The following is a 71432-nucleotide window of genomic DNA, read 5'->3' as shown; positions in this document are numbered from 1 at the left end:
CTAGCTGGTTGGTTAGGTTGGGCCAGTCAGTTGGCCCTTTTCTCCTTTTTTGGCTCAGTGGGGCCCACGAGCCATTTGGCCTAACCCTCGGTTGGAGATGATTTTCGTGTCATTTCGGGCTATTTTCTACCCTATGGCCCTCTAGCCGGATCTGTTGGAAATGGCCTAAGGGCGTCTCCAACCGTCCTGGCCAAATGGTCATAGGTCAAAATATAGTATGTTTTGACATGAAACTATCTCCAACCAAAGGCTAGGTCAAAAGGTTTGTGGACCCCACCAAGCCATAATTCATCCACCAGGCCAACGGGCTAGCCAAAGGGAGTCAGCCAGCCAACCGGTTTGCATCAGCTTAAACCCATGCTAATTGACATGACGTCAGGTCACTGTTAGATTTGATTTCTTTTTTTTTTTAAGACAAAATTTTTAAAAAAAATTATAATTTTTTTCCTATAAATACCTAAGCCATTTCTACACTATTTCTCACCTCCTTTTCACCATTGCATACATCTTACCTCATTTTATTTCAATTATTCACCAATCTTTCACATCCTTTTCATTATATAAATATAAGAAATCCGGAGGCTTATTCATTTAACGACAAGTGGCACTCAAAATATGTCTGAAAACCTTATTTTAATATAGTATTTTAATTCAATCAACCTTATTAATTCAATTAAAATAATAAATTATTGAGGGGCTAAAAAATAACCCTCTTCGGTTGGAAATGGGTTTTTTGTCAAACGGGTTATGTTTTGTCCTATGGCCCTTTAGCCCCCTTGATAATTTATTATTTTAATTGAATTAATATAATTAATTAAATTAAACTATCATATTAAAATAAGGTTTCATACATATTTTGAATGAAACTAGTCGCTAAATGCATAAGCTTCCGGATTTCTTATTTTTATATAATCTCAATAATTTTTCGAATAGGATTTCAAGTGACATGTGTCGTTAAAGTGAATAACTCTCTAGATTTCTTATTTTTATGTAATCTTAATAATTTTTCAGATAGGATTTCGAGTATCACGTGTCAAAATGTAATTGGTTATGCAAATTTTAGATAAGATTCTTATATACGTGGCACTTCATATCTTCAGCTTCCAATGTTAATAAATTGGCTAGATATTAGGGTAGAATTCACACACCTTCATCTTTGCCCTCTCCAATATCTTTTTTAATTCAAGTTTGCAATGAATTCCAACTTTGGATCCTCTTCATATTCCAACTAGGGTTCCTTATGCAATTCCGAATTGAAAGATAAATGGGCGGAGATGAGACTAGAAGATGAGGATGTGGCCATTTGAAAATTATTGAACAAATTAAAAGAAAGATTATTGGAAGAGGTAAGAGAATAGAATATGAAGAATTGAAATAAAATGTGGTAAGATAGTATGGAATTTTAAAGGATGTGAGAAATGGTGTAGAAATGACTTAGGTATTTATAGGAAAAAAAATTCAATTTTTTTTTAATTTTCGTCTATAAAAAAAAATTCAAATTCCAACGGTAACCTGACATCAGCTAGTCGTTACTACCTAGCGTCATGTTGACACCAGGTTACCGTTGGAATGGGTTTGGGCTGGTGCAAATAGGCTGGCTGGCTGGCTCATTTTGGCCAGCCCACTAGCCTGGTGGATGACTTATGGCCTGGTGGGCTCCCCAAACCCTTTGACTTAGCCCTTGGTTGGAGATGGTTTTCGTGTCAAAACAGACAATATTTTGGCCTATGCCCCTTCAGCTGGGTTGGTTGGAGATGACTTAAAGGTCCAAAAGCCAATGGAGATGACTTAAAGGTCCAAAAGCCAATGGAGATGACTAAAGGTCTAAAAGCCAAAAAATGGCCTAATTTGTCCATAAACTCATCTCCAACTTATAGATGGGCTAAAATTCTATGGAGCCCACCAAGCCATTATTGGCCAAAGGGACATCATGCTGACCAAATATAGCCCACCTCTTAGCCCTTTGTTGGGGTCTAGCTCCTCAGTTGCAATAAATTATTCGAATTCGACGGCTAGATTTGAAAACAATCAAAGGTAGTTTAATTGAATTAACCAATAAATTTAAAGTATAAACTAAAAACTAATCAATTATTAAGAAGGCTATGTTTAGGCCCTTCGCTTGGAGATGGTATAGAAATATAGCCTAACATTGTTCATTTAAAAATAATTTTTTTGCAGGGCTATAATCCTGGACAAGGTTATAGTTTGCCCTTTCGGTTGGAAATGGCCTTAAAGCACTTTCAATGTAGAAAGGCACCCTGGGCAATATGCAACTCAATCTCTTTAAATGAACAGTAACTGCCTGCAATGAACAGTAACTGCCAAATTGCATTTTCACCCCTAAATTGAATAGCCCAAACAGTTCTTACGAAAGTACTAGTATTTTTTATTTTATAAAATAATAGAAGATAACTTTATTTTTAATTTCGGATAATAGTAAAATATTAGTTGAAAGTATTCAAAAATAGTAAAATTTCGGATTATTTTTTATATCTTTAATTAGTTTTTTTATTTATAATTTTAATAATTTCTATAATTTTTTAATAATTTAAATTGTAGCTAACATCATGATGACGTCAGCCATACGTCACATAGGCAAGGAGCTGGCTAGGCGATTATTACCTGACTTTCCATCGCACTCACTTTGGGTCTAATTGCCCGAGTGGGCTGGAGTGTTTTGGGAAGAAGGGAGAGAGTGGATTGGGTTGCCTATCCCAAGGCAATAAACAACGTGGAGTTGCTCTTAATATTATGTGGTATTCCCTTCACTTGTAAGTGGGAGGATTCTCACCAAAGACGAATTTAAACCACATTATTGCTATAGCTCATTGTGAGGCTTATCCCACTCATCTATCTCTTAATGTAAATAACATCGTTTTTTCAAAAAAATAAAATAAAATAAAGGGCTTTCGAAACTTTAACCATTGGATCTTTATTTTTGTATTTTTTATCAAAAGATCTAACAGTTAAAAGTTTCGCAGTCCCGATTTCCATAGCACTATAAAAAATTCTTGGGTTTACAGTAGGATCTGAGAAATCCTTTTATACACCCGTCCATATACGACAACTTAATGGGATCATAAAAGATAGGGTAAATTACATAAAACTGCCTTAACTATTGGGTCAGTCATAGTTTCATACCCCATCTTTAAAAAAAAAATCAATGTCATACCTCATCTACGAATTTGTTACAATTTCATACCTTTTGTCAATTTTTCTGTTAATTCTCTGTTAGTTTTAAATATTTTATTAATTTTTAATAGAAAGTGGGCTCCGTCTCAAGTCATGTCACTATTTAACGGAAAATTGACAGATAAAATGAGTATAGAGAGTAAGCCAGATGTAGAAAGACGATATATGAGTTCAAATACAAAATTTCAAATTGTAATTAGGCCGCCTAAACCCGAATAAGCAGTTTTACCACGTATATTAATTTGGTGTTTAGTGATGCTAGTTTTGATCTCTCTTGGTAATGCTCAGCTCTCTGAAGCCAAAACTTGATGGGTTGATATTTTATTAAGGGTACATTGGTTAGTTCAAGGGAAATTTCTTTAGATACATGAAACTTTTGTCTACGATAGTCAACCTATCAATAATCCAACTTTTGAAACAATCATCACCTTTCAATTCTTAGAGTCAATCTTCATCGTTCACTTCTTGGATTATTGAAGAAAAATTTAGTTGAAAGTATCTGATGAGAATTGGATTCTTTAAACTGATGAAAAATGTAGCATCTACAGATACCCATACTTTTATTCTTAAACAGATGAGTAATGGATTCTTACAAATGTACTTTATGAGATCACATGTTACATGTTCAGAATGCAAAACGAATAGTCACGGAGACTTATTATGTAACCAAGGATCAGAAATGACTTGGGGCTCAAAATCCAGCTTCAAGTAACGAGCAAGCAAGTCTGCATACAAATCATAACGAGCAGTCATTTGGAATCCCTACTTGTCTTTATCTGCCTGCAGAGGTTGAGGTCCATGTCTGAGATCAACAAGCCATCCCTATGGCGTGACAAAGATGGAGTGTATGAGGCATCTGAGGCTGAAACATGGCTGCATCCGTAGAAATGCCCGAGATCTATATGCTCTGGCTTCCCATCACCGAAAGTGAATGGATTTGGGAAAACCTCAGTCCCTACATGGTTGATTGATCCAACAAAGTAGCTATTTGCAATTGCAGCGTTGCAGGCCTATAACATAGAACAGTCCAACCGTGTGTTAGTTGATGATTACGTGAAGCAATATGAGCAAATCATCATCAAGGGATTGAATAATAAAAAAATTATACGATCATTATATATATTTTGTAGAGTAGCTGATATTTGAAAATCCGATAAAGCTTAAAAATGAAGAATGAGCAAAATTCATTTTGAAAGCAGAATTTTGGAAACTCTAAGAAAGAAAGCTATTTGGAAATAGTGGACTGAATAAAATGAAGGATGAGTAAACACTAAACAGTAACTTCATTCAGGCCACACAATTTGTAGAGTTAAAAGAGAGAAATTATTGCAAAGCAGTGACTCGTGAAAATGAAACAAATGGGTAGTAGTTAACCTCAATGGGCCACATCGGTTCACTGAGTTCACTCACAGTGGTGGAAGGGTTCAAAACAATCTCTGCACCACTCAATCCAAATGCTAAGCAATTCAAAGAATGATGCCTTCCATAGCATATACTAACAGCAATTTTTCCATAGCATATATAAAAACTCCATTACATTTACAGAAAAGGAAAAATCTCAATGACCTAAAGGGTGACAAAAGAGATGGTTTCCATAACAAGAATCAATATAGCTTAACAGATGGACACCATCACAGGTTTTACTTCTAGGGTCATAAATGTGGTGGGAAGTGATAAAACTTCATAGGCCCAACATGGTCCACCACCAACATCACGGTCCACGGATATAGTTCCAACTTAACCACATGTTCGGTTTTATCACAAAAGACCTCGGTGATATTAGGGGTGGAAATTGGAAACTCCCATATATTAATTGTATATTGTTTTTCCATGTGACAGATGTGGGATCCTATTATCCAACATGAAACAACATGGTATTAGGGGGAACTAAAACCTCTTCTTGGTGGAATTTTGGAAATCCCATAGCTGTGATGTGGGTCACTGACAGGCAGTTCATAAACCAAATAGTATGGAATGGATAAATACAATTGGAATGAAGCTTATATTGGAGACATATACGTAGGTAGGTTGATAGGAGGCCGCATAGGGTTATTTTGGTTGATGAATTCGATCTGTTCGATTTTTGGATTGAAATAAAAACAAATGGTGGAATGCATATCTTCTTAGAAACTACTTAAAACACATAAGTAGAAGCTGCAGCATCAAAGTCGTCACAACCATTATACGACTACACTGTAAGTGGAACAATATGCCATGTCTTGGAAGAAGAAAAAGAGAAGTAGCTAGTTGAACAAAAGGTTGTGATACGAACTGTAAACTTAGAGTGGCTGAATTTGTATTCGGTTGATTGTGAATTGCTCGTATGTGAATGGTAGCAGCATGGCATAGCCAAAAAAAATGACAGTATAACTTCCTACCTGGAGGTCAAAATCATGTCCAGAAGAGAAAGCTTTAGCTGATTCTGGGAGAGAAATTGTTTCAAGTGCCTTGTCGCGATTCAAACCCTAAAGAATATGGCATACAATGTCTGAGTCCAATCAATGCGAAAAATTAAAAATAAAACCAACAATCAAGGAGGAGCTATAATGATCCGACTTGTACAAGAATTTTAAATCAGTCTAGAATCAGCATGGAGAAATTCAATTCCCACACGAAAAATGAAACTGAGATGGCATTTTCGAGGGACCCTTTGAACTGAATTAGGTAAATCTGAAAAACATTTGGCAAATGCCTCTCACATAAATGAGAAGAAAGAAAGTGTATGAACAAGTGGATTAGTTGAGTTATTTTCCTATTTGGTAACGAACAAAACAATCCAACATAAAAATACGAAAAACTGACCCTGATGATGATCCAATAGAATTTTACGGCTTAATTTTCATTGTATTGCATAACTGAAATATATATATATATATATATATATATATATATATATATATATATATATATATATATATATATATATATATATATATATATATATATATACAAGATACAATCCTTGTACTATAAGGAAACGGACACACACATACATCCTTCCTAATAAAGGATTCCTAATATTTACAACATATTTACATACCCTTTAATTACTACTCACGGCAACACTCCCCCTCAAGTTGGAGCATAGATATCACACATGTCCAACTTGACAAGGGAGTCACCAAAAGATCTACTACACACGGTATTGACACAATCTGTTCTTCCGAGTTCACAAACGGTATTGACACAATCTTCTTCTCAAGCTTTTTCTTAATAAAATGACGATCAACCTCCACATGCTTTGTTCTATCATGTTGTACCGGGTTCTCTGCAATCTCCCATGCGGATTTATTATCACAATACAAGCTTATGGCCACTTTTGCTTTGAAACCTAGACCCCAAAGTAACTTACGTAACCAAAGAACTTCACATACTCCATGTGCCATACCTCTGAAGTCGGCCTCAGCTGAAGACCTTGACACCACATTTTGCTTCTTGCTTATCCAAGTAACCAGATTTCCGCCAACAAGCGTAAAGTATCCAGAAGTAGAGCACCTATCAGTCACATCACCTGCACAATCAACATCGGTAAATCCCTCAATCCTTAGATGACCGGAATTTTTATACAAAATTCTTTTTCTCGGAGCCGACTTTAGATAAGCTAAAATCCGCAAAACAGCTGCCATATGATCCACACTCGGTGAGTGCATAAACTGACTCACTACACTTACTGCATAGGCTATATCTGGACGAGTATGAGCTAAATAAATTAGTCTTCCTACCAACCTCTGATATCTGCCTTTATCTACTAGTTCTTGATCCGGATAAATTCCCAAGTAATGTTTCTCCACAATGGGAGTATCCACGGGTTTACACGCAAGCATACATGTTTCCTTTAATAAATCCATACATATTTTTGTTGAGACAAGAAAATACCTTTGGATGAACGAGCAACTTCAACTCCAAGAAAAAAAATTTAAGTCACCTAAACTCTTCATCTCAAACTCGGTAGAAAGATTTTTCTTCAGTTTGACAATCTCATCTGAATCATCACCTATTATTATCATATCATCTACATAAATAATCAAGGCTGTTACTTTATCATTTCTACGCTTCATAAATAAAGTATGATCAAAATGACTCTGATAATACTCATTCTTTCTCATGGCCTGAGTGAACATCCCAAACCATGCATGAGGTGACTGCTTAAGCCCATAAAGTGACTTTCGCAATCAGCACACTCCCGATTTTTCTCTGTTACTATACCCTAGAGGGAAATCCATATACACTTCTTCCTCTAGATGTCTATGAAGAAACACATTTTTTACATCAAACTATTTCAGTGGCCAATTCAAATTTTCAACTAATGAGATAAGGACTCGTACCATATTCATCTTAACCATGAGAGAGAAAGTTTCCTGATAATCAACTCCGTATGTTTAAGTATACCCTTTCGCCACCAACCTTACTTTATACCCATCGAGTGATCCATTAGCCTTGTATTTAACTGTAAAAACCCATCGGCACCCAACTAGCTTTTTTCCTTTTGGCAACTCAACTACTTCCCATATATTATTTTTCTACAATGCCTTTATTTCTTCATCCATTGCTTCGGTCCATTTTCGACTCTTCAAAGCGTCTTCTACTCGAGTTGGTACTTGAATTGAATCCACATTATTCACCCAAGCTTGACGTTCGGATGAAAGGTTTTTACTGGACACATAATTGGCTATGGGATACTTCATTTTTCCCTCCGGAGAGAACCTGTCAGGAGGTATACCACGATTTTGCCTTGGTGGCAATTTATATGTACTTATAACATCATTAGTTACATGAGTATCACTAGTGCTTACCTCTAGGATATCTAGAGAAGATGTATTGGACAATAACACTGTTGAGCTAGAGAGAGGAGAGAACGTTTTGGCAACAGCTGGCTGACCATCAATGCACTCATCTTCGATAGCACCAACACACGGACTGGCTGCCTCTTCTTCGGTGAGAAGCTGCTGACCACTTGCAGTAGGTTTGGTGAAAGTTGATGACCACTCACAACAGGCTCAGCAAGAGGAAACCGAGCATCAACTGCATCACTCGACACAGCACCGTACATTCCCCCTAAAACCGTCACCTCTTGTACATCCAACCATTCAAAATCACAACTAGAACTCTCCCCATTATGATCGAAATGTGGTGATACGAGAGCATAAAAATATTCCAACTCAGAGAAAGTCACATCCATGGTTATATATATGTAACGAGTTGCCGGGTGGTAACACTTGTAACCTTTCTTGTGGGATGCAAAACCCACAAAAACACACCTAAGAGCACAAGGATCCAATTTATTACGATGAATCTTGTGAATATGAACATAAGCAATGCATCCAAACACTTGAGGAGTGAGAGTATTGGTAGAAACAACCGGAACATGTTCCATCAACACTTAGAGTGGAGTACGAAATTCTACAACCCGGGATGGCATGTGATTTATAACATACATGGCATAGGTGATGGTGTCTAGCCAAAAACTCTTAGGCAAGGACCCACCAATAAGCAATGCACAAGCAGTTTCCAAAATATGACGGTTTTTCCTTTCAGCTACCCTATTTTGTTGTGGGGTATATGAACACGTTGTCTCATGAAGAATTCCTTGATCACGGAAAAAAAGTAGATAGCTCAGAGTTAACATATTCTCCCTCATTATCAGTACGAAGAACCTTAATAACGGAGGTATATTGTGTAGCCACCATCTAAGAGAAAAACCGAATAATCATACTAACATCACTTTTATGTTTCAACAGATAAACCTATGTCATACGAGTGCAATCATCAACAAACGTAATAAACCATTTAATTCCCGAAGTAGTACTAATAAGGGAAGGCCTCCACACATCAGAGTGTACTAGCGCAAATGGAGAAGATGTTCTATTCATACTTGGAGGGAATGAAGCACGATGACTTTTGGCTAAAATACATACTTCACATTTCAATTCTGAGTCTTCAATACCACTGAACAAAGTAGGTAATATATGTTTCAAATAACCAAACGATGCATGCCTCAAACGACAATGCAATAACAATACCTTCTGTAGATTACTATTACGTGATGCATGAACCAAATTAACTCTTCTAGGAACCACGTCATCCACATAATATAGCCCATCTCTCTTAGTACCACGCCCAATGATCTCTTTTGTCTAAATATCATGAAGCAAGCAAAATGAAGGATGCACTAATACAACACAATCTAATTGTTCAGTGACTTAAGGTACAGACAATAAGTGATGGGACAATGACGGAACCAATAAACAATTATGTAAGGGAAGAGAGGGTGTAAGAGACACTATTCTCGCTTCAACAACAGCAGCAATAGAACCATTGGCAATTGCCACACACTTTCTATGAGGACGTGTCATAGATTGAAATAAGGTTTTATCATACGTCATATGATTTGTTGCACCGGAATCCAAAATCCAACCTGCATTCGTCATTGTAATAACTCATGAGACAGTAATACACGACAATCACAACATCACACCAATTACGGAACCACATGCTGCAAGGAACACAAGTAGCAGCAACGTGTCACGCTGCTATTTAGATTGTTGGATCGACACAAAAACGGTGGACTGCAGACTTTTTTTTCATGGACTGCAGTAGCTAAGTATGTATGGCACAAAAAATAATTGTTGAAGTCAATCAATTACTCTAACAATTGTTGCAATTGCACAACCAAACTTTCCACGCAACAACAAATTTTATTGGAGAACACACCACCAATACCGTAGCAACCCCAAGTCTTCGTATGGTAGCAGACAAGCAGTAGACAAGTACACATTGCACGCCAATACACGGTACAATTGCAAAAAACACAGCAATTGTACACAATTTACTGTTTAGAATTCAAATCGAAACCAAGTTGTGCAACACAACCCTTACGGTAGCAACAAGTTATTGCGCTGCACTCAAGAAATTCACGGCAGCAGTTAGACAACGTGCTGCAATCCCAGGATACACGGCCTGACCAATTTCTGCAACAACAGAGCAAGAAACCAGTCGACGGAACGCAACATCGGAAGAAAAAATATTGTTTTACAGTTTCTATACGACAGCCTGGCTCTGATACCAAATAAAATTTTACGGCTTAATTTTCATTGTATTGCATAACTAAATATATATACAAGATACAATCCTTGTTCTATAAGGAAACAATAAACAATAAATGACACACACATATATCCTTCCTAATAAAGGATTCCTAATATTTACAACATATTTATATACCCTTTAATTACTACTCACGGCAACAAATCATCCTCCAAATTCCAGAAAGAATCAATGAATGAATGAAATTAACGAGGAAGAAATGGATTAGGAAAAAAGAAGGAAAAGAACCTGGAAGAGATGGGGTTTGAGATTGGCGTTCAAGAGGCGGTGAAATGAGTCATATCCACAAACAGAACCGTCACCGCCAGAACCCTCGCTGCCACTGAGGGCGTCTATTTTCTCCATTCTTCTTCTTCTTCCTTTTTTAGACTTTGGAGTTTAAACAGCAAATTGCTTACAAGTAATAGTTGTTACATTTCTTCAGGTGCTGCTGCTGCAGGGGATCAAATTATTGAAATTATAATTATATCAGACTTGAAACTAACAAAAAACTGATTCTATTTCTATAAATATTGTAACCTTTTAGACCATCTTCAAAGGAGATGTCAAATTGTGAACCTAAAATTTAAATTTGACAGCTTATGTGGCATTTTGACATATTTTTATATGTTGGTCTCTACCCGTCAAATTAAACTATTATTTTATTACATTTTTTTTCATAATTTCTGTCTTATTTTATTACATTATGTTTTGCTCTCCTCCGCCGACTCGCCTTCTGATCCCCTTCTGCGCAAGCTTGAGGACGTCGTCCACTAGATCATCATCCGCTGATCCGAGCCTAATTGGCTCCCCTTTTTGCCTAGCGTTTCCTACTGGGTCCCTCCTCCACGGTCGAGATAGCACGGCCTGGCTCAACTGGTCGATAAGTTGGCCAAACCTTTGAGTGAGGAGGAGACCATGTCTATGAGCACCGTTAGAGGGTGGCCTTCTTCTACTTATTTTATCGAAGGTTTGCTACCCTTTTTTCGATTTTATTAATTGGGTTCTGTTCAAAATTGGGTTTTTATCCTTCAAGCAATTGAGATTAGATTGAATTGTTTGTTGTGGTTACTTTAATTGGATCATCTAATTCATTTCTACATCTAGGTTTGTTTCTGAATTGTGTAATTTTCTCTCTTTACGTGAGAATTGGAATATCGAAAATCGAAAACGTTTACGGATCGATCGTATTTTGAGGCATTGATATTGTGTTGTTCTATGATGAAAGGTTGTTGGAATGATTAAGATAAAGGAATTAGTCTGGCTTTTTTTTTAATAAATGACATTAAAATATTAATAAAAGACATTTAATAATTAGTAAAAAAAATTTGAATCTGCTGTCAAATTTGATAGCAAGCCCCTTTGCTACCATTCCATGTCATGCCACATAGGATATGGTATTTCTGTACAATTAGTGGCTGTCTTTTTTTAATGTTATAGCTTATGTGGACAATTTGACATCTCCTTTGGAGATGCTCTTACATGCAGATGCACTATTGGATATATTTTTTTTTATTCCTTATTTTCTATGAATAGAGTTGAGTAAATCAAGTAAAAATAATAGGCATGATTTTAGAGGAAAAGAAATGTGTGTGTCTATTATTTTCCTCTTCTATAACAAAGATGTCAAACTCAATTGATAATGTTTTTCATTTGTTTATCTTAACAAATAAACTTTTTTTTTTTAAATACATGAGGTATCCCACCACATATTGATGATAGATTAATCACCATCTCATGCAGCCTCAATATGGTGGGTGTAACGTTTTGTCCAAGCAAATTAAGAAGAAAATATACAAAAGAGACGACATTGTAAGACCAAGTGACTAATATCGGTGTGGTGTTAGACCAAGACTCCGAAAGGCCTACATTGCATGCATGTGATCCTCAAGGGAGAGATGTGTTGGCGTTGTCCGTCCATCTTTAAAGGAAATGTTAAATTATAAGAGTCAAATTACAATTAATGGCTGATGTGACAATCTAAAGTCTTATATCAAATTTTATATTTTTCCAATAGAATTGTCAAATGTTTTTTTTAAATTTAAATAGAGCTTTAAATTATTGTAATTATAATACATGCTAAACAAAATTTTTATTGGTTGAAACGTTAATGAAATAAGAGACCCACCATTAAAATGAATTAAAAATAAATTGACATTAATATAAAATTTAACTTCTAATCACAAAACCTTCAAATTCAATCAACAAATAACACTTCGATTAAATAAGCTTTTGATGTCAAATATGCACAGTGACATTTCACATGAGATTTTGACATCTCATTTTAAGATGCTCTCAACCACTCGTCTCTCGAAAGAGAGATGACAACTGCTTGTGACCCAAGTAGTCTGTTAGAGAGCTTGGCAAGTGATTTCCGGCTAGGGCTTAGGACATGATACTTATGGGCTTTCACGATTCTTTAACATGCTGGTTTAGTTGGCCCATTTAAGAAATGTGGTATGCTCACACCATCAAGGATATTTGTGCCATATTGAGCTATGATATGGTCTAGTCCAAGGTCTAAAATATCGATGATATCGGAAATATCGGTAGTCTAAAAACACGAAAATTTCAATGGAAATATCGGAATATTATCGATATCGATAAAAATTGAATAAAAACCACAGAAATTGTAAGAAAAACTTGGAAATTTTTATTGAAACTTTACAGAATGTTTATTTAGTCAATTATCTATTAGTTTATCACAAAAAAAATTGGAAGGAAATGCATTGCATGATGGATTTAACTGATTTAAGTTGATTATATAGCAAACTAGCAAACATTGTAAGTGTAGAAAATATGTAGTAATTAATAAAAGAAGTTTAAACACACCATAATCATTTATATATAATGAATTAGTACAATATTTTATACTTTATACATTGCATGGTAAGATACATGAGTGACTTAGTACCACATAGAGTTCCTATCAATGTCTAAAATATCAATAAAGGTCGTACCCAGTGCACAAGGCTCCCGCTTTACGCAGGGTCTGGGAGAGGTAAAGGTCGTACCCAGTGCACAAGGCTCCCGCTTTAGGCAGGGTCTGGGAGAGGTGAATGTCGGCTAGCCTTACCCCCATTTATGGAGAGGCTGCTCCCAAAACACGGAAATTTCGATAGAAATATCAAGATAATATCGATATTTTAGACCTTGGTCTAGTTTAAATGGTGGTTGTTAATTTATGTCTCGACAAATGCCCCCACATTTCCTTCTATTTGAGTAGAGATGTTATAAGGAGATAAAATAACTTCCTTTATATTGTATAACATCAAGTCACTTTATTTAGCTGCGCCTCTCTCTTATTAAGTAACCCCAGACGGAAACTTCGTCGAGAATCAACCACAAAGCCACTTGTTCATGATTTAATACAAGAGCCCAACTTTCCCTTCAGCATGAAGAAACCTTCCACCGTTAACGTACTTTACTACAACTTATAAGCAGAGGTGCCTTGCATAAGCAAACAGAACACAAGGAAAAGTGTAGTTGTATAGGAACAAATGAATCGATCAAATTATCACATTTATCTTTACAATGCCAACATTTCACTTCTCTTCTCATCAGTTTAGCATGTAATGGATAATGTAAAGAGAGAGCATGTCAAATGTCCGGTCCAAAACAATAAAATCCGGCTAAAGTACAGGAATAAAGTCCCGAAAACAAGCAAGGAGAAGATGAAGCATGACTCAAAGGTGGTACATTGGTATGGAAACCTTGAAAATGTTCATCTGGTGCAATGACAAATGTTGATTTCATGAGAGAGCACCAAATAATAGATGAACTACTCAATTAATCGTTGCGGCAAATCCAAGTATATTAGAGAAAAGCAGGGTAGAAGTTTCACATTTTGAAACGGTGCAAGTATCCAAGTACAGGTAATGGCTCAGAAACACTAACAGAATAAAACCGTGGATTCCTAACGAGAAATCTTCTCTACGACATTGAATATTACAACAACAACAACAACAACAACAACAACAAAGTCTTTTCCCACTAAGTGGGGTCGGCTATATGAATCCTAGAACGCCATTGCGCTCGGTTTTGTGTCATGTCCTCCGTTAGATCCAAGTACTCAAGTATTTTCTTAGGGTCTCTTCCAAAGTTTTCCTAGGTCTTCCTCTACCCCTTCGGCCCTGAACCTCTGTCCCGTAGTCACATTTTTGAACCAGAGCGTCAGTAAGCCTTCTTTGCACATGTCCAAACCACCGGAACCGATTTTCTCTCATATTTCCTTCAATTTTGGCTACTCCTACTTTACCTCGGATATCCTCATTCCCAATCTTATCCTTTCTCGTGTGCCCATACATCCCACGAAGCATCCTCATCTCCGCTACACCCATTTTGTGTACGTGTTGATGCTTCACCGCCCAACATTCTGTGCCATACAACATCGCTGGCCTTATTGCCGTCCTATAAAATTTTCCCTTGAGCTTCAGTGGCCTACGACGGTCACACAACACGCCGGATGCACTCTTACACTTCATCCATCCAGCTTGTATTCTTCTGTTGAGATCTCCATCTAATTCTCCGTTCTCTTGCAAGCTAGATCCTAGGTAGCGAAAACGGTCACTTTTTGTGATCTTCGCTAGATTGCTCCGGTCATTAGTGTGGATAAGTATATAAATGGATAGAGATAGGAAAGCAAACACAAGATGTACATGGTTCACCCAGATTGGCTACGTCCACGGAATAGAGGAGTTCTCATTAATTGTGAAGGGTTTACACAAGTACATAGGTTCAAGCTCTCCTTCAGTGAGTACAAGTGAATGATTTAGTACAAATGACATTAGGAAATATTGTGGGAGAATGATCTCGTAACCACGAAACTTCTAAGTACCGAAGTGTGGTATCGTCTTGACTTGCCTTATCTGTCTCATAGGTAGATGTGGCATCTTCTCTGGAAGTACTCTTCCTCCATCCAGGGGTGGTATCTGTAACTGGTAGAGATGCACAAGGTAATGTATCAATTTCACTTGAAGCTTACTTGTAGTTTCAGGCTTGGTCAAGCGCGATACAAACCATGTAGTAGGAGTCCCCCAAGTCGCCGAGCTAGGGGATCTGCTAAAAGAGGTGACAGACAAGGTAAGCAATCAGAGCTCCGGCTGATTGTTCACATTCTCCATATCTTGCAGGCAGCATGAAGGATAAAGAGAAGAAAAATGAGAAGAGATGATATGGGATACTTTTGCTTTTGAAGAAGTAACTTTCCACAGGCTTATTCTTGAACTGGGCTGGAGGGTTTTCTGGTTTCCTCCAGAGTATAAGGCCGACTGAAGAATTTGAGGGTCAAAACAAGTCCATCAAATCTAGAGTACGTTCGACCCTGCTGATATGGGATACTTTTGCTTTTGACAGAGTAGTGGATGTATCGGCACGTGTGCTGTTACGCTTGTCTCCACATGCTTCCTTGTATCCTTCTCACTTGCCCTATATGTTCCTCAGGCAGATGTGGTATCTTCCCTGGAAGCATAAGATGTTGAAGATGAGTACTCGAGAGCAATGCCAGGTAAGTAATCAGGTAAGGGGTTCCAGGCAGTCAGTTCCTGGCTGGAAGCTTGATTCCAAGTGCTGACTGATTGCTCTCTTTCTCCTTGTCTTGCAGGTAAGAACAAGGCCAAAGGAAAAGACAGGGAAAAAGCATGATATGGGATACTCTTGCTTTTAACCCTGATGATATGAGATATTCTTGCTCTAGTATAGCTTGTTTACAGAGGTATTATCGGGGGGAAAGAAAGCTGAATATTTCGAAAGGCTTCGTTGGGAGTGCCCTCTCAGATAAGAGGAAGGGTTGAGCATTTTTGCAGGTCTGCCTGTCAATTGGGGATGGAGGTCGACATATATAGGAGTCTCCCTAACATCAAGTAATAATGTTATTCCTTTACCCTGCTTGGTCATAGCACGGTAGTGGGAGCTGCCAGCTTCACATGTTTCAACTCTGTCAGAGCACTTTGGAAATGTGGTCTGTGGTATCTGGAAAGCTGATGTTGCGTGTGAAGATTACAGACAAGCTTTATCCAAGGAGATCCAGCTCTTGAAGTTGGGAAAGTGGTGCCTCTTCGGTTTTCGAACAAGCAATCCTGTCGGGGATCTGACTCTCGAGATTCGGAGAACGATGCCTCTTCGATTTTTGAGAAAGCAATCCTGCTGGGGGTCTGGCTCTCGAGATTCGGATAGCGGTGTCTCTTCGATTTTTTAGAAAGTAATCATGTTGGGAGTCTGGCTCTCGAGATTCGGAGGGCGGTGCCTCTTCGATTTTGGAGCAAGCAATCTTGTTGGGAGTGTTTTCTCGAATGTGAGTAAAGGTTGGGCATGTTTGCTAGTCTACCTTGCCACGAAGCACAGAGGTTGACACATAAGGACTTTCCAATTATCCAGCAGTGATATTGTTCCTTTACCCTCTCTTCGATTTTTGAGAAAGTAATCATGTTGGGAGTCTGGCTCTCGAGATTCGGAGGGCGGTGCCTCTTCGATTTTGGAGCAAGCAATCTTGTTGGGAGTGTTTTCTCGAATGTGAGTAAAGGTTGGGCATGTTTGCTAGTCTACCTTGCCACGAAGCACAAAGGTTAACACACAGGGACTTTCCAATTATCCAGCAGTGGTATTGTTCCTTTACCCTTGTGGGTAATAGTATGGTAGCTAGACCTTCAAAATTTATGTGTCTAAACTTTGTTAGTGTTGTTTCTTTGCTATTCTTTTACCCTTCTTGGTCAGAGCGATGTAGTGGGAGCTGCAAGCTTCACGTGTCTCAACTTTGTCAGAGAACTTTGGCAAAGTTATATGTGGTACCCATGAGCTACTGTTGTGTGTGGGAAGTGGGTGATTGAACAGTACAATTCATGTGTTTTCTACTTCTCCAGAAATCTTCGACAGAATGCCCATAATTTCCGCAAAGCTGAGTGTGCGTGTGACAGGTGCTGACAAGGATGGAAAAGTAGGTGCCTCTTCGATTTCTGAGATCGGCCCTCGTGGTCTCTGAGCAGCCCAGCTTTTGAGAAAGCAAGCCTCTTCGATTTCTGAGATCGACCTTCGTGGTCTTTGAGCAGCCCAGTTTTTTAGAAAGCCAACGCCTCTTCGATTTCTGAGATTGACCCTCGTCGTAGAGCAGCCCAACTTTTGAGAAAGCAAACGCCTCTTCGATTTTTGAGCAGGCGCCTCTTCGATTTCTGAAGCTTCGTCGAGTGCAGATTTTTATAGGGGGTGACATTAAGTTCCAAAGCACACTTGAATATCCACCAGTAGAAGCTCCATTCTTGCACTTCTAAGATCTTGATTTGTCCGACCTCTTCTCTCTTCAACACCTTTGAAAATGTCTGGCCCCTCCGACCGTCGTTTTGACTTGAACCTTGTTGAAGAGGCAGCCCCGCCTTCTCCAGACAACATATGGCGCCCATCCTTCGTCTCCCCTACTGGTCCTCTTACCGTTGGGGATTCCGTGATGAAAAATGATATGACCGCTGCGGTAGTGGCCAGGAACCTTCTCACTCCCAAAGATAACAGACTACTTTCCAAACGGTCTGATGAGTTAGCTGTTAAGGATTCTCTGGCTCTCAGTGTTCAGTGTGCAGGTTCTGTGTCTAATATAGCCCAACGCCTATTTGCTCGAACCCGCCAAGTTGAATCATTGGCGGCTGAAGTGATGAGTCTCAAACAGGAGATTAGAAGGCTCAAGCATGAGAATAAACAGTTGCACCGGCTCGCACATGACTATGCTACAAACATGAAGAGGAAGCTTGACCAGATGAATGAATCTGATGGTCAGGTTTTACTTAATCATCAGAGATTTGTGGGTTTGTTCCAAAGGCATTTATTGTCTTCGTCTTCTGGGGCTGTACCGCGTAATGAAGCTCCAAATGATCAACCTCTGATGCCTCCTCCTTCTAGGGTTCTGTCCAGTACTGAGGCTCCGAATGATCCCCCTCCGGTGCCTTCTCTTTCTGGGGCTCTACCGACTGCTGAGACTTCTCCTAAGCAACCTTTGTGAAGGCTCTCTCTTGTTTGTTTATTTTGACTCAAGTATATGTACATATTTGTAACTGATCGGGGATATCAATAAATAAGTTTTCCTTCATTTCAACGTATTGTGTTAAATACACCAAAGCCTTCTTCGCTAAGTTCTTTGAATTTTCTTTTGTTGAAGCTTATATGTTGAAGCTTTGTGAGTGGAGCATGTAGGTTGAGGTAGTGTTCCCTTAATTTCCCGAGTGAGGAAAAATTCTCGGTTGGAGACTTGGAAAATCCAAGTCACTGAGTGGGATCGGCTATATGAATCTTAGAACGCCATTGTGTTCTGTCCTGTGTCATGTCCTCCGTTAGATCTAAGTACTCTAAGTCTTTTCTTAGGGTCTCTTCCAAAGTTTTCCTAGGTCTTCCTCTACCCCTTCGGCCCTGAACCTCTGTCCCATAGTCGCATCTTCTAATCGGAGCGTCAATAGGCCTTCTTTGCAAATGTCCAAACCACCGTAACCGATTTTCTCTCATCTTTCCTTCAATTTCGGCTATTCCTACTTTACCCCGGATATCCTCATTCCTAATCTTATCCTTTCTCGTGTGCCCACACATCCAACGAAGCATCCTCATCTCCGCTACACCCATTTTGTGTATGTGTTGATGCTTCACCGCCCAACATTCTGTGCCATACAGCATCGCCGGCCTTATTGTCGTCCTATAAAATTTTCCCTTGAGCTTCAGTAGCATACGGCGGTCACACAACACGCCGGATGCACTCTTCCACTTCATCCATCCAGCTTGTATTCTATGGTTGAGATCTCCATTTAATTCTCCGTTCTTTTGCAAGATAGATCCTAGGTAACGAAAACGGTCGCTCTTTGGTATTTCTTGATCTCCGATCCTCACCCCTAACTCGTTTTGGCCTCCATTTGCACTGAACTTACACTCCATATATTCTGTCTTTGATCGGCTTAGGCGAAGACCTTTAGATTCCAACACTTCTCTCCAAAGGTTAAGCTTTGCATTTACCCCTTCCTGAGTTTCATCTATCAACACTATATCGTCTGCGAAAAGCATACACCAAGGAATATCATCTTGAATATGTCCTGTTAACTCATCCATTACCAACGCAAAAAGGTAAGGACTTAAGGATGAGCCTTGATGTAATCCTACAGTTATAGGAAAGCTTTCGGTTTGTCCTTCATGAGTTCTTACGGCAGTCTTTGCTCCTTCATACATATCCTGTATAGCTTGGATATATGCTACTCGTACTCCTTTCTTCTCTAAAATCCTCCAAAGAATGTCTCTTGGGACCCTATCATACGCTTTTTCCAAATCTATAAAGACCATGTGTAAATCCTTTTTCCCATCTCTATATCTTTCCATCAATCTTCGTAAGAGATAGATTGCCTCCATGGTTGAGCGCCCTGGCATGAACCCGAATTGGTTGTCCGAAACCCGTGTCTCTTGCCTCAATCTATGCTCAATGACTCTCTCCCAGAGCTTCATTGTATGACTCATTAGCTTAATACCCTTATAGTTCATGCAATTTTGCACATCGCCCTTATTCTTGTAGATAGGCACCAAAGTGCTCGTTCGCCACTCATTTGGCATCTTCTTCGTTTTCAAAATCCTATTGAAAAGGTCAGTGAGCCATGTTATACCTGTCTCTCCCAAAACTTTCCACACTTCGATTGGTATATCGTCTGGGCCTACTGCTTTTCTATGCTTCATCTTCTTCAAAGCTACAACCACTTCTTCCTTCCGAATTCTACGATAAAAAGAGTAGTTTCTACACTCTTCTGAGTTACTCAACTCCCCTAAAGAAGCACTCATTTCATGTCCTTCATTGAAAAGATTATGAAAATAACCTTTCCATCTGTCTTTAACCGCGTTCTCTGTAGCAAGAACCTTTCCATCCTCATCCTTGATGCACCTCACTTGGTTTAGGTCCCTTGTCTTCTTTTCCCTTGCTCTAGCTAGTTTATAGATATCCAACTCTCCTTCTTTGGTATCTAGTCGCTTATACATATCGTCATAAGCCACTAACTTAGCTTCTCTCACAGCTTTCTTCGCCTCTTGCTTCGCTTTTCTATACCTTTCACCATTTTCATCGGTCCTATCCTTGTATAAGGCTTTACAACATTCCTTCTTAGCCTTCACCTTTGTTTGTACCTCCTCATTCCACCACCAAGATTCCTTTTGGTGTGGGGCAAAGCCCTTGGACTCTCCTAATACCTCTTTTGCTACTTTTCGGATACAACTAGCCATGGAATCCCACATTTGGTTAGCTTCCCCCTCTCTATCCCACACACACTGGGTGATTACTTTCTCTTTGAAAATGGCTTGTTTTTCTTCTTTTAGATTCCACCATCTAGTCCTTGAGCACTTCCAAGTCTTGTTCTTTTTTCTCACTCTTTTGATATGTACATCCATCACCAACAAGCGATGTTGATTAGCCATGCTCTCTCCTGGTATAACTTTGCAATCCTTACAAGTTATACGATCCCCTTTCCTCATTAGAAGAAAATCTATTTGTGTTTTTGACGACCCACTCTTGTAGGTGATCACATGTTCTTCTCTCTTCTTAAAGAAGGTGTTGGCTAAGAAGAGATCATATGCCATTGCAAAATCCAAGATAGCTTCCCCATCCTCGTTTCTCTCCCCAAAACCATGGCCACCATGAAAACCTCCATAGTTGCCTGTCTCCCTGCCCACGTGTCCATTTAAATCTCCTCCTATAAATAACTTCTCCGTCTGAGCAATTCCTTGCACCAAGTCTCCAATGCCTTTTCAAGTTAAGAGTCTTATTCTACTTCACACACCCACTGCACAATGTACATTTGGCATATACAATCGAAATGAACATTAAAAAAAAGGTAACAGTAGTTAACATTAACTTATGAATGAATGGACAACATCCGCACTAACAGCTAGAACACTCACATCATCAAACTTAAGTGTAAACGCATAGCAAAGTTCATAAAACCAAGTGACCAACACCGAAAATTTACCCATAACAATAGTATTACTAGTTAATGAATGTACATTTATAATGTAACCAGTATAAAAACTTTAAAAACTGCATAATTGTTCCATAGATAAGCAGACAACATATTAAATTATCCTCTGTACAAAGGCTTTCGATACATCTCACCTGCAATAATCATTGCATGCTATTTGTGTCTGGGAACTCATCGAATGATCTTAGCTTCTCAAGGATCAGCCTTTCTTGCTTGGCATCTATTCGATGTGTCAAGAGATGAACATTATCTTTGGGTAAATGCATAATAAAACTCTTAAATGCGCAAATAACTAATAGAGAATTTGACTTTTCATTCTTCTGAATGCACTTATAGAACACATAAATCCAACAATATGATGACCTTAGGAAAAATTTACTGTATAATGCATACATAAGAATCTTAGGAAAAAATTAGTCGCACAAACTCTAATCACGTCCATGTTGACCGCCAACTTTCCAGCTATTTTTAATTACTCTATACACCAAACCAGTAACAAATTCTATAATACAGCTTTCATACATTTGACTTTCATCCTACAGTTCAAAAACATTAAGAATCTATAAAATTGACTTCAAATATTACTTTTACGAAATAGATCTCTGTTCAGATGAAGCACCAGGAGGAAACGAACACTGACTAATGCCCAAACACACTGGTAGACAGATAATTAATGGTGAAGATAGTGAAAGTGATCTCCACAAAAAACAGGACTACATATATAATATTTTGAGTCATACACGCCACTCTACTCAGTTCGATTTTTCAGGGCATACCAAATATTACTTATCTGCTTCACAACAGTTTAGCATGCATGTATAAGTAAATATGCAAGGGCATAACTTAAGAAAAGATAAATACATGCAGAAATGACTGGCAAGGATACATTCTTGATCAGGGTTTTCAGCGAAATTTGAATGCAGAGCATTTCCAACACTGTCTACTATGGCCGAGGTAGTCATGGATGATTCAATGCATAAAATGGCTGTTATGGCATCTAACCGTGTAACCTCATTTCTGAACATCAGTCTTGCGTGTGCTGCAATATAGGCCAAGTCAATATCTTGGGGAATGAAACAGGAGATTCACTTAAGAGAATAGTTCCATAAAGAAAACAATGTACCTTGAGCTAGGCGTATCAAACTTTCAAGCATGCGCACAGTTGTCCTAGCTGAATCACAAAAGACATTGCAATTAATTAGATAGAAGTATAGAATAATAAAAGACAGATTTAATAAAGGAAATTTACTTCAGGTGGAACCTGCATTGCCGGTTGCAGACCTTCTTTGCAGTTGATAATAGTTTGAGATGACCATCTCAGCTTCTTTTGTGAGGACTGGTCTGAAGTACCCTTTTACAAAGTGAATATATCTGCAAGATTTCCTCCAAAACTTGAAACTCTCTCTCAAAAAAATATGTAAATAAAATTTGATCCAAGGGTTGCACAAAAATTTACTTCAAACGAAAGCGTAACACATGAGATTACATTTTCAGTTACTGCACACAATAAGGTCAATTTCGTCTAGCAAGTCGTAACCCACTTGTTTTCAAATTTCAACACAGCCTGTTGTACGTGATTACTTATTTAGAATGCATACTTGAAATTAGTATTTTAAAGAGTGGTAGCCAACTGAGCGTAAGTAGTTGAATTGGTCACACTTCCAATTCTTCTTCAAGCTATTGCCATTCTTTTCCCTTTAATTAATTCTCATGCAAGTGTGGACTCCTCACAGCTCACCACTACGAGAAGTTTCTACATTTTTTTTCGTTGGTTTTTTAATACTAACTAGTAAAATCCCAAATCTGCTTTGCATACTCAGATTTGAAACTTGTCCCCCCCACCAAACCCGACAATCTTTGGAGGTAGGTAGGGCACCTTGACGAATTGAGCCCATGACATGGGAGTAAACTACAGGCCTGACGAATCGATTAACGCCTCAATGGTAGTTTCTACTAGTTACTTGTACAAATAACAAACATAATAAACCAGAAAATTGATTTTTTGAAACATTGGCCAAGCCTAATCCAACCTCATTCCCCACCCTTGCCCACCACTTGGGCTAAACCCAAGGGCTTACCCAGAAAAAGGAATTTATACATAGACAACTATTTGGGTAGAAGAAAAATCAGGATTTTAGGTAACTTTTCTTCAACTAAAGAAAACATTTTACCTACGCAGCATCGAAAATGGCCAGATGTTTGCTAAATCTTCCTCATGGTTGCCTTTGTCTGGTTCTCCCTGCAGTTGGTAAATCAAGAAAGGGGGACAAGGTCATCATTAGATTCATCCAATTATCCGCATGACAACAGGTGCAACTTACATGAGTTTACGAGCTGAGTACCTCAGAAAGAATGTGAGATGACACAACCCCATCCCATTCAGGATTCTTTGTATCCAAGAGTACAAGGACTATATCAAATCTGCTCAATAAGGGACCAGACAGCGCCGTATTGATTGACAGCGCTGACAAACGAAAAATAAAATTAAGGATCAGCTAAGTGACTAGTATTTTCGACCAAAAAATGTTACAGGCTAAAATTTAAGAATATCGATAATGATTACTGTCAAATATTCCCTAAGTGATTCAAGAAATAAGATGTTTCTAGCCTCCCCCCCAAACTTGGGCAATCAAGAAATAGAATCTCGAAAAATATATCTCTAACTAACAATATTTCTTGCACCTGATGTCTCGAGATCAATTTCCCTCTCCCACAATATTGATTGTATAAAAAAATAAAAATAAATAAAGTTAAAAAAAAAAACAATATCTTCTGAATGTAAGCAATACATTGATCAGGATCATACTGTCCCTTGGGATTTGTTGCACCAAAAACGATTGTTTTAGTACTGAGAGTTGTCACAAGACCCGCCTAGAGAGAGGTACATCAATAGTCAGTTTTGAGAGGACACACAATAAAAAGTTACATAAAATACAAATTAAAAAAAAAATCAATAATAGTAAAGGGAATTTTGGAACATATACTTTACAGGGAAGAGGGGTAAGAATATAGAAATAGAACACATGAAAACAGCTGAGGCAATCCAATATCTGAGATCATAATAGCATCTATACTAAACGGCAACCCCGCGCCCCGCGGGCGGGCGGAGCGCGGGGGGGGTGGGGGGAGGGAGGGGTGGTGTTTGGTTGTGGACGTCTATCGTACACAGCCTTACCCTAGCTTTGCAAAGAGGCTGTTTCCAAGACTCGAACCCGTGACCTTTCGGTCACAAAGGAACAACCTTTCCGTTGCACCAAGGCTCGCCCTCAATCGCATCTATACTAGCAAATTTAAATAAAGTGTACCCTAAATACTTCTCAGAAATGAATTACAAGCAGATAATTCATCAGACAAACAGATTTCCTCTTTTTAATAAAAAAGGTCGTACCCAGTGCACAAGGCTCCCGCTTTACGCAGGGTCTGGGAGAGGTAAATGTCGGCTAGCCTTACCCCCATTTATGAAGAGGCTGCTCCCAAGTCTCGAACCCGAGACCTACCGCTCATGGGCGAAGGCACTTGCCTAAAGCGGGATTCAAGAGAAACAGTGAAAAGGACCAGGATAATGATAGAGAGGAACAGGCTCAGTGAAAAGAAAAAAAAAACACAGAGGATTCAAGAGAAACAGTGAAAAGGACCAGGATAATGATAGAGAGGAACTGGCTCAGTGATGTCCTAAGAGTAAATGAAATTTGTACTTCATTGCCCTACGTGGGAGCCAAATGTACAAGGCCAACCTCATGCTTAACCAAGTCTGCACCAATAGTGGGACCATCAGAAACTCTAAGTCTACCGAGGCCTCACCTATATAAGTTAAAGTGACCTTAAAGATGGCTTGAAAGTAAACTTATGCTTAACCCAAGTGTGTATGTCCATGTTGCTAATCTTAACAAAAAGTATGCTGAGAACACTCTTAAATCTTGCCCAATTTTGACTTAATTAACAAACCAAATACGTCTTACACAGTTTCGAATTCCCCATAAGGACCACATACATTCCAACTATTTATAGAACATAATCTAGGATGTTTACCTTCGCAACACTTATAGTCTGCTGCTCCATTGCTTCATGTATGGTTGCCCTATCATGTTCTCTCATGCTGCCAAAGCAGAATTAACTTGATATCATATGCCCAGAAGCAAGGAAATAACATCTTCAAGATCAACCATTAAAGTTTGAGTTTGTATTAAGCAAATGTCTAGACTTCGTCATCTAGACAGATAAAAACTAAAAATACTTGAAAAGAGAGATCATAATCCCCTTTCCTATTAATTTTTTTTTTTAAACCTGCATCCCGAGTACATACAGAGTGTAGTACAAATGCATATGTCAATTCCCACTGAATTATCATCGAAGGGAATCCAGGAGAAGGAACTAGGACATCTAAGATTAGAAATTTTCTATTTATCCATTGTGAAGTGACAGAGTTGCTTCCCTAACTAGGTTTTGTATTTAAATTATTTTATGGAGATAAATTAAAATATAAAAGAGAACTTCTCAGCAAAAGCATTATAAATATTTTTTTTATAAGAAATGAAATTTTAAGGCAAACGATAATAGAATTTCAAAAAGTGGACAAGATGTTCACTAGTAAAACAGAAAGCACAAGCCAAGTTCCATCTCCAGGATTTAAATTATGACAATATGCATCTTGGTTTGAAGAAAACCAAATACCCTCACCTTGAATTAGCATTAATTTCAACTGTTTCGCTCAATGAATCCTTATCAGTTCTACCGTTTCCATTATTGGCCTAGACAGAATTTTTCTCCTTTTTTTTGACAAGATATTGACACCGCTTCCTCAACAACGCCCAAGTGTATGATAATAAATCCAACAAAATGAATGGCTCAAATAGATAGAATTCACGTCTATCTAAGAATAAGTACAGTTGAATATTAAAGTGTAGACACCTTATTCTATATGAATTATCATACATATTTGTCTGTCAAGCACACATAGCAATTATGATGGCTGGCGACTCAACATAGTGATATTATTATCAGCAATGAATTATTCATGACAAACAATCATGGCATGGTAACTTCATAACAGATAAGTTCATAATAAGGGCATAGTCAAAACAACTAGAAAGAAATGTTCCACAAAGCCATCAAAGAACATGCCTGTCAAATTCGTCTATACAACAAAGCCCTCCATCTGCTAAAACAAGGGCTCCAGCTTCCAGCATCCATTCCCCTAGATATTCCATAAATATTATTAATCCTTTTACTCTAATCTTGGACCAAACAAAGAAAGCAAAGCAAAATCGTGCTTCTCAACATAATGATGTAATTTAGAATATTCTTGTCTCTTCTCAAAAATAAAAGTAAAAGTAAATTCATGCTTAGAAGAGATCTAGAGGAGTCCATAACAGATCTTTCTATTTTTATTTTATAAGAAAGATAATTTATCAAAAAAGAATTAAACAGTATAGTAGTATACCTAGTCATTTCAAATGAGGCAGCAAAACCAAGCTAAGCAACAACGGAGATGGACAAACAAAAACTAGCCCCGAAATGGCCTAAACCATTTAGAGGCCCTTAGTAATTTTTTTTTCTTGTTCACTATACCTTTAACCTATGTGAGCCACATGAACTTTTCTCTTTAGGAGAAACAGCTTTACGATTCAACTAGAGATATGCATACCTCCATCCTTGACTGCAGTGACTGTTAATCCAGCACTAGTGCTTCCTAATCCGGTTGTAATAACCGATCGGTTGCTCAACTTTGCAGCAAACTTCAAGAACTGAGATTTTCCTGTACCTGAGAGTTTTAACTATTAATGGTTACATATGGTCCATGATCTAATTCAAAGTCTAAAGGTTGGTCATGATCCAAAGTATTCTGTAAATAGAACAGACTTCAGTAGGAAGTGTCTGCATGTTCAACATGCTTGCATGTGCTCTTGTGTGTGTATTATCGTCTATGTTGGCTGAGATTTTCTGAATTTGGGGATAGTATCTTAACTATTTTCAAAAGTCTACTTTAAAATATCAATCAACTAAAAGTTTGCAACAGAGAGTCCCGTTCTCCTGGTCACCTGCCTTTGGACTTGATATCAGCCGGGAGAATAAATGGATGGGCTTTTATGTTTTAATCTCAATCCATGATATCAAATCCAAAGGTAAGTGACAAGGCATTTAGTGGTCATCTAGTGACCAAGAGAACATTTCTGTTGCAATATATAGCTCGACTTTAGAATACACTAATTGAAAAAGTACATGCTTGATATGTGTTGAACCAAAAATGTATTAAAAAAATGGCTAGATGTAGGTGACAGTGTAATATTCAGGTCTGAAACCCGCTAAAATGATAAAGAAATATTAGAAAAATAACCTGGATCACCAACCAAAAGCAAATGAGACTCTCCTCGAACCTTTGTCCCAGAAACATCCACATGTTGCACACCTCCAATAAGTGTTAATGCCACTAGTTTGAACAAAGAAAATGTGAATAAAATTAGGCAAATAGAAAGAAATGGATCATAAACTTAAAGGTAGAATAAAGTAAAAGGACAACCAGCCAGATCAGTTTACTTTCTTTGACACACCTACATCTCCAAATCAGTACTTCTGAATGCTATTAGTAAATAGATTGAACAAGATGTGGATGTCCACATACCTGCAAGCTTTACAGTAAAGAGTCCAAATACTTGTGGGCAAATACCTCGTAGAATGGCATTCCTCCCTGTTTAATTTCAAAAGAAAAAAAAATGAAAAGTTATACTGGAAAACTCACGTTCACATCATAATATTATATGACTCTCAATGCTAGAGCCACAACAAAGAGAAGTTCATAAAATGCACCCTCTCATAAAAATTAAATTAGATATTTGTGAATCAATGACTTTTTACCTTTCAAAGGGCTATCTTTGAAGTCTGACCAGAACTGCTTAAATTTCACTATAGCATCATCAGGTATATCAATTTCCGACTTTAGCGCATTAGTTCTCCTAAATAATTAACAAATAGATATAAGGAAGAAAAACCAATACTAAGTGTTTTTGTATCCACCAGATTATACTTTTAAACAGTGAAGCTGCCAAGGCAGTTAATTATCCGTAAATTTGAAAATCCAAAATGTGAGCCATATGACTGTGTCATCTCTTTTTTGGAAGGGTGGGACTGTAATCGATAGAAGCAGTCGTGAGCATTTTTCAGTAACTGATATCCATTTCAATTACAAAAACACACAAAGGTTTCCAAATATTACATATAGCACTATCAGATCAACTGATAATATAAATTCAACAAAATTATCAAATTTACCTAATATAATTAGCAATTAATATAGGATCGAGGTCACAGCGCACATCTTTTAAGTCTGGAGACCACTTTGCAGTTAATATCCCAGTAACAATAACACCATCTGTGTCAACAATTAATTAGTCATTTTCACCGCTGCACAAAATAATTAGGTAAAACAAACATGTATTACACATATTCTACAGCAAGAAAAGAAAAATATGCATTTATGCATCGAAAGCAAGAGAACTGAGAATGATAATTGAGAAATAGATGCTAAATAACAATGCACAAAAGAAAATTATGCAGGCACAATTAACATACAAACCACCATATATTCCAAGAGGTGGTCCAAATCGCCATAAAAAGCAACTTTACAAATAGAAATGGTTATTAAGGTCAAGAATGAAGTTTGTGCCATCTTTGATGAAGTTGACACAAAAACATACTGCTGCCCCAATTTTTATCTTCGAAGAATCGAAGAAAAGGACTATAAATTATACAAAGTTTTGTTTGGTCTGACTGAATCAGTTTGGTAGGACTCAAGTGACAAGCAAAATAGGTTATTTATAAGCCATCTTTCAGTCCAAGATTTTTTTTCTTCACAAACAAATAAAACAAACATTTATGTGAAAAGAAATAACGGAGTAAGGAGAAATACGCATAAGAAGCGTGAAAATTATTCCATAGGAAATATGTAAAGGTTTCATGTTCTATAAACCAAACTTATTTTCTTCTGGTTTTTCGAGTACAAAGTTAAGAATCCCCTTCACCCAACACACATATTTGAACTTGGTTTCATTACTCTAAAAGGCAGAGCAATAGCTTAAATCGATTACCCCGGAATTATGCAAACAGGCCAAGTGAAATGGGTAATTCCTGAAGGGTGCCACTCATTCCTATATGAAAGCCTTGGTGCTTTTGGTAGAGATAAGGAGGCAAGAGTGTTGCAGGGTTGCTGCAGGATGGCTGCTTTGGGGGCATTATAGATAAGGGGGTGGGGGTAGAAAATCTTTTGAGAATGTGATATTTTCGTCCTTCCATGGGCTTCAGTTCATCTGAGCCCAGAGATTTAATATTCTCTTCTATTTTTCAAAATTGGAATGCTGGTTAACTTGGTCGTAGTAGCTTTTGGTTGTAACTCTTGTAGTTGTAATCAGTTTTCAGTTGTTCTTTGTATACGGATGGACTTCTTGTTCACTCTCTTAAATGTATTTTTGGTTACCTTATGAAACTTGCTATGTCAAAACAAAATGTCGGCCAAAAGATATATTAATCCTTGTAGTTTGCATTTAGGATGTAATGAAGCACTAAAAATGATCATTTTTTCATGTTTTTTCTAAGGGATCACCAGAAGAATTTGACACTGTTGTACATTATGGTGGTCACTATTGCATTAAAAACAGAAAATCAAACGTGAAAAGGTGAATATAGGTTTGGATTTGGATTGTCCTAAATGCAAAATACAAGGGTATAATAGAATATTTTTACACTAGGGGTCAAAATAAAAAATCCTAGCAAACACAAAGACCAAAGTGATACTTCTTTTCAATAATAAAACAGGAACAATTTGTAAGCTGAAATGAAGTTTCCAGTTCAAAATAAATTTGGAAACAGTGACACCGGAAGGTAAATTATTAAAAAACAGAAATGGAAAAATGAAAAACAAAAAAAGCAGATCGCAGGATATGGTACCTCCAGCTTTAATGATATCAACAAGATCGTCCTTTAAAATGACAGGGATTGAACGAGGAATTGCCCCAACACCCAATACATGTGTACTCTCCTGGATTTTGATTTCCTGATAATCATGGCATGTAATAGAACCTTCCAAATGCGTGAACTTTTTTCCTTCACAGGGGTTAGACCTCTGTCATCAGAAAAACAGATCAGATGTCAAACTCTAAAAGCATACTTATATCAAAGAGTCTGACTCTTAAAATATTTCCAATCAATTAAGTGAGATAAAATACAAAGTTTCCTCCTTCAACAAATGCTAATCCAAACAGTGTTAAAGCCCACACTATACCACTTGAGCTAAAGCACAAGAATAAATACAGCAAGCTACAAGAATTCTATATCACCAAAATCAATTATCTAGATGACTGTTAATCTATTAAAAGTAAAATCTAGTATTCTTCATATGTATTCACATGACCTCATTTGATAGTTTCTAGTGCTAACTACTTCTTCAAAGTAGTCTCTGGACTTTCTTGATAATAAATATCAAATGACATTGTTAGACAATCTGAATTGGATTACCTGAGAAGGGCAATATGATGGTAGTTTTATGGAGTTTCTCGATTCCAGTTCGGGATAAACCAGATATCTGCAGACAAACATAGTAATTCAACATAAAAAGGATTTTATACCAACATAAGTAGGCAGAATATGAACAAGTGTATGTGTTCTCATATATTTTCCCAGTAAATCAAGTAATAAAGAATTTCTTCTCGACATAAAAGAACCAATATACCACATGAATTCACAAAACAAGATTATGGTTATTACTCTATTTTATTCTGATATACTATGGAGGTTTTCATGGTGGCCATGGTTTTGGGGAGAGAAACGAGGATGGGGAAGCTATCTTGGATTTTGCAATGGCATATGATCTCTTCTTAGCCAACACCTTCTTTAAGAAGAGAGAAGAACATGTGATCACCTACAAGAGTGGGTCGTCAAAAACACAAATAGATTTTCTTCTAATGAGGAAAGGGGATCGTATAACTTGTAAGGATTGCAAAGTTATACCAGGAGAGAGCGTGGCTAATCAACATCGCTTGTTGGTGATGGATGTACATATCAAAAGAGTAAGACAAAAGAACAAGACTTGGAAGTGCCCAAGGACTAGATGGTGGAATCTAAAAGAAGAAAAACAAGTCATTTTCAAAGAGAAGGTAATCACCCAATGTGTGTGGGATAGAGAGGGGGAAGCTAGCCAAATGTGGGATTCCATGGCTAGTTGTATCCGAAAAGTAGCAAAAGAGGTATTAGGAGAGTCCAAGGGCTTTGCCCCACACCAAAAGGAATCTTGGTGGTGGAATGAGGAGGTACAAACAAAGGTGAAGGCTAAGAAGGAATGTTGTAAAGCCTTATACAAGGAGAGGACCGATGAAAATGGTGAAAAGTATAGAAAAGCGAAGCAAGAGGCGAAAAAAGCTGTCAGAGAAGCTAAGTTAGCGGCTTACGACGATATGTATAAACGACTAGATACCAAAGAAGGAGAGTTGGATATCTATAAACTATCTAGAGCAAGGGAAAAGAAGACAAGGGACCTAAACCAAGTGAGGTGCATCAAGGATGAGGATGGAAAGGTTCTTGCTACAGAGAACGCGGTTAAAGACAGATGGAGAGGTTATTTTCATAATCTTTTCAATGAAGGACATGAAATGAGTGATTCTTTAGGGGAGTTGAGTAACTCAGAAGAGTGTAGAAACTACTCTTTTTATCGTCGAATCCGGAAGGAAGAAGTGGTTGTAGCTTTGAAGAAGATGAAGCATAAAAAAGCAATAGGCCCAGACAATATACCAATCGAAGTGTGGAAACTTTTGGGAGAGACAGGTATAACATGGCTCACTGACCTTTTCAATAGGATTTTGAAAACGAAGAAGATGCCAAATGAGTGGCGAACGAGCACTTTGGTGCCTATCTACAAGAACAAGGGCGACGTACAAAATTGCATGAACTATAGGGGTATTAAGCTAATGAGTCATACAATGAAGCTCTGGGAGAGAGTCATTGAGCATAGATTGAGGCAAGAGACACGGGTTTCGGACAACCAATTCGGGTTCATGCCAGGGCGCTCAACCATGGAGGCAATCTATCTCTTACGAAGATTGATGGAAAGATATAGAGATGGGAAAAAGGATTTACACATGGTCTTTATAGATTTGGAAAAAGCGTATGATAGGGTCCCAAGAGACATTCTTTGGAGGATTTTAGAGAAGAAAGGAGTACGAGTAGCATATATCCAAGCTATAAAGGATATGTATGAAGGAGCAAAGACTGCCGTAAGAACTCATGAAGGACAAACCGAAAGCTTCCCCATAACTGTAGGATTACATCAAGGCTCATCCTTAAGTCCTTACCTTTTTGCGTTGGTAATGGATGAGTTAACAGGACATATTCAAGATGATATTCCTTGGTGTATGCTTTTCGCAGACGATATAGTGTTGATAGATGAAACTCAGGAAGGGGTAAATGCAAAGCTTAACCTTTGGAGAGAAGTGTTGGAATCTAAAGGTCTTCGCCTAAGCCGATCAAAGACAGAATATATGGAGTGCAAGTTCAGTGCAAATGGAGGCCAAAACGAGTTAGGGGTGAGGATCGGAGATCAAGAAATACCAAAAAGCGACCGTTTTCGTTACCTAGGATCTATCTTGCAAAAGAACGGAGAATTAGATGGAGATCTCAACCATAGAATACAAGCTGGATGGATGAAGTGGAAGAGTGCATCCGGTGTGTTGTGTGACCGCCGTATGCCATTGAAGCTCAAGGGAAAATTTTATAGGACGGCAATAAGGCCGGCGATGCTGTATGGCACAGAATGTTGGGCGGTGAAACATCAACACGTACACAAAATGGGTGTAGCAGAGATGAGGATGCTTCGTTGGATGTGTGGGCACACGAGAAAGGATAAGATTAGGAATGAGGATATCCGGGGTAAAGTAGGAGTAGCCGAAATTGAAGGAAAGATGAGAGAAAATCGGTTACGGTGGTTTGGACATGTGCAAAGAAGGCCTACTGACGCTCCGATTAGAAGATGCGACTATGGGACAGAGGTTCAGGGCCGAAGGGGTAGAGGAAGACCTAGGAAAACTTTGGAAGAGACTCTAAGAAAAGACTTAGAGTACTTGGATCTAACGGAGGACATGACACAGGATCGAGCACAATGGCGTTCTAAGATTCATATAGCCGATCCCACTCAGTGACTTGGATTTTCCAAGTCTTCAATCGAGAAGTTTTCCTCACTCGGGAAATTAAGGGAACACTACCCCAACCTACATGCTCCACTCAGAAAGCTTCAACATACAAGCTTCAACAAAAGAAAATTCAAAGAACTTAGCGAAGAAGACTTTGGTGTATTTAACACAATACGTTGAAATGAAGGAAAGTTTATTTATTGATATCCCCGATCAGCTACAAATATGTACATATACATGAGTCAAAATAAACACACAAGACGGAGCCTTCACAAAGGTTGCTTAGGAGAAGTCTCAGCAGTCGGTAGAGCCCCAGAAAGAGAAGGCACCGGAGGGGGATCATTTGGAGCCTCAGTACTGGACAGAACCCTAGAAGGAGGAGGCATCAGAGGTTGATCATTCGGAGCTTCATTACGCGGTACAGCCCCAGAAGACGAAGGCAATAAATGCCTTTGGAACAAACCCACAAATCTCTGATGATCAAGTAAAACCTGACCATCAGTTTCCTTCATCTGGTCAAGCTTCCTCTTCATGTTTGTAGCATAGTCATGTGCGAGCCGGTGCAACTGTTTATTCTCATGCTTGAGCCCTCTAATCTCCTGTTTGAGACTCATCACTTCAGCCGCCAAGGATTCAACTTGGCGGGTTCGAGCAAATAGGCGTTGGGCCATATTAGACACAGAACCTGCACACTGAACACTGAGAGCCAGCGAATCCTTAACAGCTAACTCATCAGACCGTTTGGAAAGTAGTCTGTTATCTTTGGGAGTGAGAAGGTTCCTGGCCACCACCGCAGCGGTCATATCATTCTTCATCACGGAATCCCCAACGGTAAGAGGACCAGTAGGGGAGACGAAGGATGGGCGCCATATGTTGTCTGGAGAAGGCGGGGCTGCCTCTTCAACAAGGTTCAAGTCAAAACGACGGTCGGAGGGGCCAGACATTTTCAAAGGTGTTGAAGAGAGAAGAGGTCGGACAAATCAAGATCTTAGAAGTGCAAGAATGAAGCTTCTACTGGTGGAGATTCAAGTGTGCTTTGGAACTTAATGTCAGCCTCTATAAAAATCTGCACTCGACGGAGCTTCGGAAATCGAAGAGGCGCCTGCTCAGAAATCGAAGAGGCGTTTGCTTTCTCAAAAGCTGGGCTGCTTAGAGATCACGAGGGTTGATCTCAGAAATCGAAGAGGCGTTTGCTTTTTCAAAAGTTGGGCTGCTCAAAGACCACGAAGGTCGATCTCAGAAATCGAAGAGGCGCTCGTTTTCTCAAAAGCTGGGCTCCCCAGAGACCACGAGGGCCGATCTTAGAAATCGAAGAGGCACCTACTTTTCCAGCCTTGTCAGCACCCGTCACACGCACACTCAGCTTTGCAGAAATTATGGGCATTCTGTCGAAGACTTCTAGGGAAGTAGAAAACACATGAATCTTACTGTTCAATCACCCACTTCTCACACGCAACAATAGCTCATGGGTACCACAGATAACTTTGCCAAAGTTCTCTGCCAAAGTTGAGCACGTGAAGCTTGCAGCTCCCACTACATCGCTCTGACCAAGAAGGGTAAAAGAATAGCAAAGAAACAGCACTAACAAAGTTTAGACCCATAAATTTTGAAGGTCTAGCTACCATATTATTACCCACAAGGGTAAAGGAACAGTACCACTGCTGGATAATTGGAAAGTCCCTGTGTGTCAACCTCTGTGCTTCGTGGCAAGGTAGACTAGCAAACATGCTCAACCTTTACTCACATTCGAGAAAACACTCCCAATAAGATTGCTTGCTCCAAAATCGAAGAGGCACCGTCCTCCGAATCTCGAGAGCCAGACTCCCAACATGACTACTTTCTTAAAAATCGAAGAGAGGGTAAAGGAACAGTACCATTGCTGGATAATTGGAAAGTCCCTGTGTGTCAACCTCTGTGCTTCGTGGCAAGGTAGACTAGCAAACATGCCCAACCTTTACTCACATTCAAGAAAACACTCCCAACAAGATTGCTTGCTCCAAAATCGAAGAGGCACCGCCCTCCGAATCTCGAGAGCCAGACTCCCAACGTGATTACTTTCTCAAAAATCGAAGAGACACTGCTCCCCGAATCTTCGAGAGCCAGACCCCCAGCATGATTGCTTTCTCAAAAATCGATGAGGCATCGTTCTCCGAATCAATCGAAGAGGCGCTTGCTTTCTCAAAAGCTGGGCTGCTCAGAGACCACTAGGGCCGATCTCAGAAATCGAAGAGGCACCTACTTTTCTAGCCTTGTCAGCACCTGTCACACGCACACTCAGCTTTGAAGAAATTATGGGCATTCTGTCGAAGACTTCTGGTGAAGTAGAAAGCACATGAATCTTACTGTTCAATCACCCACTTCCCACACGCAACAATAGCTCATGGGTACCACAGATAACTTTGCCAAAGTTCTCTGCCAAAGTTGAGCACGTGAAGCTTGCAGCTCCCACTACATCGCTCTGACCAAGAAAGGTAAAAGAATAGCAAAGAAACATCACTAACAAAGTTTAGACACATAAATTTTGAAGGTCTAGCTACCATATTATTACCCACAAGGGTAAAGGAACAGTACCACTGCTGGATAATTGGAAAGTCCCTGTGTGTCAACCTCTGTGCTTCGTGGCAAGGTAGACTAGCAAACATGCCCAACCTTTACTCACTTTCGAGAAAACACTCCCAACAAGATTGCTTGCTCCAAAATCGAAGAGGCACCGTCCTCCGAATCTCGAGAGCCAGACTCCCAACATGACTACTTTCTCAAAAGCGAAGAGAGGGTAAAGGAACAGTACCATTGCTGGATAATTGGAAAGTCTCTGTGTGTCAACCTTTGTGCTTCGTGGCAAGGTAGACTAGCAAACATGCCCAACCTTTACTCACATTCGAGACAACACTCCCAACAGGATTGCTTGCTCCAAAATCGAAGAGGCACCGCCCTCCGAATCTCGAGAGCCAGACTCCCAACATGATTACTTCCTCAAAAATCGAAGAGACACTGCTCTACGAATCTCGAGAGCCAGACCCCCAGCATGATTGCTTTCTCAAAAATCGAAGAGGCATCGTTCTCCGAATCTCGAGAGCCAGATACCACAGACCACTTTTTCAAAGTGCTCTGACAGAGTTAAAACATGTGAAACTGGCAGCTCCCACTACCGTGCTATGACCAAGCAGGGTAAATGAATAGCATTACTACCTGTTGTTAGGGAGACTCCTATATATGTCGACCTCCATCCCCAACGGACAGGCAGACCTGCAAAAATGCTCAACCCTTCATCATATCTGAGAGGGCACTCCCAACGAAGCCTTTCGAAATATTCAGCTTTCTTTCCCCCCGATAATACCTCTGCAAACAAGCTATACTAGAGCAAGAATATCTCATATCATCAGGGTTAAAAGCAAGAGTATCCCATATCATGCTTTTTCCCTGTCTTTTCCTTTGGCCTTGTTTTTACCTGCAAGACAAGGAGAAAGAGAGCAATCAGTCAGCACTTGGATCAAGCTTCCAGCCAGGAACTGACTGCCTGGAACCCCTTACCTGATTACTTACCTGGCATTGCTCTCGAGTACTCATCTTCAACATCTTATGTTTCCAGGGAAGATTCCGCATCTGCTTGAGGAACAGATAGGGCAAGTGCGAAGGATACAAGGAAGCATGTGGAGACAAGCGTAACAGCACACGTGCCGATACACCCATTACTCTGTCAAAAGCAAAAGTATCCCATATCAGCAGGGTGGAACGTACTCTAGATTTGATGGACTTGTTTTGACCCTCAAATTCTTCAGTCGGCCTTATACTCTGGAGGAAACCAGAAAACCCTCCAGCTCAGTTCAAGAATAAGCATGTGGAAAGTTACTTCTTCAAAAGCAAAAGTATCTCATATCATCTCTTCTCATTTTTCTTCTCTTTATCCTTCATGCTGCTGCAAGATGGGGAGAAGGTGAACAATCAGTCGGAGCTCTGATTGCTTACCTTGTCTGTCACCTCTTTCAGCAGACCCCCTAGCTCGGCGACTTGGGGGACTCCTACTACATGGTTTGTATCGCGCTTGACCAAGCCTGAGACTACAAGTAAGCTTCAAGTGAAATTGATACATTACCTTGTGCATCTCCACCAGTTAAAGATACCACCCCTGGATGGAGGAAGAGTACTTCCAGAGAAGATGCCACATCTACCTATGAGACAGATAAGGCAAGTCAAGACGACACCACACTCCGATACTTAGAAGTTTCGTGATTACGAGATCATTCTCCCACAATATTTCCTAATGTCATTTGTACTAAATCATTCACTTGTACTCACTAAAGGAGAGCTTGAACCTATGTACTTGTGTAAACCCTTCACAATTAATGAGAACTCTTCTATTCCGTGGACGTAGCCAATCTGGGTGAACCACGTACATCTTGTGTTTGCTTTCCTATCTCTATCCATTTATATACTTATCCACACTAATGACCGGAGCAATCTAGCGAAGATCACAAAAAGCGACCGTTTTCGCTACCTAGGATCTATCTTGCAAGAGAACGGAGAATTAGATGGAGATCTCAACCATAGAATACGAGCTGGATGGATGAAGTGTAAGAGTGCATCCGGCGTGTTGTGTGACCGTCGTAGGCCACTGAAGCTCAAGGGAAAATTTTATAGGACGGCAATAAGGCCAGCGATGTTGTATGGCACAGAATGTTGGGCGGTGAAGCATCAACACGTACACAAAATGGGTGTAGCGGAGATGAGGATGCTTCGTGGGATGTGTGGGCACACGAGAAAGGATAAGATTGGGAATGAGGATATCCGAGGTAAAGTAGGAGTAGCCGAAATTGTAGGAAAGATGAGAGAAAATCGGCTCCGATGATTTGGACATGTGCAAAGAAGGCCGACTGACGCTCCGGTTCGAAGATGTGACTACGGGACAGAGGTTCAGGGCCAAAGGGGTAGAGGAAGACCTAGGAAAACTTTGGAAGAGACTCTAAGAAAAGACTTAGAGTACTTGGATCTAACGGAGGACATGACACAAAACCGAGCGCAATGGCGTTCTAGGATTCATATAGCCGACCCCACTTAGTGGGAAAAGGCTTTGTTGTTGTTGTTGTTGTATCATTTGGAAACAAAAAATGGTGAACAGATGCAAAATTTATATTTAGACAATTCGTAGTGTAACTTTAAAAAGTTATAGTACAATAGCAATGCCTTATTAAGGCCCGAATTCTTTGTGCTAGTCAAGAATTCTTAAGCACAAAATCTCAAATATCATCCACAAGCACAGATGGCGAGTAAAAGTTTGGGTGAAAAAAAAAAAAAAAAACTCACTCGTGCTTGCATTTCTGACACATATACTTCCTCTCTCCTTCATACATCTTGATTGCTCCAGACCGAATCACCGTCCCTTTAAGGGTGAGCAGAATCCCTCTATGCTTAACTCTCACACGGCCAATGCTCGGAAAGGTCTCTACTTTTACACACCCAAATATAGACATCAACCAACGCTTTATGACAAAACTACGAATAACCAGTTGAAAGAAATGGCTAAAAATAATTATAGTGATCTTAAATAGAAACAAACCAGGGCATTCGAGCGGCGAACCACTGATATCAATCCGGACATGAATGAATTCCTTCTTTATCCCTTTATCAAAACCATCCAAATCCCTCAATGTGACTTTCTACACACAATGCCACATAACCCACATCAAATTCCACCATCCCAACAAGTTTTGTTCAATAAATTAAGCTTTCAAACACAAAATTTACACGCATACATGAGCCCAAAGAGCGGCCTCATCGAAAAAGCGCAAGTACTCAATGGGTTGAGAGAAAACGAGATGCGAAAGCGGAGGATCGGCATCCATAAGCTCTGCGAAACTAAGAAAGAAAACACAGAGAATATAGAAGTTCAAAAATAATGGAAGTAAAATGGGTTTAATGGGGGAATGGGGTACCTGACGTAGAGAGGGTAATGAAGCTTGGGGTCTCGGGAAAGAGCGATGGCGCGAAGCTGGTCTGAGTGGTGGCGTATGAGAAAGGCCGCCAAGTCTTTGACGTGAGCGGGCTGTTCATCCATTGCCGCCGAGTCCATGAGTAACACTGCAACTAGACTAGTGTTTAAACTATCGGCCACGAAATTGTACTGCGAACCAGAAAATTACAGGGAAGATATGAAAGAAATTGCCGGATTTCAGACTCCCTCCAACTGCAAGCAACTAGCGAAGAAGAAGAAGAAGATGAAGAAAAGGAGGTGCTGTGCCTATTTTTCCTTTTGAATCTCTTGCCCGAAACGGTGCCCGCCAAACACTCTCCCACCCACCCGAGAGAACCCAATAGCCCCCAACCGAAATTGGTCGGGTCAAGTTTTTTTAAGAAACGGTACAATCTCTACTAATCTCTACTAATTAATAAAATACTTATAGTCAATAAAAATCCTATGGAATTACCAGTTTAACCCTCTAATTAAAACAGAACATGAATAAGAAATATGAGGCAAAAATATAATTTCACACAACTAAATTTTACTGTATTTTTTTCAAAATCTCATCTACATCATAACATATATCTAATTAAAAATAAATAAATAATTCTCACCCCACGTTCTCTATCCCTCACTTCCTCACTCCTTCTATTTCAAAAACAAAAATAAAAAAAATTCTCACACACTTTGTGTGTGCCTATATGCTAGTATTCATTAAAGTAAATTGAAATACGTAGATAGTTGAGGACAAGGTGCATAAATAGGCCTCGATAAAAACTTTACTAGGAATTTTGATCATGTCGAATATATGGATTAAAATTTGACCACCCGTTCACTATGTGAGTTAAAATTCAACCACCTATTCAATTTGTAGATTTGTTATTACTCTGATTGAAACACTGGACTTGAATATCAATAATTCTTAGACATACATGTAAGTAAAATCCAATGATTATTAAATTGTTGTAAGTATTGTTAATTATTTGTTGTTTACAAATATGTATTTGGGCCAATATGTAATATATCTTAATAATATGAATAGATATTGTGGTTTCTTCTCTTACTCTCTCTCTTTATTCCCTCTTTTTAATATTCAGTTTCTAACACATTCTTGACTTGGTGTAATATTCTATTTGTAAATTACCAAGTGTGTGGTGCAGATTTTTTGCTCAAGCTATTATTCGTTTTCTTTTTTGCACGAAAACCTACACATTTTTCTTTCTACACAATATTAGGCTGCAATATGATACATTTGTACATGAATTTAAAACATAAATTGATGAATCATGATATGATAATGATACATACGATTCCTAGCATAAAACATTAAAATGATTTTTCTCTTTCATATATACTTTACTAGTATATGTACCACACTTTGTGCGTGAAAATAATTTTTATTTTTATTTTATAATGGGAAGAAGAAAGAGAGAAAAAAGAATGTGGATTAGAGAGAGAAGTTTTCTTTTGGCCTTTTCTTTTTTATATTTTATTTTTCAAAATTAGAGGATGTTAGAATCATTGTAACAACCCTTCCCAAATTTTACGTTTTATAATTTTAAAAGCATGAATTTACGAAAATGCCCTAGAGGTAAGGACTTTCACTTTCGTTGACCATTGCCTAAAGAGACGTATGACTTATTCCTTTAGCATATCCTCGTAGTACTTGTTGGTACAAACGCATAAGCGAAAGTCGTTTGCGAGTCCGGATTATAACGGTATAGTTACGCACGTTTGAAATTGGTTATTCAAAGTTTAGTTTTAATTAAATTGAATTCCCATCTTGTGGGAAAGAAGCCCAATCATCTTTTAGCAAGGAAATAAGGAACCAATCATATTATTTCTTTTAAGGACCAATCAGACAAGGGGAGATAGAAAAAGGACCAATGGGAAGAGGGGAGAGAAGCATCCCTCCCCATTTCATCAGCCCGTGCACACCACACAACCCAGTTCAACCTCTCATTTTCCAAGGTCGATTTTGGCCAACTCCGATGGAGTTTTTTGACGCCACCATCGCCATCTTGAAGCTCTCATTCTCCTCTACCAAACCCACCCAAGAACCACCTTGATTAACCACAGTATATGGCGGTTTGAGGTCACGAAAGTTGACGAAAATCAACAGTGCTCTGGCCACTCTTTTCAATATTCTAGCTAATCGGCAAAGCGATGGCCGATGCCACCACTTGGGCTTTGTAGCCCATCATCTCAGGAGAAAATCCCAACCAACCTTAACCCCGTTGGATCACTGTAGACGACGAATCGACGCCGAGAAGCTTTAGGCATCCGCCGGCTTTGTGGACAAAATTGACCACCTTCCGTCCACTTTTAACTTCGTGGCAAGTATGAAAGTTGTTCCTCTCTTCGAGATCTTCATTTCTGTGAAGTTTGAGAATTTTTAGAAATAGTTGGATTTTCTGGCGAGTTAGGGCGGCCGACCACCGTGTGCGGCGGCGCGTGAGCCGAGTCACCCCCTGACCTTTCTAAGCTAAGTTTAACACCCCAATTCCATAGATGAAGTCAGATTGATGAAATATCATCGTTTGAACATAGTTTTGATAAATACCGCTACTTGAACATTGTGTGAATTGACGATCCAACCATTGGATCGTCACCAAACTTTAATATATTATAGTATGTAATATTTAAGGATATTAGAAACTTACGGATTAGGAATATGACCTACGGATCTTCCCGAATTGGATTTGTAAGTTCATAAAATAAAACGTTAACCGCCACTTGAATTGGCAATTGACAAAGATCCAACCGTTGGATTGTAATGAAACTTTAGTATAATATTTTAGAAGTATAAAGTGAATCTATGGAAGTTACGTATTGGAAATCTAAGGTGTTGATCCCCCATATCGAGTTATGTAGGATTATGAACCCTACTGTTGACCTTTGATCGACGGATGACTTTTGGTCAATGAGTTACAAATCATTCTAGAACGTCCTTGCGGATATGTTTTATGTAAGTTACGTGTTCTATCGATAAAAACTCTGAGACGTGATTTGATAATTGTTCTAGGTGAAGATCGTTTGTGACATCTCGATGTTCGTGCTAGAGAGTTGTAGCGGGGACCTCAGGTGAGTGGGTCTTTTCCTTTTATCGTATATATATATATATATATATATATATATATATATATATATGTGTGTGTGTGTGTGTGTGTGTGTGTATGTGTGTGTGATTGCTAATTCCACAAATTCTTTTAAATTGATTTATGCATTTTATGCCCTGTCATATATATTTATATATTCTAAAATTCTATGTTATGACTAAATTTTAGATTACATTATAGCATATCTATATGCATATTATCTACACATAATTACAGTGAATGCTTTGAAGTACTAAGTTGAACTACAAATGGCTTGATCCCGTTTGGGGGTACATAGGCAGTCTAACAAGACAATTAGATGCAGCCATAAAACAATCATAATTTAACATGGTACTTGATTTCTTTAAAGAAAGAAGTTATGAGGGTTAATAGCGTAGAGATTAACCTTGATTTTATTCTGGCCTATCACTGGGTATAGTTTCGATTAAGAATGTTGGGACGTTAAAGTGGTTATACCAAATGACGCTGCGGACGCCAGGTAAGTTTCAGGTGAGTACATATTGATGATAGTGATTGCAGTGTGTATGTTTATGTTTATATGCATTTAATGCTCATTATCCTGCACCTCGGTGTTAATGCTCCGCCCGAGGACAGGGCTTAGCCTTCACGTGATCGTTCACCTCCCGTACCACACACTCATCTTGGATCCAAGGTAGGTGCTAGCATGTCGTACATATCACATTAAGTGGTTCCGACTCATAGGTGACTTGCGACACTTCACACAGCCTTCACGTGATCATAGCACTTGAGCATATTTATTTACACATATCATGTCGTACAGACCACTTTAGGTGGTTTCGACTCACAAGAATTGATTGATGAGATATGGGTAAGTCGTACCGGTCACTATAAATGACTCTGACTTATGTGCTAGCATTGATTAATGAGATATGGGTAAGTCGTATATAGGTGACTTCGACTTACGTGCTAGAATTAATAGATGAGGTATGGGTAAGTCGTACAAGTCATTATAGATGACTCCGACTTACGTGCTAGCATTGATTGATGAGATATGGGTAAGTCGTACATGTCATTATAGGTGACTCCGACTTACGTGCTAACATTGATTGATGAGATATGGGTAAGTCGTACATGTCACTATAAGTGACTTCGACTTACGTGCTAGCATTGATTGATGAGATATGGGTAAGTCGTACAGGTCACTATAGGTGACTCCGACTTACGTGCTAGCATTGATTGATGAGATATAGGTAAGTCGTACAAGTCACTATAGGCACTGTTCTAAAAATCTCCGCCTAACGCCGCTTAGGTGCTAGGCCCCAGCCCACCGCCCCGATTAATGCCTAGGCCCCAGCCCACCGCCTAGACCACCTAGGCACCCGCCTAGCCTGCCTAGACCCGCCTATGTTGCAACTCACTTAGACAGAAAATACATAACTTTCATTTTGCATTTTGTTTTTTCCAATAAATTGTAAGAGACTTATTGCATATTTGAATGAACAAACATTATATCCTTATTACACATGTTTTCATTATGTTCCAATACTTCATGATATATATGCATTTTATTTTGTAGTTTATAATGAAATTATATATATTTCAAGTAGAAGCAGACACTTATTTACATGAAATATGATATATTTACTTAAATCCGCCTAGTCCGCCTAGGCGCCCGCCTAGCCGCCTAGGCGCTAGGCCCCAGCCCGCCACCCGACTAGCACCTAGCGACTTTTAGAACCTTGACTATAGGTGACTCCGACTTACGTGCTAGCATTGATTGATGAGATATAGGTAAGTCGTACAAGTCACGTCGTACAAGTCACTATAGGTGACTCCGACTTATGTGCTAGCATTGATTGATGAGTGCATTTGTACAGGTCACATTAGGTGACTCCGACTTACGTCCTAATATAGATTATTGAGTACATGATTATTTATATTGCTGATGAGATGTTGTGTCGTGGTATATTTATGGAATTACTGTTGATATACTTTTGATTTCACATGGATACGTGGTATGATTTTCTAAAAACTATACAAGTGTTGCAGTGAGGGGTAATATAGTTTAGAAGGTTTCTATTAAAATTTTTATTTCCAGGGCCACTCACCCTTGTTTTGTTTTCACCCTCCAGGTTTATTAGCTAATTTTTCTTATCGACGAGGATTCGTGGCAAATCTTAGTATTGGAGATTTGTTTCGATAGTATGATTCTCAACCCACCCTACGGTACTTACTATGATCTAACGTCACCTGTGAGGTGGGTTCATTCCCTCTCACCAACGCAGTTTGGTTCTTAGGCACTCTTAGTTTTAAATTTATTCACATTTTTCCATATCATCACTTTATAGCTTCGTCACCTTCCATATGTCGTCCATCATAGCTCGATTTGGAGTCCTAGCGGACATCCCGAGTCGAGGTGTGTCAATCATCCTTAGGTGAAGCTTTGAAAAAAAAAACTATAAAATTTAGTTTGTGTGAATTGACTTTATTGCCCATGATTTTGTTTTGTTGTAGAAGACAAAATTATCTTTTTACCCTATTTTGATTGACAATGAGAGTTTTATTAATAAAGTTTTAGATTCGGATTTACACCAAATCATTTTTGCACTTCCTAGATACCAATTTAAGTAGGGCCAGATCTGTGGCACCACTTTTTCTTCACAACTTTTGGCACAATTTTTGTGGCGCCCACTCCGTAATATATTTCAACAATCTAAACTGTCTATCTTGTAGATCTTCCCTCAAAGATCATGTTTACAAAAAAGCACCCAAATCTAAAACCATGTGACCTTTAGATTATGGGTTTAGTTTCTTTGTAGAACCATATTAAGCTATTTTATTCTATACAAATGAGTGTCTTGATGATTTTAGATTCATGTTTTTCCCCATCTTTCCCCCATCTTTCCAATCTTTTTCTAGCCCTCCTTCCCTCTTTCCCATCCATCTCCACTCTTTGCATCTTCCCTCTTCCCCCTTATTTCCTTCATCCTTCCCCTATCCTTCCACTCAATTTTTTTTAATATCAAAACTTTTTCTCTTTAGGTCTTTCTTTTGGCTTCCCTTGAGCTTTGTTCTTTGAACTTTGTCAATTCCTATGAGTTGATCTCAAATCTGGACCTTCATGGCCCTTTCGTGCTCCGATGCTACTTTACATTGCGCCTCCTCAACCACCGACCTTTGCTAGTCGGCCCGTGTGCTTCTCCTCAGGTGTTAGGTGGTTGTTAAAGTGCTTTTAGCACTATTTGGTAGGATGATGGGGGCGCTCATTGCGTGGGTGGCTCGCTCATCCTCATTTTCCGTTGATCCAGTTATTCTAGTTCGTTTTCTTGGTGGTGGTGGTGGCCTTGCATGGAGGCGCATCTAGTGGCTGCTGGTTTTCATTCCAATACTAGGGGTTTTTTTGTTATTGCTCAGCTGGCCACGTTTGGGCCTATTTACTGTATTTTTTTATTTGCTGTTAGACTTGTATTTAGATGTGGGTTGCATTTTCCTTATACTTGTTTTTTTAAGGAAATTGTTATAAGCACTCTAAAAATCTCATTCTACACTCCAAACTTTAGATATTAACAAAGAAAAATACACTTGTGAGGAGAGTAAAATGAGATTTTTGGAATACCAATAACACTTACCTTTTTTAATTAAGGAAAGTAATTTAGTTTGCCAGAAAAAATAAAATATCAAACTTGTACTAAAAAAAAACTTGTAGACCCTACCACGTTGCGGTTGGATAGAGTTCTTTCCTTCGCTGTCAGGTCAAAGAAAAGAAAAGATCCCCCGCATACAGAGAGGGAGAGAGAAAGGTATAGCCCATTGCCAATAGCCATGGGACAAACCGAAACAGAAACAATGCATTCACATACGCAAATATAAGCTTCTACTAGTTCTCGGATCTCAGAAAGCGCGATAAAATGTCCACAAACGATGTAGTCGACGGAGAAAGCAGCCTACGACGGAGAACATCTCCAGTTCCGAGTACAACTAGACTGAGAGTGAGACCCGACCCTTTCTTGATCTGCTGCAGATGCTTCAGCGTCCTCACAGCTGTCACCGCCATTCTCTGCATCGTCGTCAACGTCTTCTCAGCCATTCAATCTTTCACAGATGGATCTGATGTACTTTCTTTCTGTTTTCTCTCTTTCTCTCTCTCTCTCTCTATATATATGTATATATACACACACACATATGAATTATGCATTAGTATGGAGTTAGTTATAAATTGGGTTGTGTGTGTGTGGTGGTGAATTGCAGATTTTCGATGGGATATTTCGGTGTTACGCCGTCGTGATTGGCATTATTGTGGTGGTGGCCGAGACGGAATGGGGATTCGTTATGAAGTTCTGGAAGGTTCGTTTTCACTTTGAAGCCCTAACTCTTTTTATGAAAATTAAATTTCACTTATTCAAAACCTAAACTGTTTAAGGCTTTGTTTGGTTACATTAAATTGTGGGGTTTAATTTTATTGAAATGCCGTATCCTTTCATTGTCTGAGTTTCTTTCTTGTAATTCTGGAAATCTTGGAATCTGGTATTTATCAGTAACATTGATGATGGCATCTATCTGTAAACATAACTTGTTTCAAGGAAAAAGTGAGAGAAATTCTGAGTTTCCTACTTGTGTGTGAGGCACAGCAACCTTGGAGTGATTCCAAGGCACCTACGGTGTGAGGCTGAAGGCTGGTGTGATGACAGAATTTTTCTAATTTCACTATTGGAACCCTTTGGTGTGATGCCAAAGGCCGGAGTGAGTCTGGATCTATCCTGTACATCTATCTATTTTGACTGTCCTACATCAGGGGTGTTGTAAGATGCTATTATGATCCCCACACCAAAAATATCAAAACAATAAAAATGGAAAGATCTAACAGCGTAAGTGCGTAACAAACTATCTTTTTGAAACTTTATGTTTTTCTAGCTAAGCTTATCTGCCGTCAACACAGGCACCTTATAGTCTTTGCTGCTAACTGCAGTCATGATGAATTTTGTCTCCATTTCTCGTATTCTTACTCTGTTCAGGCTAAATCAGCAATTCACTATTGAATTGTAAATCAAAGTTTATGGAAATATTGGTGCTAGCGTGCCGAATTTTGCTTCCATGATCTAATTTTACTATTTGTATTAACTGTTTGCAGATATTGGAATATTGGGCTGGTAGGGGTATGCTGCAAATCTTGTAAGTTTGCCGATGTAGTAAGAAATATCATGTTTCACTCTCATAAGAGTATTTTCTCTGCACCATCAGATTTTGGAGCACGACTGAATTCGTCCCAATCTGAATATGGCCTAGCTTTGTAACAGTATAATATTTGTAGTTATGACGGCAGAGAATAATGATGGATCAACATTAAAGTTAAGTTTGCTTTAGTTTCAGAATTTGGATAGCATGTGCCTGTATTCCTGTGAAGAATTTTTTTTAATTTTTAATTTTTTATGGTTGTTGCATACTAACATAAAATTTACATGGTTTCTGATGTTGTGATTCTTTGTACCAGCGTTGCGGTCATGACAAGAGCTTTTCCTAACGAATCTAGTACAAAAAAGGGGCTAGTTATTCTACAGAACATAGCAAGCTATATGCTCCTTGCTTGTGGTGGGATCTATTTTATTTCGGTAGGTTTAAGTAGCAGAATCCTGTAATAATTTTGGAAATTTGTGCGTGACTATGCATGTGGTTTTGTCTTTTTTCTTTTTTTTTTAATTGGAAGAATCCAATGTTTATTTGGTTTGATGAAGCTGATTTTAACCAAAACTCTGATTCTTCTTTAACTAGGATTCAGCATGGCTCCTATTGCTAGCTGAGGCTAAAGTTTGCTCTTTTAGGAACACAATTAATTCCCTGCGTGATTGGGTAATTGTTGCTAAGCAACTAACCCATTCATGACAGTACTTACTTCAGGGAATTTAATTGGAGTTGGGGATTGTAAAATTCTCGGAGGGCCTATGGCTCCATTTAGGCTAGCTATAGCGCCGCCCTTGTTCTCTGGTTCATGAATTATGATAAAACAGCTGTAGGAGCTGCATGGGTGTTCCCTAAACTTTTATATTTTCTTTTTGGTCTGAATATATTACATCCATATGTTGAGAGTAATTCATGCAAGGGTAGTATTACGGGGGAAAAAGCACGAAAAGCTTGAAGGACCGGAGCCATTTGGCCTGCCTTTGCCGTTTTAATTATAACTTAGGAGTCTATTGTACCCTTTTCCTTCCTCATTTTCAGTATTTGAATTTTAAAGGGAATCCTATGCATTGGCTTTCTCAAACGGGCTCGGCAGAAGACAGAAATTTCAAGGGAGCAAGCAGTAAAGGATCTTGAGGTAAGTTCTCATCATTTGTTAATCATGCTTGCTTTTCTATATGGTTCTTACGTTCTTCTTGTCAACGTTATGTATGTTTATCCTATCACAGAAGCTTGCTTACATTCATTTACCTATTTGCAACAATCACAGGACTTGGAGCGGCGAAGGGAAGAACTTGAACAATTGCTTATTGAGGAAAGAGATTAAGAAATAGATTGTACTGTACGTAGGCAGAAAGTGACACGGGTGAACCTTGCTCATGTTTACATCTCTGATTCTGTTAGTGAGTTGCATTTGAATTAGTATTCTTTGTTTGTGTAGTTTTTGTGAAAAGGCATGTTGGGTGCCTCTTGATTGTGTCCAGCAAGTATTTGCCAATGTAATGTACCCAAGAAAAGAAATGGTGGTCATTTGTGAAGACAGAGGACTCCGTCCATACGCAATCCATGAAATTTTATTTTTTATTTTTTCTGTCACTGTAAAACGTCAAATGTTAATTATTTTGTTAATGATGAAATAAAGTCCACAACAACAACAAAGCCTTATCCCACTAAGTGGGGCTAACTATATAAATCCTAGAACGTCATTGCGCTCGATTTTTTTGCCATGTCTTCTATTAAATCCAAGTAGTCTAAGTCTTTTCTTAAAGTCTCTTTCTAAGTTTTCCTAAGTTTCCTCTACTCCTTTGGCCCCGAGTCTCTGTCTTGTAATTACATCTTCTAACTGAAGTGATTGTAAGTCTTCGTTTCACAAGTTCAAACCATCTTAACTGGAGCATTTGAAGAAATAAATTCCAATGAAAAAAAGGCTAAATTACTAAAAAAAACTACCTCAACTATCGGGTAGTTAACAGTTTCATACCTCATCTTTAAAAAGTTTCAATGTCATACCTTATGTATGAATTTGTTGCAATGTTCTACCTCCGTTATGTTGTTTGTCAATTCCTCCGTTATATGATGACGTATCCTCTCCACCTATGAACTTCCATGTTGGTTTCTGATACACATGGATCATCTAAAAGGATGACACGTGTATATTACAAAAAAAAAAATTAAAATTAATTTTTTTTAAATACCAAAAAAAATTATATTTTTTATATTTTTTAAATTTCCCTCGTGAAGAGTGCAATTCCATTCCATTTCATCATTCCAGTTCCCAAATCAAAGAACCTTAACCCTTATTTCAAATCGCCGGCCAAATCACGATCAATAGTTCATTCAGCGAAAACCCTTTGTTTAGGGCTTGTCGTCGCATACCTTTCTTTTGTTCGTTTTTGTTGAAAAACCTAAGTTCTTCTAGTTTCGAAGGAATCAAAATGGGGTGGAATGTGCGTAAGGATCCTGAGCAAACGACGCCTACCTATTGTAAGTACAAATTTCAATTAGTTTTGTGCTTCGTTGGTTTCCTTTTTTTATTCCTGTTATTCTGGGTTTGTTGATTCCAAAATCTTTGTTGGTGATCAGTGGGTTTCATTGATTGTTTATTCGAAATGCTTACTAATATGTTATCGAATAGGGGTCATGTGGGTGCTTTGTTTATTGTTGTAGAGAAAAAGGTTGTTTGGGTGCTGGTGGTACATGGGGTTCGGTGGGTGCTTTGTATTTTGTTGTCGGGGAAAAGGTATTTTAGGTGCTGGTGGTCCTGGGGGTCTTTTGGATAATTGTTTAACAAAAGTTCAAATTTGGGTGCTTTTGTTTTGTTTGTTTATTCTAATGTTAGATAATGAAGGGTCCTTTTGTGTTTTGTTTGTTAGAGATAGGTGGGTTGTTTTCAAATTTATTCAAAATGCTTATGGATTTGTTGGATAATGGGGTCTTTTTGGGTCCTCTTGTGCTTTTGTCTGTGATGTGCTTTGTGCTTTGCTTTGTTGTTGGCTGTTGAATATGTTGAATTGCAATTGTTTACATTTGGGGTGGGTGTGGTCCTAAGGTTTGTTGGCTGCACTAACTAGGGTCCTTTTGTGTTTTTTTTTTTTGTTGGTGAAGAAGATGTAATGTTTTCTTTGTTTAGGGCTTAAGGGTTAAGGGTTAAGGCTTAGGGCTTAGGGCTTAGGAGAGCTTAAGGCTTAGGGCTTTTCTCTGTGATGTGCTTTGTGCTTTACTTTGTTTACATTTGGGGTGGGTTGTGGTCCTAGGTATGGGTGGGCAAACGGGTATAGGAACCACGGGGCAGGGCGGAGCTGGGCGATGAAATTTTAAGGGCGGGCTGGTTCCCGAAGTATAGAAAAACAGGTACCCAGACCGACCCGTTTGTAACAGAACAAGGCCTATGTATTGGGCTATTTTATTACAAATAAGGCCTATTTTATTACAAAACAAGGCCTAAGCATCAGACCCACGCACACAACCCACACCTCCCAACGCCTAATACCCCAAGACCTGGAACTTTTCATCATCTCCTAGAATTTGATAACAAACATTCCCCCTCATCCCTAAACCCTCACATTGCAAACCCAGTAGCTTCAGTGTTCTCAGAGATCCAAATGGCAAGGTTATCCCAACTTTCAACCGCGTCATGATCGAGAAAATCATCCCACCCTCCAAAACCACAGTTGACATTTTTTTCCCCGAGTCCTCTACCAAGGTAAATTATATGACATCATATTCTTCTTTGCATAAATGTATTTAGGGTTTAGGTTTTATCTTGATTTGAATTTTAACGGTTGCGATTGGTCCAATCGGTGCAGCTAAACTCAGGGAAGGTGGTTGTTGTGGGACCAGGAGCCAAAGACAAGGTCGGGAAGTTGATGTCGTTGCAGACATAGCCATCGCTGATGTTGTAGTGGTTGTAGCAGTCGAGCTGCTTGTTATCAACCAGCAGCGTCGTCGAGTTATTGGGGGTCAGTCGGTCTCCATGAGCAACCTCTTTGTTCTTTTCTGTTTACCCTCGCTATTGTAGGACCTGTGGGTACCCATAGGAATCGGCCTGTTTCAAAAGGGCTGGGTTAGGTTCGGATATAATTTTGAAAAATCCAAAACCCGCCCCGCCCTGTCCCATGTTATTTACAAACAGGTTTGGTTTGATTCCTTCAATTTTGGGTCTGGCTCGACCCGTGCCCACCTTTAGTCCTAAGGTTTTAACTTTTGTTTTTGTTTTTGTTTTTTTTGTGAATATTAGGTTATCCAGAACTATTTTCCATTTGTTTGCATCATGGTGGGGAGCTCGGTCAAGAATACTACTATGGGGGAAAGTTGCATATATAGATTATTGCGACAATGACTTAATGTCTCTCCTTGTGATAGATGATATGGTGGAAGCTCTAGGATATAGTGAGATGTTCATGAACTACTACGACAAGATTCCCAACATGGACATTAGTAATGGTTTGAAGCTCATTCAGAGTGATGCCGATGTAAAAAAGATGTGCAACTTTGTTCCAAAGGCTCAACTATTAGACATGCACATTGAAGAATTGTTTGCAAAAGAAGCCCTTACCAAGGAACAACATTTTATGGAGTCTATAGAGTGCACCGGTCCAACCATAGTGGTTATTGAGGAATTAAGTGATGAGGAAGGGGATGTTATGGCAATAACTTGTAAACCAAGAAAAAGAAAGGGGTTGCTAGCTATTGAATGACCTTCAGATAATAAGGGGGTGTTTGTTGAAGAAGAGGTGATTGTTATGTGCTCTAATGATGGTTTTCACCAAGAAGAGGTGGCTGGTACAAGTGTGGCTGAGGTTGAAGATGTACAAGTTGGTGAACAAGGTGTACAAGTTGCTGAACAAGTTGATGAACAAGGTGTACAAGTTGAGGTTGAAGATGTACAAGTTGGTGAAAAAGGTGAAGGGGAACACGGTGATACCTTTTTTGATGTACCTGTTGATTTTGAAAGAGACCAAGAAGGAAGTGATGAAGAAGACAGTGACTTTGTAAAGAGTGATTATGGGAGTGATGAAGATAACCTAAATTTTGCTAAGTATGATGTGATTCAGGAAGCATATGAGGTGCAATATGAACAAAGAACACGAAGGCAGTCTCAAAAAAGGAAAAAAAGGCAAACTGAGGAGATCAATGAAGGAGAAGAAGAGCAAGTCAATGAAAGAGAAGGGAAAAGACAAGAAGAGGAAGGACAACAAGAGATTGAAGAAGCTGGAGATGGGGAGGTGAATCTGGTTCATGATTCAGATTATAATTCTGGTTCATGATTCAGATTATAATTCTGGTTCATGAGGAAAGAGGCACAAAAAATAGCATTATCCATAGTTTAATGAGAAAATAGACATAAAGAATCCAAAATTTACTCTAAGGCTTATTTTCAAGGACAATGTGCAATTCAAGATAGCTGTCATAATGTATTCCTTAGGGTGCGTTTGGTACGTGGGATGGGACGGAACAGAGTGGGACGGAACCGTTCCGTCCCACGTTTGGTGCGCTAAAATTATGTGGAACGCGCGTCCCACGGAACGAAAATGGGTTAGATTTTGGTTCCCCCTCCCCCCTGGAACGGGTTTTTCCATCCCGTGGGACACAAACTTTATAACTTTTTGGACAACAATACCCCTCTTATTTTTCATTAATTACATTGTCTACCTCCCTTTCTCTCCCGTAACCTCCTCTCTTCTACCCTTGTCTCTCCCGTAGCCCTCCTCTTCCTCCACCACAAACCCAGTAACCCAACTGCTAACCCAATCCCAGCAAACCCATCCGACGACGACGACGTCACCATAGAAAACCCTCTTCTTCTCCGGTGCCGTCTGGCGTCACGAGCATGACCCGTATCTCGTAATCTCCGTCCGTGTAAGTGAGGTGGATCTGATCCGGAACACGACCCGATTCGAAGCTAAGCTCGTCATTCCTAATCTGAGGTGGCGAGCAGGTGGGCGGTGCCGGGGAGGGGGTTGTGGTCCTGGTCGAGGTGGTTGGCGAGCAGGTGGGCGGTGCCGGGGATTAGGACGAAGTCGCCGATTTGGAGAGGGAGGTTGGGGAGAGAGAGAGTGAAACAGTTTGGTGGGTCGGAAGGAAGAAGGTGGATGCTGCACGAAGGACGATTGAAATCAATTTTGGGATTTTTCTGTGTTTGATTTGAAGAGAAAGAAATTGTTTGGGGGTCTGATTCGTCATTTTTTTTCGTTCCGTCCTATGCATACCAAACATAACACGAACCTCCATTCCGTTCCGTTCCGTCCCGTCCCGTCCCGTCCCGTCCCGTCTCGTTCCGTTCCGTCCCGTCTGCGTACCAAACGCACCTTTAGTGAATGGATATGGGAAAATTCATTTTCATAGGAATGAGAAGTTGAAGATTACTGCTAAGTGTCTAAAGGACTGCCCTTGGATGTGTGCTGTTGGCAAGATGTATGGATCAAACATCATCCAAATTAAGACAGTCCTTGATGACCACACCTGTGGGAGGACTTGGGCAAATAAGAACATGACTGCTTTTTTTCTCACAGATTTGTACTTGGATCAGATAAAGCTCAATCCCACATGGCATGTCGAATCCTTTTTATTCATTGTGGAATCCGAGTGGAATCATGGGTGTACAAAGATGAAGGCTTATAGGGCATTGAATAAAGCTTTCAAGATTATTGAAAGAAACATGCATAGCAATATACAAAAATGTGGGATTTTGTTGAGTAAGTAAGAAGGACTAACCCTGGAAGCACTGTGAAGTTGAAGTTTGATGGGGAAAGGTTTTAGAGGATATATGTTTTGCTTGGGGGTATGCAAAGAAGGCTTTAAGGCAGGATGTAGACCTTTGATAGGTTTAGATGGGTGGAGGGCAGTTGTTATGTGCTGTTGGCATTTATCCAAACGATGAAACATGGGTTATTGTTTATGCAATGGTGGAAATGAAAAATAAGGCAACTTAGATTTGGTTTTTACAACTGTTAGCTGATGATGTAGGTATAGAAAACCAAAATGGGTGGACATTTATCAGTGACAGGCAAAATAGGCTAATTCCAGCATTTTAAAAGGTTCTCCCCAGATGCCACCACATATTCTGTGTAAGGCATTTGTACACAAACTATAGGAATTTATTCAAGGGGAAAACTTTGAAGGATGCTCTATGGGCAGTTGCCAAAACAAAAACGGTTCCACACTTCAAAAAGGCAATGGAGAAGGTTAAGAAGCTAGATAAGGAGGCCTACAAATGGCTAGTGAAGAAGCTTGCAACTCAATGGAGCAAGTCCCACTTTGAAGCCTATCCAAAGTGTGACTTGTTGAATAATTTGTCTAAATCATTTAATGCGGTCATACTAGTGCCAAGGCAAAAGCATATTATAGCTATAAAGATCCAATTTTTTTTATTTGTAAGCTAAATTCAGTGATAGGCCAAACTAAAGTCATGGTTAATCTCTACACTATTAGCCATAATAAATTTCTTTCCTTAAAGAAATCAAGTACAATAATAAATTTGGGTTATTTTATGGCTGCATCTAACATTCGTGTTAAACTGCCTACGTAACCTACGAAGGGATCAAGCCATTCGTAGTTCACAAATTTCATTCAAGTGACTAACAATCACTAACTTAGTTCAAACAAGCGATTCACACCAATTGCATATCAAGTATAGATTCAGAATATCAAAATTAGCTTAGAAAGACAGCGTCGGCTCACTGTCCAAGCGCAGCCGCAAGTGGCGGTTTCCGGCAAATGGAAACTTCAAATTTCGACGAACTCTAAATATTACCAAATTTTATAAGGTTGTAGAGTTCAATGAGATGAACAACTTTTATACCTGGGCCGAAGTCTAATTCGACTGGGAAGTGGGCATAAAAGAACCGCTGGAACCCTCAATTTGGGTAGTTGTCGATTTGCCACCAAAACGAACTCTGACGCCTCATCCAAGGCTTGGGCATTGTCCCTGGCGTTGAGGGGAGTCTTTTGGTGGTGGTCATCGATGACAATTGTTGTCGGATTCACTGGAAAAAATATAAAACCACCAGGACACCCGTGGGTTTGTGGCTTCGATTTGTGAATTTGGGTTAGAAATCTAGAAATCTAATATCATAGAGACGTTGGGCTTGATGAGAGCTTTCCATAGACACTGGAACCACCTTGAACGGATGTCGGACGAAGAAGATAGGACCGGGTCGGGTCAGTTGCATGGATCTAAAAGGATCAAGTGCTCTTTCACCTCCCTCATTTCTCTCCCTTCTTTCTCTACCCATTGGTCTTCTCCCCTCCTCCTTTTCTCTCCCGCATCCCTCATTTCCCCTCTCTGTTGCTGCCACCCCATTTCTTTTATTTATTTATTTATTTCCAATAACGAAAACATCTCTAATTTCTTCGTTATAACACCGTTTCACGAACTGTTTTCGCCTACACGCACGTAGGATCTAACTCCATCCATATATGTCAAGAAATACAATAAAATATATAAGGATAAAATACGTTGTCGTAAAATTACGTTTAATCAACAAGGGGCATTTTCCACTTATCTATAAATTTTCTACATTTTCATATGTTTTAAATTTTCTAGGGTATTACAATAACTATGCTGTAAATGATTCACACTATGTTGATGAAGAGAATTCAAATGAGGTGAGGTATAATGATGAAGCAAGTAGGAGATCTTTGCCCTAAGATTAAGAAGAAGTTAGAGGAAGCCAAACTCTTAAGTGGCAGGTGCATTGCACAATGGTCAGGAGGGACCAAATTTCAAATGGATGCTGGAGGTGGGGAACAATATGTGGTGGACTTGGTTGAGAAGACATGCTCTTGTAGGAAGTATGACTTGACGAGAATACCTTGCAACTATGCAATATCTGCCATCCATTTCAAGAGAGAAAAACCTGAGGATTATGTGGATGCTTACTATTTAAGGGCACGGTCCTCAGAAGTTTATTCTCACTTAATAATGTCAATGAATGGTATGTCATTGTGGGAGGATACTGAAAACCCACCAATCTTGCCTCTATTATATACAAGGCAACCTGGAAGACCAAAGAAGAAAAGAAACAAAGAAGCTGCTGAATTGGAGAAAGATGGTGAACAAACTCCCACCCACCCACCCACCCACCCACCCACCAAATAATCCTGAAGGTCCTTCTAAGCCACTTAAGCTAGGAAGAAATGGGCAAGGTGCTTTAAAGTGTACTATATGCAAGCAAGAAGGACATAATTCAAGGACCCATCATCGACATCTTCCTCCAAGGGACAAACAGGTAGCATTTTGTACTTTCTTTAATCCTTTAATGAATGATTTGATACTTTGTTATATGCATCCACATCAGCACAAGGGAGAGCATCATCATCAGCCGAAGCTGCACCTAGAAAGAGGACAAGGAAATCTAAGGTAAAAACTTAATCCTCTCCTTTGTAGTTTACAACAACAAGTTTAGTTTAGAACCTTACTTTGCATCTGACCTTTTTGTAATGAACATTGAAATTAGGCATCACAAATAGGGGATGGTTCATTTGCAAATCCTGAAGCTCATTCACCGAGACCCACCAAGTAGAGAAAGACAAGGCAAACCAAGACCTAAAGATGCCAGACATTGTAACAAATTACTATTTTTTAGTTCATGTTTTATGTGCAACAGGAGCTGAAATTATGCTACATGGGTTCTGGAATTAGACATCACAAATATTGAATTTCTTTCGATTTTTTGAACTGATTTGGAATCCTGAAAATGCACTGTTTTGCTAGATGGATTTCAGTAGGTTTTAGGAATCAGTGCACTGTGCATTTTGGGATATTTAAGGATGTCTAATGGATATCTTTGTAAATGTTGGATGGATTAACGATGCCATATGAATTATGTTTTGTTTGAAGTGGACTTTGTGTTCATCTTTTGATTATATCACGTGTTTATGTAGGATTTGTGTTCATCTCTATCTTACATCATGTGTTGATGTGGGATCACGTGTTTATGTAGAATTTCCATTTGGTTTTTTTAGGTTGTATTATCTTCCAAAATTGGACCCTTTAAAAAATTAATTTTTTTTTGCTGGTGTGGAATAGTTTTGGTGGGAAAAAATTATGCTGAATTTTGTTTATTTATAAAAATGACGTGGAAATTAATTTTGGCCGGAAATCTACGTAGCAGACCGTGTGGAAGTTCATCTGTGGAGATGGTGGAACCTAGCTTCAACCACGTCAGCATATAACGGACGAATTGACAGACAACGTAACGGAGGTAGAACATTGCAACAATTTCGTACATAAAGTATGCCATTGAAACTTTTTAAAGATGAGGTATGAAACTGTTAATGACTCAATAATTGAGATAATTATGTGTAATTTACCCAAAATAAAATTACTTTTCGAATATAATATATAAAGATGGAAAACAGGAAAGTAAGGGAAAATTCTGAACGCTGTGTGCGAAAAGAAATAAAAAGCGAAATTTCCGATTTTGGCCCTCAAATCAAATTTTGCTTCCCGCTCAACTCAAAGATTTAAATCCCACAGGCACTGTACCACACATACAATTCCAGATTCGAAACAGAAACCCAACCTCCTCATTCCTTCCAGTTCCAGGTATTTCTCTTTTTTTTTTCTTTTAATTTCTTGCTTATCTTTTTAATAAATCCACTTCCAAGGTCATACTTTTTCTGTTCTAGGGTTTCTTCTTGCCCAAATCTTTCCAAAACCAAATTTGAATCTACAAAATCTCGAGTTTTGACTATCCTTTAGTTCTAGATTCGTTACCCGGTTCTACGATTCGGTGAAAATGTGGTACTCTGACAAGTGTATTGATAAGAAACCCTAATTTGGGTTTGCTCTATTGCCCTATTTCTTGATTAGTGTTTCCAGAATCAGGTTCGTGTTTGTGTTCTTCATCTGGTTTGTCTATTTCCAGTAGATACTTGCAAGTTTTTCGATCAATTACATTCGGCAAATCTGATTGAATTTATGGCTGAGTATGCCTGTTTCAAAACTGACTAAGGAGCCCCATTGCATTCACCGTTAGCAGTAGGCAGCAATGAAGTCATAACCATACTATGCCCAATTTTGTACACCTACTAGTGTATGTGCCGGTATCAAAGGATGTCAACTAATCCCATATGCGGGGATGTGGGATTACGAAAGGCACATAATACTCATGGAATTCTTAGTCTTAAATACTTCAAAACCCCTTTTTTTCTTCTCATGGATCTGTCTATGTGGTTGGTTCTTTTCAGTTTTCTATATGAAAATGCTCACGTTAACATGTTTCTTCGTGCTCCAGATCTTTACTGCATTAGAGCCGTGCACAAGTTGAGGATCAAGGGAAATGGAGGATGTATATAAAGAACTAGATGACGTTAAAGCAGAGGTCGAGAGGCTTAAGGCTGAAGTCCGGGTTAAGATGGAACTTTCCGATGTTCTGAAGAAAGCCAACACTGAGCAGTCGATCAAGTTTCAAGAAGCTAAGCGGGAGAATGAGAAACAAGCTCAAGAACTAAATGTCAAGCTTGACGAAATTTCTCAATTAAGGCAGGCTTCTAGAACCCTTCAGTCTTGTTTGCTTGAAAAAGAGTCGTCGCTTAGGCATTTGACTTGTTTGCATGAAAAACTTCGAGCTGATAATGAGAAGAAATTGCAGAAAATGGAAGAGGAAAATAGAGAGTTAGTATCCGCCTTAGATGAAGCTACTGAGAGAAAAAAAGAGTTGGAGCAGAATTTTGGTGCCAGTACTAAAGAGATTGAGGGCCTTAAAAGACTCTTATCGACTACAGAAAGGAAGTGTTTCGAGGCAGATCAGAAGGCTCGAGAAACCAAAGAACTGAGACAGAGAGATGACATCATAATGGGGTTAGAGGAGGAAAATAGAAATGCTCAAGATCAGTTGAAATGGAAGAACGAACAGTTTATACATCTTGAAGAAGCACATAGACGGCTCCAAGCTGAGTTCCAGTCGGGTAAAGAGGAGTGGGAGAGGGACAAATCAGCACTGTTTGAAGAGATCTCTTTGTTGCAGACAAGCTTGGATTCCCAAACGAGAATTCTTGAAGGTGTTCAAAAACTTTTGGAGATGTGCAACCAATCTTTAGCTCATGAAGAAAGCAGGAGGAAGTTTTTGGAGGTTGAAGTGTCCGAATTCAAATCACGTTATGAGAATGTGTTTGCCCGGTGTGAAGAAGAAAGGTCAAAGTTTGATAGCTTGGCTGTTCAAAGGGATGAAGAGATTGCTAAGCTAAGAAACTCACTGTCAACAAAAGAAGCACTCTCCAAAGAAACGGAATTTAGAATTGTTCACCTTGAGCAAGAGAATCGGGAATTGAGAGAATCTGTAAAGGAACTGCAGGAAGCTCAAATCAGAAATTGTGCCCCAGCTGCTCTAACAAAGCTACGCAACAAGCTTAGGGGCTTGGAGCAGGTACATAGCAACTGTTCAACAAATCTGAAAGCAAAAGAATCTGAATTGAGCCTCCAAATAGAGAAGATGAAAGGAGATGTAAATAGGCACAACTCTGAATTGAAGGGTAGAGAGAAGCAAATACAGGAGCTTCAGATGGAGCTAGAAAGCTGCCATTCAGTGATTGACGTTTCAAATGAAGAGATTCCAGTAGTACTTGCGATCTTTAAATCAGAACTCTCAGAGGCTTACTCCAACAAATCTGATGCAAAAACTGAAATAGAGCTGTGTGACAGAATGGATGACAAGATCTCTCTACTTCAAACACAGTTGGAGATGAAGAACAGTGATTTACAAAATGCTCATCTTAAGCTAGAACAAGAACATGAGAAAGCAGAAATATTAATGAAGAGGATAAGGTCCTTGGAACTAGCTGAACAGCATCAGGTTATCATGGAGGAAGAGATTCAACAACATAAAAAGATGCTTGAGGAATCATCTGTGCATCAACTTTACATGAAAGAACAATTTGTGCAGATGGAAGCGGAGAAACGAGAATTTTCTTTGGCTTTAGAAAAGGCAAACCTTGAATTGGCTGAGAAAATTCGTGAAGCAAATCAGTTAGAATTCGAATTACAGAATTGGAAGTCTAGTGCCGAAAGCTTGAAACTGTGCTGTCAAGAAAATCAAGAAAAATGTAGACAAATGGAGAATTCACTTCTTGCACAAGCTGAGAATGAAGAAACCCTTAAGCATGAGAAAGACATGCTTATCACCATTACCAAAGAGAAAATTAATAGAACTGAAGTTCTGGAGCGGAAGATTGTCCTTCTAGAAGCTACAGTTGCATCAAAGAACGAGGAAGTGGAATTTTTCACACAAAACACTGAGTACCTTATAAGCAATGCCAAGGAGAAGGATAGCTGCATAGAAAATCTCCAAAATGATAACACCCGGATGGAGCAGGAGGCCATGAGAAGAGAGGTGGAAGCAGCAATTCTTGCAAGCATAGACACAGAGAAATATGTTGGACTAGAGAAAGACAGGCTTTTCAAGGTTATGAATGAGAAAGATGCGAATATAAAAGTTCTCCAAGTATTGGCGTCGTCATTAGAGCAAGACTTGACAAGTGCATTTATATCGTCCTTCTCAGAAGTTGTAGAAAATCTGGTAACAGTTGAAAAGCTTACTGAAGATTTGAAGAAGGCCAAACATATGACAGAGCTAGAGATTGAAGAGAAGAACATGAGAATTGTTGATTTGGAGAAGGAAGTATCTGGTTTGCGGAAAAGTTTGACAAATCAGGAGGAAGCCTTGTTTACTGAAAAGCAACAAGCAGATGAACTTCAAGCATTATTGGAAGTCAACAAATTGGAAAATGGTAAACTGATGGGTGAACAGAGGAGGCTGGAAGGCATAGTCAAGCAGCTTGAGTTTGAAAAACACGTTCTTTTTCAAGACACCACAAGTGTATCAAAAGATAGGGAGGAAGTTTTTGTTCACTTTGAAGAAATATGTGATCGTATGGGTGACTTCATTTGTGAGGATGTGGAGATGATGAATCTTTTGGATACAATGTTACAAAGGTGCAAGGAAGAGGTGAAACCAGCAACTAATTTGAAAGTGGATAATGAGCTCTATGATTCTACCTATGAGAATGCAAACAATTCTATTTCGGTGTCAGCAAGAAAACTTGAAGCGTATAGTACTGGAAGATCACCACTGAAAGAAGTGAATCAGCGGCAGTTGTAACTAATACAAGAGATACAAGTTTTCACTGAAGAATTTGACACAAGGTAATTCAAAACCCATGCCTTTGTTTTTAGATGTCATCATCTACTTCTTAATTTTCAGAGTTATCGAAAAAGTTATTAGCTTATTTATACTGGAAAATTTAATGCATATGTGAATCGTTCTTTTACACAACCTCCCACTTATTGAGATATTAACCATATTATGCACATTCTGTAATCGGCTAATGGGTCAAGGGCAGGATGAAAAATTCTGCGCTTTAAAGGTTATGCTTTGGAGTTAAGAGAGCTGTTTCAGAACTTGTTAAATGCTCCAATGTTGTGAAACACTTTGCAAATTTGCTGAACATGAAACTTCTGTGTGCAATGGCGAATTGCTAGATGTAGGATGCATATTGTATAAAGGTATTATCCTCATCCGCCGATCATGCTGAGCGCGTAACAAAGTCGAATGCAATCAATTGTTGAGGGCATTGATAATTGTTATAGTCTGTAGAAATAGATTCTCGTGCATTCAATATCTGTGGGAAAAATTTGACTGTAATGTTTTCCGTTTGTGTAGAGTAGCCAGAATCGAAGGAATGTACTCCAAATGGGAATGGGCTTGAGACATCGTCGAGCTATCGAGCTTGAACCAGTTAGCAAATGGCAAGGCCAAACAAATATTTTGTAGTTTCTGCTGTGTGTTGTTGTATGAGTTACCACAAACCTCGTTTCTAGTCTTTTAACTTTTCTTTTCTCCTTTCCAATTATTCTGTACTCTCCTTTTCCCTTCCACATTACGAAATGTGACTTGAAGTTCAGTTCCCAAATGCAATCAGTCCCATTAAAATCCTTGTGTTGATGTTGAAAATTTTAAATTTCATTTCGTTAAAAAAATAATAAAAAATGTTGAAAGTAGTAGTTTTAGCAGCCAAATGTGAAAAAGTTGAGCACCTGTCATTTGATAATGAGAAAATTGTAGAAATGGTCCCTTAATTTAAGCTCAATGGGAGCAATGGTCCCTTAACTAAAAATCCATGACCATTGGTCCCTTAACTTATCAAAACGTGCAGCTATGGTCTATTTTATCAACTCCGTCAGAATTCTGTCAAAATGAGTCAATGTTGGAAGAATCATTACTTAAATTGGATTTAAATTGAGGGATTATTGCTCCAATTAGGTTAAAGTTGAGAGATCATTTCTCCAATTGAGTTAAAATTGAAGAACCATTGCTACAATTTTTTCTTATTTAATTTTTTATATTTGCCCATTGATTCAACCTCACGTGCGTGTCATGTGACTCATTTTAAAGGATAATTAGTTGTGTCCGAAAATTATATTTCATCGGAATATACCCAAAAACCTTGAAGCTGCTACTACAGAAAATTACCTGAGTACTCAAAACTCATATTTGGGAAAGAAAATTACTATTTGGTTGACTGATACTGCTTCCTGAACATTTATCTTGCAATAGATGGGAGGAATGTAGCCGTCTATGGCGTTTCTTGGTAATTGATACAACAAATTATCACCGTAACCGGCATGAGGTTGTCACACAATAATCCCTGATAACGCAGGGAACCACATCACTGAGTTTCAAGTCGTACATAATTCAACATCTATGAATTCTCCTCGTTCTTTTCAGATGAACTTGAACCTTTGGAGAATTTCGTGCGCCATTTCTGCTTGTTCTTCTCAGATGTATTCACATTTTCGGTGTATTTAGTAAGACCCTGCCTCAACGCTCCAATGTTTACCCCATTATCCACCAAAATGCTTGTTACGCCCATCTTTGAAACCTGCAAATACCATCACAAAGTTTTGATAAATGGGTGAGAGATTACGGTCTCGTATAAATTGAAAATATACGAACAATTCTGGGGATAGTATAACAATAAAATCTCTTGGCACGGAGACTTGACGCGAAGCAACACTTGTGTGACACATTGTATAGATAACCAGTGGTTTCTGATAAGGAGAGGGAAGCAAAATTGGAAGGGGAAAAAGGGTGGGGCTATTTCCGCACCCAAAAAAAGGATGAGTTGGTTCAAACCAGCTTTTCTGCGTTGCAAAAGTTGCCTACTATTAGATCTGTAAACTCTTCTTTTTCAGCTTTGGCCAAGCGTGCTGGAGAAAGTCATGTCACGCGTAATGTTGACACTTAAAACTCACGTCGTCAATCGTAATCATTCTCTTGAATTTTAGTCCACTTTAGCCAATACCAGGATTTCTTTTTCTACACATTTTGATACCAGTATCACAATTGCCACAGAAGAAATGGAAGGGATAATCTTACCGCTTGGATGTTCCTATTTTCGTCATCAAAGAAAAGCATTGAGTTGAAGGGGACCCCGGTCCTTGTATGAATTCGCTGAAAATGGTCCGTCTTGTGTGTCCAACTCGAAAAAATCTCCTGTACAAACAGCAAGCCAGATTTACAAATCAAACTCAATTGAAAGAGTTACAGTCAGCACACCTTTGGCAGCTCTCTTAATCCTAATTGAAACTGAAAAGATAAAAGGGCATTGTGCTCTGATCCGTCACCTGGGCTGCGAACATCGACTTGATACTCAATTTTTCAATAAAAGTCTTTGCTATATCCGCAGTTGGTGACCTAGAAGCAATGGCAAGGCCAATTCCTTTTTCTTTCAGTGCATACAATACTCCTCTGGCATGGGGATACATCGATGGCATTTCACGTTTGGAGCGACATTCACTGAAAAAAGAACACAAATGTAAGTTGAGGCTACAAATGTGAACCGAGTGTTCGTACGTCACCACGAAAGATAACACTAGATCGATACAAGACATGAAGCCGTGAATAGGGTAGCGCTATTCACACACCCTTGTTAGTTTTTGTCCATCGATCTTTTTCAATTCATTCAATCCGATGGCCAAAAATTGAGACGTTGCATTAGAAGTAGAAATGGGTGCGTGGATAGCACCGTCCTAACTAATATTTTTCTCCTCGGTTTTATTTTGAAAACTGATGATCTATGTTGTTCAGCAAAGATCCACTTTCAAGAAAAATTAAAATTATATAATACAAATATGCGCAGTAATATTGACAACATCCCAAACCTCAAACCATCGTTTTGTTTCCAGTTCACAGGGAAAGTAGGATTACATATATTCATTAGTCGTCTGGGTTATCACAATTAATAGAAAATTTTCGCCGCTTCCTGGGAAAAGGAGAGAAAACCAAGATTTTCTCGGCAACCAAACAAGTTATAGTCGGAAAGAAAGAGAGAGAGAGAGATAAAGAAATGGCGTACCAATAGAAAGGCCAGAGAGTGTAATCAAGATCAAAGACAACCAATCGCGGAAGCACTTGGAACATTCCCAATATCTCTAAAGCATCTGCCTTCACCTTATCGTCACCCATTCTCTCTCTGATGTAAAGTTTCCAATTTGCCTGCGTTCTTGGGTGAATTAGGCAATATAAATAAACATAAATTATAAAGAAGGATCAATAATGTAATTTCACAGATCTAAATTTTATTATTTTTATTAGAATCTCACATTTTTAATAATTAAAATTAAAAAAAAACAAAAGAAAAACTCTCAATCCCCCATGTTCTCTCTCTCCCTCTTATTTTCTAAGGGGGTGTATTCAATTGAGAATGTGAGAGATTTTAATAGATTTATAAATCCATCGATTTTTATGGAATTTAGGGGGGTGTATTCAATTAGAATTTTGAGAGATTTTAATTCTTTTAATGAATCAATGGGTATTCAATCAGGAATTTAAGTGATTCAATTCCCTTGAAATCTCATGGGAAGAGGTGAGATTTGTAGATGCTTAAAATACACTACGGAATCTCTCCAATTCCCTCTAATTCCTCAACTTTTTCAAATTCTTTAAAATCAATTTCTAATTGAATACACCTGGAATGTTATAAACTTCTTTAAAATTCTAATTGAATACACCCAGATTTCTAAGGATTTTAATAAACTATCTTAAAATTCTAATTGAATACACCTAAAATTTCAGAGAATCACTTGAAATCCTGATTGAATACCCCTAGATTCATTAAAAGAATTAAAATCCCTTAAAATCCCATTTGAATACACCCCCCTAAAAAAATGTGTTTATACACACAAAATGTGTAGGCAAATGCTAGTTATTAATGGTCAACATGTTTTTATTTTAATTCATACAATATTTTGATCTCATTTCACATAGAGACAAAACTTATATACATGGGTAGATGATGCGATAGACGATACTTTCGTTGGAGCCAAAGTTATGAAACCCCTTCTTTATATTTTTTTTGAAAAGTAAATTTCATTAATATGAAGGAAGGTTGTAGGCCAACATATAGGAAGACTAAATAACCCAAATACATTGAGGGGAACCGATACATAAAAGCCTAACCTAATTAAACAAGCAAAAACTAAAACCCACATTCCTAATCTCTGACTGCAGAAAGTCGTATTTGCCACCGTGAGCGCCATGAAAGTCTTGCCAGCATTTACCGAAGCAACAACACTAGAGAAAATGACTAAGTGGTGAAATCAACCAAGACATCATAGCACAAAAGAACCAAACCCGCAAGCAAAAGCACACCACATCCATATTTCTTCACCAAAGATGCAAAACTAAGAGATAGTCACTAGATCCAAATCCCATTTACCAATCCCTGCAAATATATACAAACACAATAATGCATGGATAGAAGGTGAGGCTAAGGGGTATGTAAAATGCCCTTACTTTGGCCAAAGCTACAAAACACTTGGCCTCGAGGGAAATACGACATGCCGGTTGGCGTAGGGAAAGTGAGGGAGGGAAATAAATCTGGTAACCATATCCAGCCTGGAGTCGTAGATCAGAGCAAAAGACAGGGTGGAGATGGATTATGAGGAAGAGAGACGGGGAAAAGTGGGGGGAGATGGAGTTTTGTGTTTGGAAAGGAACGGCCACAGGAAAGGGAGGGGAGAAATGAAGGGATATGAAGCCCAAAAGTGAGAAACTAACGAGAAAATTTGAGACAAAGCTTAAGAAAATTGAGAAGTTGAAAAAGAGAGAAAGGAGACATGAAGAAGAGGGAAAAAAAATGAGACAAAGAGATTGGACAAGTGCAGCCACCGATACCCAAGCGAAAGGCTAGGGTCAGCGACAAGAGTGTTTATAAAGTGGGAAACCAGAGAGAGAAAACACGTTTTATTTATTTATTTTTATTTTAATTAAAGAATCCCCTTCTTTTAAATGACGATTTCGACGATGGTTGACTACCAACACGATGGCATCAGGGAAGTGAAATAAGGGTGGCATTTTGCCATGTGTTTATTTGAAGAATATCAAATTTAAAAAGTCATTCGTTTTTGTAAGAAAGATCTGCATTCGCAATGGCATCAACTATTTGCAACCTTACAAATTTAAGTCCACTAGACCAAAATGTGGTACGACCCATCCCTAATTTTCCAGTAATTTTGCCCTCACTAATGTGAAATTACCAAAATTCCCTAGAAGGACACACCTTGCCTTCTGTTGACTTCGTTTTCAAAGGCATTTTTGTAATTTTATTCATTTCCGAAGAATTCTAATTGGTTTGTTTGGTGTGTTGTGGAACCCAAGGGGGGATCTTTACACCTCATTTTTCATCCCCCGACTTCTCTAGAGAACTCTTTCTCACTCCCTATTTCTTTCGGTTTTCTTCCTTGAAGACACCGACACCACCACCACAACTTCCTCTGGCGAATCGACCTCCCAAAAACCACTATCATCATCATCATCATCATCATCATCATCTCATAAACTCGTTTCTGACCTTAGTTTCTAGAAAATCGAACTCGAGATGATGTTTCTTCGAGCTCCAAAACGGACGCGACTTTCATGGTAAGATTCCTTGAAATATGTTCGAGGTAAAGCCTAAACCACTTTCTTTGTATTAGTATCGTCGAGTAGATAAATTTTCATATATGGATTGCATGATTTGGTTGAGAAATGACAAAGATATGGCGAATAAAATTTTTTCCTAAAAACTAGCCAATTTTTCCAGAATCTGGCTAGATTCTTGGTGGCTTGGCTTGGCTTGGGTCAACAGTTGACTTTCATTAGTTTCTCGGGTTTCAGCCCGGGACCCTTCCTAGGATATTTTGTAACATCCCACATCGACCAACGGAGAGGGGGTGATGTGCCTTATATGTACATGCCCACCTCCTATAGCACGAGGTCTTTTGGAAGCTCACTGGCTTCGGGTTTTGTAGGAACTCTAAAGTTAAGCGAGTTCGCACGAGAGTAATCCCAGAATGGGTAACCCAATGGGAAGTTTTCGTATGAGTTCCCAGAAACAAAACCGTGAGAGCGTGGTCGGGGCCTAAAGTGGATAATATCGTGCTACGGCGGAGTTGAGCCCGAGATGTAGTGGAGGCCCGGGCCGAGATGTGTCAATTTGGTATCAGAGCCAATCCCTAGCCGGAAGTGTGCCGACGAGGACTTTGGGCCCCTAAGTGGGGTGGATTGTAAGATCCCACATCGCCTAGGGGTGAGGATCCTGTAAGCCTTATATGTATATTCCCATCTCTACCTAACACGAAGCCTTTTGGGAGCTCACTGGCTTCGGGTTCCATAGGAACTCTGAAGTTAAGCGAGAAAGGGGTCAGAGCATTCCCAAGATGGGTGACAAACTGGGAAGTTCTCATGTGAGTTCCCATAAACAAAACCGTGAGGGCGTGACTGGGGCCCAAAGCGGACCCTGTAAGCCTTATATGTATATTCCTACCTCTACCTAGCACGAGGTCTTTTGGGAGTTCACTGGCTTCAGGTTCCATAGGAACTCCGAAGTTAAGTGAGAAAATGGTCAGAACATTCCTAGGATGGGTAACCCACTGGGAAGTTCTTGTGTGAGTTCCCAAAAACAATACCGTGAGGGCGTGGCTGGGGCCCAACGCGGACAATATCGTGTTACGGCGGAGTGGAGCTCGGGATGTGGTGGGGGTCCGGGCCGAGATGTGACAATTTGGTATCAGAACTAATCCCTGGTCGGAAGTGTGCCAACGAGGACGTTGGGCCCTTAAGGGGGGTGAAGATCCCACATCGCCCAAGGGTAAGGATCTTATAAGCCTTATATGTATATTCTCATCTCTACCTAGCACGAGGCTTTTTGGGAGCTTACTGGATTTGGGTTCTATAGGAACTCCGAAGTTAAGAGAGAAAAGGGTCAGAGCATTCCCATGATGGGTGACCCACTGAGAAGTTCTCGTGTGAGTTCCTAGAAATAAAACCGTGAGGGCGTGGCTGGGGCCCAAAACAGACAATATCGTGTTACGGTGGAGTCTAGCCTGGGATGTGATGGGGGCTCGGCCCGGGATGTGACATATTTCAACATGCTGATTCTGAATCGGCATACATTTTTTCAAATTCAATTGTTTTAATAGAGTTGTGATAATGCGTTTGTTTATAAACTTAAGTGCGAGCAGTTCTAGGGGCCTTAGAGGACAAACCCATCTTGAAGAAGACTTCATATACGATCAGTGGGTGGACTTTTATTTCAGAATGTTTTATTTATCTAAATTCTAAGTATATGTCTAGATAAAAATGAATTTCAGTTTTATTTTATGAATTATACTAATTTCATGGTATATCATCAGAGTTATGATTTATGATTTGCAAGTTAAACAGGTTTCGAGATTTTACTACTAGATTTATGATTTATGACTTATGATTATGACGATGATGATCTTATGAACGTTGGATTCTTTATTACTTATCTTGTGGCATGCATACACCCATACAGATTTAGAGTATTGTACTACGTCCATAGTCGTAGGACACATCTTGTTGGGGTACCATAATTGGACTCTCAGCTTGTCATTACCTTGAGCTTACTTGGTAATGACATGTTTACACAGTTATATTCTCAGCTAGTCATTGCCTCGAGATTACTCAGCAATGTCATGATTATATTTCCAGCTTTCACTAGCTATGCCTAGTGGATGATTATATTTCCAGCTGTCACTAGTTAAAGCTAGTGGATAGTATTGTATAACGTCCCACCAGTAAGTATCAACTCAATATATATGTACCTATCTGCTCTTAGTGTATACATGTATACCAGTTTTTAGTTTTATGACATGCTTAACTTTTCAGAAATTATATGTAGTTTTATATGTATTAGTATATTCAGAGAATGGAATTGTTTTAGAAACTTTTATTCAAAAAGTGTTTCTGACCCACATGTCAACAACTAAGTCTCTAAAAATTTTTGTTTAAACTTCACTAGAGATGGACACGAGATCCAGTTTAGGAAAGAAATCCATCCCTAGTACTACATCGCAAGTATTGAAAGCCTTGATCTAAGAACTGGGGCAAGGTAAATTGTCATTGATTTGTTTCTTGTAGGTTGTTTTAAACATGGTTCGAAATTCTTAAGTCCAATAAATATATTGTTAAGCACGAAGCCAAAGATTCATCATGAGTTTAATATTTAATTCCTGGTACCGTAGTAAGGTGGTACTACGGATATCGCGATGAGAATACTTTATGGATGCTAAGTTTGAGAGGTAATGTTTCTTCGAATCAACATTCTCGTGGGGGCTTTTAAGCTCTGTCTTGGGCCCACAAACTTACTCATATTCTGCTATGTTGCTTATAATTGAAAGCTTATGATATAAAGAGTTTTCTTATATTCTTCTGTAGGCCATATCTGAGAGAGATAGAAGCCAAGACAACCATGTCTCTTTACATGTGTACAGTGCTCATAAAGATGATTATGGTGCTTAGAGAAGCGCTCGGGTTGCTCCATCATGAAAATAAAAGTTGTATTTTTCACTCATTTTCTTCCACGTTTGCACAAAGAGGGCAACATACCCTTCTTCATCTTTTCTAGTATTTTCTTTCTCGCAAATTCATTCTTTTTGTTGTTTGCTTTCTGGATTAAACAAACATAAAACGAATAAACCTATCTTCTTTTCCTTTAATCTTCTACTCATCATAATATTTGAGGGAGTGTGTATGATAGATCGGCACAAAGTGCCCAACTAGGTAGAAAACACGGCCAAATAATCCGCATTTCCCAAATAGTGCCAAATTGTTAACACTCAAAATTGGGAGGTTAACTTAGATGATGTAATCATTATTAGTTGTAGAATATACACATGGATATATAGTGGTTCACCCATAAAAGAGGCTACATCTATTGTGGTGTATATCAAATGTTACATGAAAATGGCTCCAAGCTTTTAGTTGGCATGGAGAAAACCAAAGAATAGTAGGCTTTTCCCCTCAAATCAGCCATCATTTCTCCTCTGTCATCTTTTCCTTTATATATAGAAAAATCACCTTCCTAAGGAAGAATAAGTGTCTGGTTTCAAAGAAGAGGTGATGTGACCTCCTTATATCCACCTAATGAATATCTAGACGGTCAATGGGTCTTCATCCAATGGTAGTCTATATGTAGAGCATTCTGGAGATGCGGTCTGTTGGTCTCAGTATAACACCCTAGTCTGGTGGTCTTAGTAGAAAAGCCTGGTCTGGTGGTCTCAGTAGAGCACCTTGGTCTGGTGGTCTCAATAGATCACCCTTGTTTGGTGGTCTCAGTAGGGCACAATGGTCTAGTGGTGTTAGTATAAAATCCTAGTTTGGTGGTCTCAATATAGCACCCTTGTCTGATGGTGTTTGTGAAATCCTGTTCTCGGAGTTTCACTATTCATTACGTATCTCATCATTAAAATTCGTATTTCATGTTTACATTATTTTTATTAGTTAATTTTAGGAATTGAATCGTT

General features: G+C 38.9%; 4 protein-coding genes and 1 long non-coding RNA gene across 9 annotated transcripts; 3 read left to right on the top strand and 2 right to left on the bottom strand.

Annotated features, from left to right (window-relative positions):
• Positions 1-21201: 21201 nt before the first annotated feature.
• Positions 21202-39728, bottom strand: LOC103409375 (probable DNA helicase MCM9). Of its 3 annotated transcripts, none has more exons than XR_011581197.1 (20): positions 39343-39709; positions 39163-39265; positions 38967-39066; positions 38714-38855; positions 30750-30816; positions 30183-30357; positions 28512-28611; positions 28098-28195; positions 27865-27930; positions 27580-27672; positions 26890-27006; positions 26367-26439; positions 25275-25341; positions 24035-24116; positions 23588-23709; positions 23417-23484; positions 22527-22616; positions 22369-22416; positions 22132-22284; positions 21202-21465 (listed from the first exon to the last, which is right to left on the bottom strand). XR_011581197.1 is itself a non-coding variant. In XM_029101978.2 (20 exons), the coding sequence occupies exons 1-20, from the start codon at positions 39477-39479 to the stop codon at positions 21389-21391; spliced, it is 1995 nt and encodes a 664-aa protein (XP_028957811.1). In that variant the 5' UTR covers positions 39480-39728; the 3' UTR covers positions 21202-21388. The 3 variants fall into 3 exon arrangements, 2 of the variants coding, with proteins under 2 accessions (XP_028957811.1, XP_070678318.1); XM_029101978.2 differs by having other exon boundaries at positions 22507-22616; positions 38714-38852; positions 39343-39728; XM_070822217.1 differs by having other exon boundaries at positions 22507-22616.
• A 6450-nt stretch (positions 39729-46178) lies between these two features.
• LOC103436556 (uncharacterized) lies at positions 46179-49158 on the top strand. The gene is made up of 6 exons (XM_008374994.4): positions 46179-46560; positions 46697-46792; positions 47577-47617; positions 47937-48054; positions 48678-48758; positions 48891-49158. The coding sequence occupies exons 1-6, from the start codon at positions 46357-46359 to the stop codon at positions 48945-48947; spliced, it is 597 nt and encodes a 198-aa protein (XP_008373216.1). The 5' UTR covers positions 46179-46356; the 3' UTR covers positions 48948-49158.
• Positions 49159-56706: 7548 nt separating this feature from the next.
• Positions 56707-57290, top strand: LOC139195878 (uncharacterized). The gene is made up of 2 exons (XR_011580947.1): positions 56707-56981; positions 57079-57290. It is a non-coding gene; the product is annotated as an uncharacterized lncRNA (long non-coding RNA).
• Positions 57291-58053: 763 nt separating this feature from the next.
• Positions 58054-62553, top strand: LOC103436555 (uncharacterized protein At4g38062-like). Of its 3 annotated transcripts, none has more exons than XM_070822216.1 (3): positions 58054-58169; positions 58861-61766; positions 62289-62553. In XM_070822216.1, exon 2 carries the CDS (start codon positions 58906-58908, stop codon positions 61720-61722), a length of 2817 nt encoding a protein of 938 aa, XP_070678317.1. In that variant the 5' UTR covers positions 58054-58169; positions 58861-58905; the 3' UTR covers positions 61723-61766; positions 62289-62553. The 3 variants fall into 3 exon arrangements, with proteins under 3 accessions (XP_070678317.1, XP_028957808.2, XP_070678316.1); XM_029101975.2 differs by having other exon boundaries at positions 62284-62553; XM_070822215.1 differs by having other exon boundaries at positions 58117-58451; positions 62284-62553.
• Positions 62554-63113: 560 nt separating this feature from the next.
• Positions 63114-65264, bottom strand: LOC103436554 (uncharacterized). Its single transcript, XM_008374990.4, has 4 exons — positions 64979-65264; positions 64248-64419; positions 64000-64116; positions 63114-63502 (listed from the first exon to the last, which is right to left on the bottom strand). The coding sequence occupies exons 1-4, from the start codon at positions 65086-65088 to the stop codon at positions 63323-63325; spliced, it is 579 nt and encodes a 192-aa protein (XP_008373212.1). The 5' UTR covers positions 65089-65264; the 3' UTR covers positions 63114-63322.
• Between the last annotated feature and the right edge of the window lie 6168 nt (positions 65265-71432).

The sequence above is a fragment of the Malus domestica genome, chromosome 05 (assembly GCF_042453785.1).
Source record: "Malus domestica chromosome 05, GDT2T_hap1".
Taxonomy (NCBI): domain Eukaryota; kingdom Viridiplantae; phylum Streptophyta; class Magnoliopsida; order Rosales; family Rosaceae; genus Malus; species Malus domestica.
This window is presented reverse-complemented; position numbering and strand designations above follow the sequence as displayed.

Bases quoted from the DNA above. Each gene is read 5' to 3' on its own strand.
- LOC103409375 (XM_070822217.1), bottom strand. From the start codon at position 39,479: ATGGACTCGGCGGCAATGGATGAACAGCCCGCTCACGTCAAAGACTTG. The intron at 39,067-39,162 runs GTATGCGTGTAA...CATTGTGTGTAG, and splicing joins AGGCCGCTCTTTGGGCTCAT to AAAGTCACATTGAGGGATTT. The intron at 27,007-27,579 runs GTTATTTTTCTA...TAAAACTCTCAG, and splicing joins GCTTTTGGTTGGTGATCCAG to GTACAGGAAAATCTCAGTTC.
- LOC103436556 (XM_008374994.4), top strand. From the start codon at position 46,357: ATGTCCACAAACGATGTAGTCGACGGAGAAAGCAGCCTACGACGGAGA. The intron at 47,618-47,936 runs GTAAGTTTGCCG...TCTTTGTACCAG, and splicing joins AGGGGTATGCTGCAAATCTT to CGTTGCGGTCATGACAAGAG. The intron at 48,055-48,677 runs GTAGGTTTAAGT...TGAATTTTAAAG, and splicing joins GTGGGATCTATTTTATTTCG to GGAATCCTATGCATTGGCTT.
- LOC103436555 (XM_070822216.1), top strand. From the start codon at position 58,906: ATGGAGGATGTATATAAAGAACTAGATGACGTTAAAGCAGAGGTCGAG.
- LOC103436554 (XM_008374990.4), bottom strand. From the start codon at position 65,088: ATGGGTGACGATAAGGTGAAGGCAGATGCTTTAGAGATATTGGGAATG. The intron at 64,117-64,247 runs GTGACGGATCAG...CTGTTTGTACAG, and splicing joins AGTCGATGTTCGCAGCCCAG to GAGATTTTTTCGAGTTGGAC. The intron at 63,503-63,999 runs GTAAGATTATCC...TGGTATTTGCAG, and splicing joins AAAATAGGAACATCCAAGCG to GTTTCAAAGATGGGCGTAAC.